This window comes from Spinacia oleracea, chromosome 2 (genome assembly GCF_020520425.1).
Source record: "Spinacia oleracea cultivar Varoflay chromosome 2, BTI_SOV_V1, whole genome shotgun sequence".
Taxonomy (NCBI): domain Eukaryota; kingdom Viridiplantae; phylum Streptophyta; class Magnoliopsida; order Caryophyllales; family Amaranthaceae; genus Spinacia; species Spinacia oleracea.
Window position 1 is genome coordinate 106,429,531 of NC_079488.1, and position 71,304 is coordinate 106,500,834.

Consider the following 71,304-nt stretch of genomic DNA (forward strand, 5'->3'; position numbering starts at 1 on the left):
GTGCTCCTTGTAGTGTGTTTGTAGTTTCATGTTTATAATTGTAAGAATTATGGAGTAACATATTTGGGTGCATTTCCTACTCATTTAGACCACTACAAGAGATGATGTACTTATTGAAAACATGAGCATTGGGTTGGAAGAGTTTCAAAGCAAAGCAAATAGTGAAGGAAGTAGCAAAATAATTATTGTCCACTCTTTTGATCATCAATCAAGTTCCACAAATCCAAATGCAGCGGTTCTAATTGAATTTGATTATAGACTTCAAGAGCTTTCCAACGAGTGGTCACTTGTCGAATTTTGACAAGAAACGAAGAAGCTATGGTGTTTGAAGATGGGCAGTTTTGTAGTTTTACACTCGTGCCCGACTGGACGACGTTGCCCGATGGCATCGTACCTGACCGTAATCGGTGGTTCTTTAGCTGTTCAAGCCTTTTTATTTATTTATATTGAGTTGCCTATAAATACTGGAGGTGGTTTTAGGCTAAAGAATTTTTCCCCGACGTTTTTAATTGCTTAGTTTATTTTTCTAAGTACTTTATCTAAGTACTTTTGTTATTTATATTATTCAATTTCAAATCAAGTTTCAAGCTTTTGTTCATTGACTCGTCATTCCCTTTGGTATATTTCTTTTAATTAAATTTCCGTTATTTATTAATTATGTTTTTCATTAATTTAATTACTGGTTAAATTTCAATTATGTGTGAGTAGATTATTTATAGAGTTTAGGGAATCCATAAATGTTTGATTGGGATTTGATTGGTTTCGACATTGATTGTTAATTATAATTTCTATAGTCTGCTTTAATTGTTCGTCAATTCTGTTCGGCCAGACTAATTTGATTGAGTTTGTTAGCCTTAAATTATGTGGCGAGAGGTATAAATCTGATGCTTTTGACATAGTACTATTAGATAGGATTATTGCTAGTAAATTGCGAGAGCCTGGTAGTTCTATTTTCTAAGGGAATCATAATATTCGAGAGATGCATGTTTTCCCTAGTTATGGTTATTGATTAATTGTTGTTGTCCATTGTCCAATCCTAGTATGCGTTTGTGATGAAATGTTGCCCTAGACCTATTTATTACTTCATCCGTCCCGGAATAATCGAAACGCTTTCCTTATAAGGTCATCCCGGATTACTTGCAACAGTTCTAAAAATGGAAACTTTTATTAATATTATATCAATTTCTCACTTACCAAATGACCCACCTACTTCCCTATCCACTTACACATCCCACTATCTATATTAAAAAAACCCACTACCAACTACCATCTAATTAAATAATAAGTCAATTACAATGCATTAAACTCTGTGTCGGTCAAACAGTTTCGAGTATTTCGAGACGGAGGGAGTATTGATATTTTTTGATTTAATTATCGCCTTAATTTAATATTTCAAACACCCAATTTTACTGGTTACTTGTAGTCTAAATCTGTTGATTGGTAGTAGTAGTAAAGAACATTGTTTCCTTGTATATTCGATCCTGATTTCCCTTGCTATTTAGTTAGTGAACTTAGGTTTATTTTTGATAAGGTGATACGACTTTAGCCTGTCACAGGTTAAGTTCGGTTAAAAGTTATCGGATACATATCGGGTTGCAGATCTCCTCGGTTTGCTAGCAGTTCGGGTTCGGATCTTGAATTAACGGTTTAAATCAGATTTCGGTTCGATTATCAGATCCGTTTTGAGAACCCTATTTCTCGAATATATTCAATTTGGATGTCAGTTAATTTCGATCGATTTATCTGATCGGGTCACTTTTTGATAACTCTAGTCATGATTAAGCATTTATCAACCTGAAAGTGACCAACTCGATTGAACCCAAAAGTACTCCGTAATTTATTGTATCTGACGTGTCTAGTTGGTAATGGTAGATACATACACGTGGCCCAAACCCGCTTGAGAGTTGTCCTGGATAGGTAACTTGGGTCCTTGCAAGTCTGGGCTTTCAGACAATACTTTACAGTTTAAGGCCCAACCAAAAGGGTCTAATGAAGGCAAGTAGGCAAACAATCACCAGATCAACCATTTGCTTGGGGATATGTAATTAGTGTTTAGGTACATGGTCGTGCGTTTTATTATCCATTGATGTAGTATGTGCACGAGTGTGATACTCCTTCCGTCCCTAAGAGATTGTTCCATTGTAATTTTTTAAGTCAAATTTTGAAATTTTGACCATGAATTATCAATAGTCTATAAAAAATAATACAATCCTGTGGGCCTTGTTAGATTCGTTTCAATATAGAAATATCAACTTTTTATAATTTCTACGAGTGTAGAATTAGTGCTATTTACGTTTTAAGTCGTGTTTTGAAGACTGTCAATAATTAAAGGGGGCAGTCTTTTAGGGACAGTCCGGACAGAGGGGGTAGTATTGTAAGAACATATGCATTCTTGACGATTGGTCAAGTGTAAAGTAATTTACCTCTCATCTTTTCCCCTTTTCCCACCCCATTCCCCATTAACTTGACATCTTTTTTACTCTAAGCCTTTTTTTTTCCTTCTGCAATCTTGACTCAAGATCATCATTCTCTTTCCTACGTCCTTTAATACTCGCTCCACTTTCCTTTTAAAGTCGTCCCTTAATACTCTTTCCGTTTCTATAAATGACACATTTTATTAATATTATATAATTTCTCTCACTTAATTAAGGAACCACGTATATTCCTACTTTCTTAAAAAACATTAAAAAAATTCAACAACACACTACCCCCTCAAAAAAGTTTGACACATTTTCCACTAACTATATTAAAATAAATATCCCACTATCAACTATCACCTAATAAATTAATAAGTCAATTAAATTGTCTAAAAATTTGAACCGGTGAGTATTAAGGAACAGAAGGAGTAATTTTACTTCAAATTCTCAACGGTTAAATTGTAGTTGACAGTAGAGCTGGCAATGAATTGGGTTGGGTTGGGCCGTATTGGGTTGGGTTGGGCCGTAATCAGGTCGACCCATTTATAAACGGGTTGAAATTTTCCCAACCCAACTCGATATGTTTACTTAAAGGGGTTGAGATTCTCAACTCAACCTGACCTGATTATAAATGGGTAGACCTGAACTTGACCCGTTTAAGTTTTCTTTTTCTTTTAAGTAAAATGTGGCTTGAATTTATAACTAAAGGGATCATTTTTTTGAGGCAAATCTCATTGCAAAAAAACTAATACTCCAATATGTATAAAGAGAGGCAAATAAGTATTGATGTTGCTAAATGTTAGTGTAAGTTTTTCATATTATAATTTGTAAAAAGCTAAAAACACCCAAAAATATTTTTTTATGAGGGTTGACCTGACACAATTAGTTATATGAGTTAGGCGGGTTGCTTTCAGGTTGAAAATTTCAACCCAATCCAACCCATTTAATTAAAAGGGTTGGGTTGGGTTAACCCATTTAATTAAACATCTTGAAAATCTTGACTTAACCTTTATTATTGGGTTGGGTTTGGGTCGGGTCGGGTTGGTGGGCTGTGTCAAATTTTGCTAAAGCTGATCAACATGAGTCCGGCCCGACCTAAAAATTAGCGGGTTTTGGGCATAATATTTTGGCCGGGTTCTGGGGCCGACCCAAAATTTTAAAAAGTTTGACGGGTTTTGGGCAACGTAAAACTACACTTTTAGTTATAAATTTGGCCCGACCCGAAAATGGCCCAAATACCACTTTTTTTGGCCCGAAATAGGGGGTTTTGGGCACACAAAATCGCCCCGAAGCTTGGGCCGGTCCGACATATTGGCCAGATTTTCAAGGCCGCGGCCCGCCTTTTGATTAGGTCTATCTTTTGCCAGCTCTAGTTGACAATACCTAGCTTCAAGGCAACGTTGTTGGTGATCTAAGGGTACATCCGTACAACATGAATGTTTTTTTTTTATTTAAACAAATTTAACACGTTGTAAGGATATAATATGAATTTCATAAGGGCGACATTGATTTTTCAAGTGTTCTCTTATTGAATATGGATCAATATATAAGCTTTCGGTTATTAATATAAGGTCAAATGACTCAATTATGATTTTTAGGATCGTATCTTGAATTATTTTTCTCGCCCACAAGTTTCCAGCAACCGATTTATATTTTCGAAGTCTTATCTAAGAGTGGTATCTCGCTTGTTCTTGTACATACGTGATTCAGATGTACGAATTTGAATGTAACAAGTCCAATACCAAACCAAACTCAAAGTATTAAGGAAAAATATACTCCGTATTTGAAGAAGGATAATGACATGTGCAGACGCAAAAGTTGTCAATACAAATTCAATATATCATATCCTATCCTATATATAAATAAAAATGTCAATTTCTCAACTTTTAACCACAACCTCCAAAACTCCATCATGGCCATTACATACAATTCCTTGTAAATAGTTTTTTTTTCTTCAAAAAAACAAAGAAATTTCCTAAGAATAACTACCTATCCCAATGGCGGTGCCAACCAATTGAACCCGTACTGGCAAAAACAGAGAAGAAGTTCGCAAGTTTTGAAACTACTAAACTTCAAAGTTATATACAATTTAGCGCTCAAAATATACAAAAAGTAAAGGCTGGAACACTGGTTGGAGCGGGACCAGTCTTCCCCATTCATTAGGCGTGTAATATGGTCGCAGGTTCGACGTTAACAAGTATTCTGAGACTTTTAATTTTTTTTGTCTTTTCTTTCTTAGTAGCTATTGTAACACCCCAACAATTCCCATTTTCTAAAATAACCTCTTTTTAAATATAACTGTAGGGAATTATCAAAGTATTATCGCCCGTGTGAAAACGTTACGGCTTATTCAGAATTTTGCAGCGGAAAACATAAAACTAACTTTTAGGTTCATAAATAATCTATTACATATTAGGTCCAAACCAATTAACTGAATTAAGGAAACACGAATAGTACGACAAATTTCAAATCCAAGTTAACAAATTAAATCACTTAATTAAACGAATAGAACTACAAGCTCTCTAATCCCGATCCCAATGATGCATCATCTTCAAACCTGTAGATGGGCAACGCTTATTGATCCTTAGAGACTGCTCACCAAAGATGGGTCATCACAGGATCAATAAGGCATAGCCATGATCAACACACACAAACAAAGCACGTAATCAGCAAAGCTGAGTACTACATACTAAAACAACAACAATCCTAGCATGATACTATCAAACCAACAACCCTAACATGATACTAATAAATATAAGTAAGGACAGACAAAACATAATAATTTGACGATTATACTTGACTAGACTAAGCTAGGCTTAATAACCATAGTATTATTTTAGTTGAAATAGACAATGGACCGAGTTGACCATCCAGAAGTCTTCACTAAGGAAGACGAGGTACGGGCGCGACTCCGTAACCTCAGTGACCTGCGATATCGAGGAACGTTTAAATAAAAATAGGACACGGTGATCAATCCGGTCCCAGAAAAGGCCATGGGCTACCACCATGAACCCCAACTCCTGTTTGTCCGTCACTTTAGACGTGCACAGTCTAAAGCTATTGCTACTCAGTTTCACTTTACATGATTTACAAATTGAGACTCTGTTATGACTCAACAATCACATAAGGCATACAATCCACATTCGTTCACAACTGTTTTTATCTTGGAATTAAGTAAGTGATCATAAAGGCATCAATCAAGACTCATTCCAATTTACCCAACCTTTCCTTTAACCATGATTAACCCTGTATATGGGTATAAAGTTTCAATTTACTAAACAAGGTCCACCGCCCTCATAAAGTAGTGAAAAGCTAAAAAGGGAACAATAATCAATCGATCCAAACCAACATATAGAATAATCTAGTGTTCCCAACCAACATGTTTGTATCAATCATCTATACTAACATGTTACAATTCTCATAATGCAATATAAGTTCAATATGTCCGTCCAACAGTATTAAACATGCAATTTCAACATAACCAAGTTCGTCAATAATAGCAACATCACCAAGTTCAACAATAATATCAACATAACCAAGTTTATCAACAATTTCAACATGGTTTCAACAAATAGCACGCATTCCAAGCACACAGGTATGTACGTACCTTGTGTAAACAAACTGCAAGACCACTTTAATAATTCAAAAGTCGCCTACGGAGAATTCTCCACCTAATAACAACCAATATAGACTCATATCAATTCATATTGAATTTTCAGCAACATTAGGGAGCTTCAAACCCTTCCTAAACATAATTAGAACATTTTCCAATATCGAAACTTGCATATTTGATTTCCTAGCATCATAATTATTATATTAATTATTGAAATTCGTTGAAAACTCTTCAAAGCATCATACTTTAAATTTCCAGCAATATAACTACTTTCAAACTACTCCAAAACATAATTAACATGTTTGAAATCATAAAAACAATAAATTTAATAATTCCTAAACATCCTACCATGATTTAAATCATTAAAAACCTTAAAATTCATTCTTTAAATAATTAAAAATTAATAGTTCAATGCATTTATATAATCTGAAATTAATAATCTAATTATGCAAACATATAATTCTTGAAATTCATAATCAAATCATAAAACTTATAATTTAAATTCAAGAAACATAATTAAATCATTAAAACGTAATTAAAACATTAATTAATTTAAGGGTTAAGAATTAACCAAAAGAAAGAATGAAGAGTGGTTGGACGGCGGTCGGAGATGGCGCGGCAGCGGCGGTGGCGGCTGTCGATGGTGGCAGCGAGGGTTGCTCGGGTCGTTGGTGGTGGTGCCGTGAGCAAGGAGCAAGCCAAAGGGAGGACTGTTTGCGTGTGGAAGGATTGCGAAGTTGGTGCTGGTTGGTCGGCGACGACACAGGACGGTGGCCGTCGCGGTCATTTTCGCAGGTGGGTGGTGGTTGCTGCACAAAACCACGAGCATTAAGGAGGAGAGGAACGAAAGGAAAACCAATCACGAAAAGGAAAACGTGAGAAGAGAAGGAGAACGGAGGAGAACGAAAGAGATAAGAGAGGAGGGAGGTTTACCGGACGAAGGAGGAGACGCCGACGGCGAGGGTGGTGCAGGCGGTGTGCGGTGGCTGGTGGCTGGCGGCTGCAAGGTTTGAGGGTTTGAGGGTTCACGTGAAGGGTGAAGGATGAAGGAGAGAGATTTTTCTTTTGTTGTTTCTTTGGTTTCACGTGAGATGAGATTATGGGGGTTTAGGTTTATCATAATGGGCTTTACCAAAGTGGGCTAGAATTAGGAACTTAGTTTTAGGATTTCATTCCAAAATCGATTAGGAACGTTCTCTAAATTCAATCGGTTTCGTAATTCGATTTATTTTCAACATGAAATTCTAAAATTATTTTAATTTCATAAATCGTTGAAATATTTAAAACGTATAAAAATAAATATTCGTTAATTACATTTTTATTTCTAAAATTCGTAAATTCTATTTAAATATAATTAACTATACGTTAAAATGTATTAATAAGATTTATAAAATTACGGGGGATTACAGCTATAGTTTTGAACTTTTAATAAATAACTTTTTAGTACTAAACGTCTTTCAAATTCTGAAACTTATCTAATGCCCTGCAAATAATTGGATTTTGTTTTTATTCATTTTCTTAAAAAAAAAAACTTCTTTAATTATTTATCTTATGTACTACAGTACGTATAAAACCTGTTATTTGCACCCAAAAAATCTACTAATGTACACTATACACAAAAAATACGACTTATGTTTTAATTTCGAACCCTCAACACAAATTTTCTGGTACTGCCGCTGACCTATCCTACTACGGAGTAACTTCTCAAAATAACAAAAAATATTATCTAACCTACTAACTTCTCAAAATAACAAAAAAATTTATCTAACCTACGAACTTTTCACGTAACAATTCAGTCGTGCACACCAATATCCATCATAACCAATGATGTCTTAGCCTAGTGGTTAAGACTGAGGGCCTGTGTACGATAGGTCTCAGGTTCGAATCCCCTCCCCCATTTGTAATTTATTATTGCCCTTGTGGCTCATTTGCAACAAAAAAAATAAAAAAAAATAAAAAAATAAAAAAATAACCATCATACATTATAGTTTCTTGAGTATACAATTAGTTTAGAGATTCATACCGAAATAATGCGTGGATTAATGTTTAGTGGATCAGGCCCATTAGCGAGATCAAATAGAAAAGTTCCAAATAAAGGTCTGCAAATGGCCAAATAAATGAAACAGTTAAATGGGCATTAAAATGACAATGACAAGGTCAGTGGTTCGGTGACTCAGTCTGTTCACATTCCCCAAGGCGTTCAAACTTCAAAATTGTTTGTTGCTCAATTTCCAATTATCAGATATTTAAAATTTAACCCCAAAAACAAAATCCAGGGTTTTCTCTCTCCCCTCCTTCTTTCGACATTTCACCGTCAACCTTCAATTTCTATAAATTAAAAAAATTCATCCGCAATTTCATTTCATAAAATATCCCCAGATTTTTCGGGAATTCGTCTCTCTTCCCTGTAAGTTTTCTCCTTGCTTAATTCGTTTGCTCATTCAGTTTTTATTATTATTAATCGTTGAATATAATTATAAAATCGCTGTAATTGGAATCATTCCAGTACTTAGTGTTTGGCATGTTTTATTATTTGTTTATCGAGTCCTTATCCTGTCATTCCTGCCTTTATTATGTTCTCAGATTTTGTCATTAGCTCATTTTATTCGTCTGCTGATTCTTTCAGATTCGTTTTTCTGGGTGTTTGCTGTTTTTAATTTTAGGTTTGTGGGTAAACTTCGCCATTGTTTACATATTTGTATAATTTTCTATTTATTATTTGTTTGCTCTGTTTTGATTGCGTTTTTAGGGTTTGTGCTAAAGAATTTGTGTGATTTTCTCTAATGCATATTGTATATGGTTGTGTTTTGGGGTTGCTATGAATGTGAAATTGGGGAGGATTATTGTTGAGGAATAAATTATTTTGATCTTTAGTTGGAATATGGGATTCTAATGGCTACTTGCTTTAAGTGGAATATGGGAATCTTCAAATTGCCTAAAATTATCAATTGGGAACCCCTTTTCTGTTTTAAGATAAGGGTATCTAATCTATGCCATTAAAGTTGCTTTACATATCCCTCATAGCGAGAACATCTATCTTTCCCGCCTCCTTGGTCTCTTATAACCGTTCACCGGCCAGTGTTGAGCATAAGCCACAATTCGTATCAATATACTATATCGTCTAATTTCTTCCTCATTTGTAATAAGTCTATTTGGTTTTTAACATTGAATTGTCTTCACGTCTTCCTTTTCTTTCTCACTGTATGACCATTATCCTTTTTCTTTTCCTATTTATTCTATGATTTTCATTCTGATATTTTTTGGGTGTGGCTTGTTCTTTTCAGCATTCATCCTCGTGGATTCTTTGGTCATTGCTTGGTTACTTAGTGGACTCTTGAAGACAACTAAGTAACAACTAGCAAGCCACCCGATTCAGATACCAAGGTATTGCTGACATCTACTATGCCCACTAGTTCAACCTTTGATCATTTAGTTTTGTGAATTGATTGAAGTTGTATACCTGTATAATTTTGTCTAGCTTTAAGAATGTGTTTTTTTGAGGGACTTTAAGATTGTATATATTGATAGATATATCTTGATCTTGTTGTAATCCGTACTTTAACAAAGCAACTAAATAATTTTATTTTATTTATTGTATGGAAACAAATTGACATAACTATTAGATTATTATCATTGATAGTTTGTTGGTAGTACTTGTATAATTTGTGGTAGAAATATATCAACCTGTATTAATTTGAATGTAATTTTGAAGAACAATATATCATTATGTTGTGGATTTACTTTGGCCCTATTGCAGCGGTCCAAAATTTTGTGTATTGACCCCTTTGTCAGAATTTTATGGATTGACTATTGCAATTTTACATTAAGCCTTGGCTACAGGAATGTGTTAAAATTGGGAATGTGATTTTTTTTACAATAGGGTTATTGTCAGTGGAAGTAGTACATGTTTTTTTTTGGCCATTGGATTAAAGAATTTGCATGCTATATGTGTAGATTCTTAGGGCAGTTTGTGGAGCTCTCGGCCTCTCGCTGTTTTGTATGTTAGTTCGTCTTGGAGAGCAAAATTTCAAAACAGCATTGTTGATATTCAATTTCCCCCCGTCTCTGTACCATGAGCGTCCTCCTTTCATTGATACTTTCAATTTTAACGAGAAAGAACATGACACTATTCAATGATGCCCATTGTAATTCTTAACCATGTTTCATGCTCTTTTGAAACTGGCTTGGATGCAGTTCTGTTTCTCTACTCTCTGGGAGTATTGTTTCTTCTTTGGTTTTTGTCTAAAATGTGGCTTCAATCATCGGATTTATGTTTGTTCAACATTGTAGAAAAATGTTTTCTGAACCCTCACGTGAGAATGTGATAGCTTCTCTGTTTGATAAATGTCTAATAACAAAATCTTCAAGGAAAAAAGCAAAAAGGGCGAAAGTAAACACATGTCAAGCATTCTAGTTTTGCATGAAAAATGCACTCTTAGGTTAGAAGACTTGGAGCATCTTTAATGGTTAGCTAAATACCATTGTAGCTTGGTATGCCACATCATTTTGTCAAGCAATAACATTTTCTAGCTACAATATGCTCCAATGGTTAGCAAGTAGCTTGATTTTTTTCAACTCCTTTCTTTAATTTTTTTATTATATTCTTATGTTTACATAATTACATTCCAAATAATTAGGAAGACAAATTGTTGTTTTTTTCCAAGCTAATTAGCTTGGCAGAGCTAATTTGCTTTGTCTAGCTAATTTAACAAATTGCTCCAATGATTAAGCCACTTGCTTGAAAGTTTTTGAAACTGCAAGCAAGTCCCTAAATGCAACCATTGGAGTTGCTCTTAGAAGTTAGAACACACATGACATAGCTACGATTATTTTTGCAAAACCGACAAGACTGTGTCGTACTGCATGGTATTTTCTTGCTTGGTATGACTGATCACATCTCAGTTTTCATGGTCAGTGTAAATTTATGCTAGCTCAATCAATTGTGTTATGTCTTGTGTGAATTGTGGTGATAAACAGGTCTGGATTGTTCCGTTTACCCGGGATACTCGCGAGTAAAGGTTCAGAATGCATATGTAGATTATTTGACCACTTTGTCATTTCAAGATGATATATATAATAATCTTAAAAGAATACCAGAGCTTTAGATTAAAACTTGAGCTGATAATACTGAATCATGGTATTGGAAATAGCATTCCGCATGTCAGCACATTAAACAGTTCTACCAGAATCTTGTAGGAGGATTTGATATTGATCATTGTAGATATGAATTGCGTGTTGGATTTTTGACTGTGTGAAGTACTTCCATTCTATTTTCTCGATTGCTTTTTGGTTATTAATTATTGTGTAACTTAGGATATTGATTGAAAGAATTACGCCAATGTAAATTTATGTGGCTTAAAATTTATGTAAACTTGTGAACTTTGATTGATGTTTCAAGGGAAAACATCTCACATAACCTTGAAACAGGTCTAATCTCATTTCATTTGGAGAAAATTTCCACTTCTTTGTCCAACCAAGAGCTGATAAAACAGTTTCAGGACAGCTTTGAGGAAAAGAGTTCAGTTCTTGTTTGATGAGTTTCTTTCACGGTGTATATTTCTATGTAGTTCCTGTCACTATTGTTGATTTGAAATTGAATCCCTGTTCTTTTTAATAGTGACTTTATCTGGGTTTTAGACATCTGGAAATTTCTTTCAATGACATTTTTGCGAGCAGCTGACAACAATTAGTCTGTTCTTCTCAAAAGTTGCGTAAGGTTCTAGATTGAATTAAAGCAGCATGTTTTCTGACGTATCATTGCCCTAGCTAGAGATTGAGGAATTTCTTTTCCAGTATTACTTTCCTGCTACTGTAATGTTAGCATTCTCTCTTTCACCGGTTTCTTGCGGCACATAGCGTACCCCTGAAAAATTAATCTGCACCACCTTCATTAGAATGCCAATTCTTCATGTTCACCATCCACTGACCGTTATTGGATTCATTTAATAATTCCTATAGGCACATGGTATATTAATGTATGTGATTTGCTTTTTTTTGATTTTAAATGCTTGAATACTTCTATCTTTTTTTGGATGGTCTGAGACAACAGGGTTGAAATTTCTGGCTCTGTTCATGTTCTTCATGAAATGCTACTTGGATTACTCATGACTGTTATCCATGGTTATTTAATACAGTATCAATTTTTGATTCAGATAATACATTTATAGGATATTGCTGTGTACTTAGATAATGTTTACTACAGTAGACTGTGTAACTACTAAATTGCTGTTGGTTTTTCTTATATGTCACTGCAGCTGTCTTTGGTTCTCACTGATCTCTGATATTTCATTTTGTCTAGAATGGAAGCAAATAATCATAGTGATGGCCACATTGTTGAAATCCAAAGAGAATCTAGTCCTGAGAAGGGACGTTTTGGAGGAGGGAATAAGTTTTGCGGGGAAGTACATTGTGAGTTTGAAAATGCTGGAACAAGCTCCGCAGATGCTGCAGAGAGATCATCTTCCATGCGAAAGCTTCTTATTGCTGTTGTCCTCTGTGTTATATTTATGACTGTAGAAGTTATTGGTGGGATCAAAGCCAACAGTCTTTCCATTCTAACTGACGCTGCTCATTTGCTCTCCGATGTTGCAGCTTTTGCTATTTCTTTGTTTTCTTTGTGGGCTGCAGGCTGGGAAGCTACTCCCCGCCAATCTTATGGGTTTCTGAGAGTAGAAATATTGGGTGCCCTGGTCTCCATTCAGCTTATATGGCTTCTTGCTGGTATTTTGGTTTATGAAGCTGTTGTCAGGATCATACATGAGACAGGTGAGGTTAACGGCTTCCTGATGTTTGTGGTTTCTGCCTTTGGTCTGGTGGTGAACATTATAATGGCTCTTGTATTGGGTCATGATCATGGACACGGCCATGGACATGGGCATGGACATGGACATGATCACGGGCACGGGCATGGGAACGAGCATCTGGAGCGTGGTCATAGTCACACCCATAGCCACGGAGTGATAGTGACTGCAAGTCCTCGTCATCAACATAAAGAAGAGGAGCATCAACATTCTCATGAAGACAATCATGCGGAGCCACTTCTGGAGAATTCAAATGGCCATAAAGAACACAATCACAAGGGAGAGAATGAGAAGAAGAAAAAGAAGAAGAGGAACATAAATGTTCAAGGTGCTTATCTGCATGTTCTTGGGGACTCTATCCAGAGTGTTGGTGTTATGATTGGAGGAGGAATCATTTGGTACAAACCCGAATGGAAGATAGTTGATCTGATATGCACTCTTGTGTTTTCGGTGGTTGTTTTATGGACGACTATCAAGATGTTGAGAGATATACTAGAAGTATTGATGGAAAGTACTCCTAGAGAGATCGATGCAACAAAGCTGCAAACGGGACTTTTGAAGATGGAAGAAGTAGTGGCTGTTCACGAGCTTCACATATGGGCTATTACTGTGGGAAAGATTTTGCTGGCTTGTCATGTGAAAGTAACGCCAGAAGCAGATGCAGATTTGGTACTCGACAAGGTGGTAGAATACATAAGGAAGGAGTACAACATCAGCCACGTTACTATACAAATAGAACGTTAAACTGATCGTTGATGATTGCTAAATTTTTCTTAACTACCCCGTCGATTGATTAGTTTTGATTTTGTTTCTTAATTAGTTGTTTAGCAACATGTAGCCTTTTTCTAGTTAGCAGAAAAATCTGCCAAGTCTTTTGGCTATTGTACATGCTATTGCTAGACATATATTTCCTCCCCTTTTCCTGGGAGGACACCTCGTTATGGAAGTTTAACAAATGAATGAGAAACTTCTTTCTTTGCTGATGTCTCCTGTATCGTCTTCAATCTACTTTGGCCATATTGCCCCCACAATCTTTCCATTCAGTCTGGAATTCTCTCCATAATGAATTGAAGATGCAGGCAGCTGGTATACGAAGAGTCAACCGAGTATGCTCATTTCACTTGCATCATACCTGTTGATCTTTGGGACCTACAGCAGCGAATCTGACGTTCATAGAGGATTTAAATCTGCTCTTCATCAGGTACCTCTTATTCAGTTACCAGTCACAGTTAAAAATGATGTCTTTTTTTTTTTGAGTTTTTGGATGGTAGTTTAATGGTGGCAAATCTGCTGGCGTTGCTCCATGTGATAAAATAAAATGCAGGATACCATCAATCTGCTTGAGCTTCCTCATTAAAAATGATCCTTGACAATTTCCCACGGAAAACATTTTATTCTGTGAAGGTTAATCAGTTTTAGGAATTGGATTACCTCAATTTGAGTTATGCTCTAAATTGAGTAACTTTTTATTGAAAATCTTACTTGTTCTGGTGGAAAAAAAGACTTTCTATGTCACTAATATGTTAGCATTGTAGCTGTATTAGCCTATTACCTTTGATAACATGAGCTATTCCTGTCCTTATTTTAGTAAATTGTGATGTAAATTCTCCATATTTCGATAAGCCTGTGGACTGTGGTTATTGAAGGGCTATTTCTATTTGTTCGTACATTTGCTCATCCTTATCGTTGCTCATTGTACAGAGAATGCGTTAGGCCATGCCGAATCACAACCAGAAGAAAGAGGATAAGAACGTAACGGAGACACCAGAAATCACACCTTCTCGGATAGAGGATAAGATATGTTACCCTCCCTCTCTTGAAGATATATTTGACTTGCTTCAAATGATTTTGCTTTAGGTGTGTTGTTGTTAGTTATCTTTGTGGTAGATGGACATTTTAGTGTCATTGTCAATGGAACAAATGAATTGGGGAAGGGGAAAAAAGCATCTCGTACATAACAATGTGTTTCCCATCTCAATGTGGGTCCAAAGTTCAAACTCTCACAGATTAACTCTAAAAGAAATACTTGCCTGCTTTAGTAGGGCAGCTAATAGTAGTGTAGTCCTTCTAATCAGCCCTTGGCCCCCTTATCTGACTTGACAAAGATTAGGTTAGGACATGCTCCTTGACCTTTGATCAACATCCCAGTTCCCTTCCCACCTACCTAGTCTGTAAATTTAAGAGTAACCCCTTTTGGGCTGACCTAAATTATGGAACTACTGAAGGAATTATAACTTCTTTATGCATTTTTAGAAAATTTATGCCACTATTTTGATTATATTTCAAATTTATTTACGCCCAAGTCTTTCTGGTAACACCAAATAACCGTTTCTTTAGGTTCATCATATTTGTTTTTTGTTAAAAATATACAAAGTACTTGGTTTGACAAATTAGACTGTCTTTTACCGGAATTTGCCTTTATTTACTGTATGTCATACGAACTGAATATCGTCAGGCTCAAACACTCGCACCATTTTGTACATTATCGTAGTTTTGCTTAGCTGATTTCCCAGAGGAGGGAACAAATGAGATTTTTATGTAGTTTCCAAGATATTTTTTTTAAACTTTGTTCAGTGCCTAGGTTGTGCATCTGTTTTTTCCTTTAACCTTTGTTTTCGAAGTCATTTTCTTAGTAATGCTACCAAAAAATTACCCCTCTGCCATCTGCCGGAAAACACACACAGACAATAACTCGCCGCCTTGGACTACCAATGTGAAAGAGACGAGTTGTGGGGTGTGGGATGATAGGATTGTTTAACTGGTTGTGAGAAGTAAGAGGTGTTTAGGATAGTAGTTATCAAGAAGAAAGGGATGAGTGGAAGAAATTTAAGACCTGCCTTATAAGGACATTACTACTGCCTAAGTATGTGCATTCCTGCAACATGCAGCAGCATATGCTGGTGGGGGCTGATAGTAACCGTTGTTTTTTTTGGAGCAATTCTAATAAACAACATATTATTAATGAAATTATGTCCTTTAAAGAGAAGGGTTGTCTTTACTAGGTTTACTTATTATACTGATAATTAATCATTTTTGAATTAGATACATCAACCGATCCGATTAGCGTCATTACTCATGTTGTCTTTGGTTTAATTATTTTTTCTGTAATTGATTGTGTCCACGCGTTTAGGTTTTAATCGTTTCGAGTAATTTTTTTAGTAAGCTCATATTTGGACATGTTGTCAATCAGTTTATTATTGATAAATCAATGAATATTATGTCATACGAGTATACGTCTTTTGAGGTCAATATCGATCCGTGTCAAGATCAACCAGATAACGTTTTTGCTCGTATGGTTTTGGACTCGAGTTGGGTAATTCGGATTGAGTAAATGGATACGAGTGAAGTTTTGCAATTCCAAACGGGTGCATGACTGCATGAGGTTGCGTTTGTCAATATTTAAAGTCTAAAGACATAACGTATGGGATTTTTTCGATATCATGAACAATAGTTTTCATATAGTATATGGACTTGTCAAGATACTTTGGTTATAAAATAGTTCAGCTTTGAAAGTGTTGGGTTTGTCATTGCAATAGTGCCAAACACTATTTGATTTTAATTCCAGAAATCAAATCTTGAGTTTTGCAAATTGTTCGAAAAATACGAAGTACTATGAAGTAAATGCTATGATGAAAAGTCAAAGTGTTTTAGTTGACATTTAAAAAAGGTCAATATGTGTTATCATTTTACCATCATTAAGACATGACTTGTTTGTTTCATATTTCTATTTCTATACAATTAAAAGGTCAAAATTTGACAAATTTCAATTATTACTTTACGGAAAAAGAGTTTTTTAGAAGATGTACTCGTATTTTCTAAATGTTTGATGCCTTAATAATAATTTTATGGAGTACCTTTTGTACATTAAGATTTGTTTGTTTGATGGGAAAATATGTTCTAATAAAAGGATTTCCTCGCTTTTCTTTGTTTGATGAAAAACATTTCCGTTTTCTAAAGAAGTCATAAGTAGGATGACAATGATTCGGATTCGGATCTGGTGGAGCTTCCCCTGAATCCATCTGTCACCTCATCCATCTATCACCTGCTTAATCCATTACCCGCATCCATCGGTCACCCTCATCCACCCATCCGTTATCCACATATGCTCCAATATAATAAACATTTTTTTATTTAATTACATCAACTCCAATATAATAATCATTTGTATTAAAAAAATAACAACAAATGCTTTAAAAAAATAATTTACAACAAGAATTAAAAATATTTTCTTGAGTATATAATATTTTTATTAAAATTTGGGTAAAAAATATATTACACAGATTGATGGATGATAAACGGATGGAGCGAGGGTTATTCGTATCCGATCCGTCACCCGCTGCATCCATCACCCGCATCTCATCCGTTTAGTTCGGGTGTCCATCTATTTAATTGCGGGTGGATAGGGTTAATGTATATCCATTTAATATTGTCATCTCTGTACATAAGTATCTTTTTTCGGCCATCTTTCCTCCCATTTCACTTCCAATATAAAGAAATTTGATTTCTTTATATACACGATATTTAATCAAATACCGAGTACAAAGTATAGCAAAAGTATTGGGTGGAAATGTCGTTCCTTCGGTTTCTTTTTGTTCTTCATGTGTCTGACAGTGCACATTTATCAATGCACATATTTGACCATTTGTATTTTTAACTTCGTATTTAAAGATATAAAATTTTGCTAACGAATTCAAGAACTCATTTGACTATATTTTTTTCTTATATATCTGGGAATAAATTACTCCGTATTCAGTTAGTGGGTCCTCTCACATTTTAAATACTCCGTAGTTGTAAGATTCTAAACAGGAAGAACATTATAAAACAGAGGGGGTAATGATTAAGAGAAAAAGTACACGTGATTTGATAGTACCTAGTACCGGGATCTACACGAAAGTGTACAGTAAGATGCCAATTCAGTTTTTTAGATTGGTAGTGGGTTTCTTCTTCATCTTCATATCCTGAATCCTGAATCCTGAATCCTGAATCAGGATAGATTGAGTTTTTATTCATAATCGTGGCAGCCATTAATCCAAGTTTTGAAGGTCCCATCAGCTTGTTTTTTTCCTCCTTCCGACATCATTATTTGAATTTTATATCTAAACCCAGTTCTTACCTTTATTTTCCCCCCACTACCAAGAACAAGAATACCAACAAAACCAAGATTAATTATTAGTGTACCCATTCCAAATTTCTATGAAAAAGGGTTCAGAACTTCAGATTGATTGTATCACTGTAAATTTTTTAGGAAAATATTTTTTGTTGTTATTGAAAAAATATACTTGTACCAAGTACTCCGTACCAAGTGGTTTGCAATTTTGTGTTATGTTTATAGATTAGTAGGAATTACTACTCTTTGTATCCGTATTTTGGTTGTTTATATTGAAAATCACATTTCACTTGCAAAAGCAAAATCTAGGAAGTGTTTATTTCTAATTTCTCTACAATGTTACTTTCTTGATTTGAAGTGTTCCCTCGTGTGTTGTTTTTGGTTTATGTTATGCTTTAATCATAAAGGTTACAAAGTCAATTTTGTTGTTTGGTGTGGGTTAATTTTGATTGCATCTAGGAGTAGTCTGTTTGATTGCTCCCCTTTTAACTGCCTCAGGTCTCAGTATTATACTATTATTGATTGGTAACTCCGTATTATTTGGACTACATTGTAGCCAACGTCCTTTATTTTGGCATTCAAATATGTATGAAGTTATCAACTCATATTTATTTTAAATAATGACTCGTACATGTACTATGATCTCGTACGGAGTATTGTGGATGCCAACTAGATTTGTTGGTTAAGTCTTGAAGGGTTGGTATCCAATACCTTAGATGTTATATGTAGATGAGATGAATGATGGTAATTTTAACAATTAAAATGTTCATACATAGGGGTGTTTGGTTAGGAGAGTTTTAAGGGAAAAATAAGCTTTTTGAGGTGAATTGAAGGTTTGATTTTCTAAAAAGCTAATTAGGAGTGTTTGGTTAGGAGAGGTTTGAAAGAAAGTTTTGGGATGAAAAAAAGCTAATTCTCAAAAAGCTCAACGTATGAGCTTTTTGCAATTAGAGGTTTGTGAAAGTGAATGTAAATTGCTATTTTGTTCTAATATTGCCCAAATTTGCAACACTTACTAATCTTAACATCCTACATTATTTCTTTTAACCTATTTACTACTCGTTACTTGTAGTACTAAAATTTATGTTAGTACTTTGAAGCACTAAAATTTATGCTTGTAATATCATTACCGACATTTCTCTAGTCGCAAATCAATCATTTATATATTTAATATTTAATATTAAAAAATTAAAAATTATTACTTTATTTTTTAAAAGGGAAAAATAAATTTGTTTTATTTATTTTATGCTTATTAAAAAACAAAGAGAAGATAATTAACTATTTGTCTAGTACTACTAAGAAATAAAGTATCGTTAATGATCATTTCACATATTAAACAACTAACAGCTAATTGTTGTAGGCATTTTGTATAGATGGATATATGATTTTGTATCCGTATATGATACAATCATCCTCGAATACAAACATGGGCGAAACAAAATCTACAATAAAATGGATTTGATCCGTCTAAATAGAGAAAATGATGTGTAGGGAGTACGCATCAATTGGTAGCTAAAATGGAATGTAGCAAGAAAATAGCAAAAATAAAAGTTCCTGGGCGAGGGAGGATACCCTTAACAAATTCGTTAAGCATCAAAACTGAAAGCAAAACCAACAGAAAATAACATCACCATATTATGTCCATATATAGGACGAATGATACACTATTAATCCACAGAAAATAAGTAAAGATGCCCGTTTCCTTACAGCTCGATCAGATCCAAGCTAGAGCACGAATGCACGATTGCCAATACATAGTGTGATTATCGTGTTCTTTATTTGTAGTTTACGAGCTACTTCCTCCGTATTTTAATATGAGTTGAATGAAACACAAGTAATGTCTCTCGATTATGGGCATATTGAGGGAGGGTTCCCCTTATAATTTCTCCCATTTGTAAAGTATCTAGCCTGCTAATATGTGGGAGTATTCTCCCACATGGAAGAAAATATACTCATGTGCTTCATACATTGAATATGTGGTGACTTGAGTTATTGGGTCAATAGGGGCTTTGGGTTTGGTGTGATAGTATTGAGATGGTAATATGACTATATATTATTAATCAAGACTTAGCACGTGGCACGTGCACGGCTCATTTAAGGATGTAATTAACGTTAATCTTTAATTAAAATATTAATTATTTATTTGTTTTAATAGGATAATATCATAGGTGGTTATTTTGGTAACTGCCTATTATTTTCCATATTTCTCACGATGTCAGTTTTCTTCCAAAAGACATGTTCATGGGAATTGTAGAGTTTGTTGTATTTCATTCGTGATTATTGAATCCTATGGTAGATTAGCTTTGAATCCCATCAGCAATATAGTGAGGGCTAATATTATCCTAAGGACATAGATTATTTCGTCCTAATCTAGTTTTTGTATTTACGTTTTTCATAATTCAAAGTATAGGTTATAATAGGTTGACTCGTACGAAGTTCCGACCCATTAGGACACTTCATCTTACCTTCAACAAAAAAAAAAAGAGTTGAAATACGGAGGGACTGAGGGAGTAGTTTAATAAACCATTAAACCCTCGTTCTTTCCTTGACAAACAAGATTAATGGACATGAACTGTATTAGAATTGAGTTATTGACCGTTTAACAAACTGGTTATGAAAGAAGCCCTAGAGACTAGAGGCCTAGAGTTCGTCCCCACAACTCAAGAGGCTAGTGTCTGTCCCCACTTCCATGGTGATGGACTGATGGTGGTGGACAAATCTGCCACGCCAATAATGCTTAAGACCAAAAGGTGGGACCCACTTTTGCAGATCAGACAACTCTACCTTTCTCTCTCTATCCCCTTCTCTCAGTCCTCAGACTCCTCACCAACTGTTCAGACTCCCTAAATATATCTTCACCACTTCCTCCTCCCCTTCTTCTTCTTCTTCATCTTCCTCATCTTTTTCTTGTGTGTTTTATTTTCTTACACAGTTACACTGTTTTTGTGTGTTTTCCTATGCAAATTTTATAAATTAAAATACTCATTTTACTTCTATATTGGGAAGGTACCATTTATAACAATTGCATTATTTTAGTAAGAATGTTGGTTTTCTAGATAAAAGCATCCCTCCCGAATCCTTTTTTTTGGTTTTCAAGGCAATTTTCTAGAGAGAGAAACAAGTGTAGAGAGAGAACAGGAGGAGGAGAAGTAATAATCATCAAAAGATTGGTTATTTATTGCAAAATTGTACTTTATAGTTTCACCAACCTCACAACTTTGGTTATAATGGAGAAGCTCCAAGGTCCCATTAATCCCTGTGTATGTTCTTTTTTCTCATAAATTTTTTTTTTTTTTTGCTATTTTTAATCTCAAAGATGTAGACTTGTTGCATTTACTCCTCTTAATTCCTTTGCATTTATTGCTTCATAGTTATTACAAGGAATTGTTCTTATATCTTCCTTGATAAAATGGAAATTCTCTGCCTTTAATGAATTTATTCCCTCTTAATTCTATGACACCCTTATTTATTTCTCTCTTTTTTCTTTCTGGGGTTTGTTTAAATAATAGCAGCAGTTGATTACAGAAGATTTTGAAGTTGGTAATTGGTTAGAAGAGTTTATAAGCAGCACAACAACAGGAAGCTTGAAATTTGAAGATCCATATAATTATTATTCTGAAGAAACATCAACTTATAATGGTGGTGAATGTAATCTTCCAAGTTTAGAGGATAAAATGCCCTTTTTACAAATGCTTCAAACAGTCGAACAACATCATCAACATCAACAACAACAACAACAACAGCAACATCAACACTCAGTAATAATGCAGCAATTCGAACCTGCAAACTTTCAGTTTCTCCTTCGACTTCAACATCAACTAGTAGTCGAGAGTTGTGTAACGACTAATCAAGATATTAATGTTGGTAACAATAATCATAATGATGGGGTTATTACAGACTTATTGCACTCCCCAGGTGTGAAATCTGAGACTACTGAAGTTCATCCAAATGAACGAGTTAAAGAAGAAGACGAGAAATGTGACATTGGTAGATCTAATAAGAGAACACATGTGTTAAAAACAACGGGTGTTACGAAAGAGAAAAGGAAGCGGAAAAGATCAACGAGACCGGCTAAGAACAAAGAAGAAGTTGAGACTCAAAGAATGACACACATTGCTGTTGAGCGCAACCGCCGTCGACAGATGAATCAACATCTTAATGCCCTTCGTTCTCTCATGCCTCCTTCCTATGTTCAAAGGGTTTGTTCCATTTTACCCCCCTTTTTTTTTTTTTCTTTTTTGCTGTTTTCCTTTCTTTTTGGGGTTTTATTGCTAGTAATGAAATTGCATTATACTTCTAGGCCCTGTTCTGCTCACTTATTTTAGGAAAAATAAGGTCAGATAAGTTCAGTTAAGTTCAGATAAGATAAGTTCAGGAAAAATAACTGTTGGCCACGTACAATTCATAACTAAAATAAGTTTTGATAAGTTTTAATAAGTTCAGTTAAGTTAAGTTAAGTTCAGATAAATTCAGATAAGATAAATTCAGATAAGATAAATTCAGAAAAAATAAGTGAAAATCGGATGAATAGAAGGCATGCTAATTTTAGCAAAAATAAGTTTTTTTCCAGATATTTTTACACACAAATAAGTTTATTTTGGACAAAATAAGTTCAGATAATATAAGTCCAGTCAAAATAAGTCCAATAAAATAGAGCCTAAGATATCTGAAATATAATTACCAAGAATATTTCGTAATTTGAGCATGGACTACCCATTTGAATTTTGTTTCCTTTATTGGGGGTTCCGGCCTAGTAAGACGCTTCACCTTACTGATCAAGACAAGTAGTTGCACACTAGTAGTGCCATATATGAATTTGTTTTCTTTTTTTGAGGTGAAGTGTGTAAATTGGTAATGTTGTAAATATGGTAATTTTATTAGAAATGATTATGACTTTTGTTTTTATGCAAAAAAAATAATAACAATGCAGGGTGACCAGGCATCAATTATAGGAGGAGCCATAGATTTTGTTAAGGAATTGGAGCAGATGCTTCAATCTCTCCAAGCACAAAAAAGAATGAAGCAAATTGAAGAAAACGGTGACGTTTCAATCAGCTCTACTACCTCCACATCCTCCTCTTCTAATGTGAATCTAAGCAATATATTCATGGCATCATCTTCATCATCCTCATTCCATCAGTTAAGGAGTCCTCTTCATTCCCAGGAAGAAGGGAAAGGGAATGGGAAAGGGAATGAAGAATACAGTGCAGAAAAGAAGTCAGCTTTAGCTGATATTGAAGTTGTTGTAATTCAAAATCATGTCAACTTGAAAATACAATGTCAAAGAAAACCTGGTCAACTCATTCAAGCCATTGTTGCCTTTGAAGAATTGAGGCTCACTGTTCTTCATCTCAACATCACTTCCTTGCATAGCCTTGTTCACTACTCTTTTAATCTTAAGGTACTTTTTTTTTTTTTTATTACTAGCACTACTCTTTTTCTGATTTACCATTTTCTTTTTCACGTCTTCCAATGCATAAATCTAAGAATTACTGAGTATACTGTAATTAAAAGACGGATGAAGTGTTTTTGTGAACAGTGTGGCTAGTGTTAAACCTGAAAGTAAGTATGATGCCTCTATTAAAAAACGGATGAAATATTTATTTGCCGTTATCATATTTTAGATATGTTGAGATATATTTAAATTTGTATGGTTAGTCTTTGTTTGAGCATTTTATCTGCATGTCGGGTCGAATGGCTTAGAATTCTAGTTTAGATTTTCTGTCCTATTTTGTGTCTTATTCTATGTATTGGTGAAATTTCGACATGTTATATTCAGACCTGGAGATTCAAATGAATGGTGTACTTGATCTACGGAGTTATTAGTTTAGCTTGGTTTTATGTGAAAAGGAAAAACAAAACTATGATTTGGTTTGGGGTACAATGCATAGTGGAATACAAGATAGGATATATACTAGGAATACCCACTAGGGGATTCTTCAGAGGCAAGAACTTCCCTTATAATCCTCCATCATCTCCATGAATCTGACTTGTAAAGCTGACTGAAATTATCTGTGCGAGATACCAGTTCAGTAAAGTCTTTCATCTTACCTTCTAAAAAAATATACTAGGAATGTAATACCTACATTGTACTCCGTATGCAATAGGTTGAACAACACTCAACACGGAGTATGTTACTCCGTGTAAAAGTAAATTTGAGCACGTATGTACGTATTATATGAGTGTAACAGTAATTTCTTGACATTTAAATAAGCTTCCAACACTTGACAATTAATGTAGTATGGATATATACAATTATATTTAAAGGTATATACGGAGTACAATTATACTTAAAGTTCAACGGGGTTGGAACAAAAATTACACTACAATATTTTCCGCATTGAGCCAGAGCGGAGAGCCATAATGAAGGTCCGCCGGTGCGTTCTTTTCACTTATTTTGTCTGAACTTAACTGAACTTATTATAACTTATCAAAACTTATTTTAGTTATAAATTATTTTTTGTCAACCCTTATTTTTCCTGAACTTATTTTATCTGAATTTATTTTTCCTGAAATACGTGGAAATAAGGTGAACAGAATATAGCCTTAGCTAGTCTTGTGAACAAACGAATTGTTATACTCCGTATACTGTGTACACAAAGTAAGTTCATTGAGCTTGAATGAATTGTATGCGAAGTGTTGTAGTTATCAATTATCATGTAACATATCGTGTGAGCTAGAATTGTTACGCTACTATTGTGTTAGGTTGTGACAATTTCTTTGTTTTCCCCTTGAAAATGCAGATAGAAGAAGATTGTAAACTAGGATCAGCAGATGAGGTAGCCAGGGCAGTGCATCAAATATTCAGCTTGATCAACCTCACCTAAAATTAAGTCAACATAAGAATGTGATTAATTTGGAATAGTTAGTTTAGAAGCAAAATAATGATTAATATGGGAGTTCCTTTTTTTTTTTCCTGTAACTTTCTTTTTGGGATTTAATTAGAATAATAATATCTTCACTAATTGTATATAGAAGGTTGATTAGGAGGGACCCATCTAAGATTTGCAAAAAGGTTTGATTTTTTTTTTTCTTTTTAAATTCTAATCTCATGATTACAAAGGGAATGATGTATCTCTTTTTATATACTCCATATTGACTTTTGAGAGTTTTCCTTTTCTTGTTTTATCATTCTTGAATGGTCCTTATGTTTGTCCCCCTTAAAAGGCATTGAGTTTTTTTTGAAATTATTACATTTTTTTTTAAATGACAATAATGGATCGAAGTTTTTGGCCTTTTGCCTTGGATGTATTTTCTCAAAAAATTTGGTGCTTTTTGGGGAGGGTTGACCCTACGTCACTGTAAAGTCTCTTTCGTGTGTAGGGAGGGGAGAGAGTGGTACTATTTTCCAACGAAGTTGTGTAATTCTTTTGGCCCAACTTGTAATTCACTTGGCCCAATCTATATGGTCCATCATCTTGTGGACCATTTGCTCAGTATGTATGTGCATTTGCCATTTGGCACATTGGCAGTACTTTTTCTCGAAAGGTCATTTAAAAATATTGTAACGTACGTGGGTAACTTTTTATTTTTATTTTTATTTTTTATGGGTTATACCATCCGGTTAATTCGTAGATAGGTTTCTGTCCCTCCCAAACGTTATTGCGGGGGATGGAATACGCTGTCTTTCCTACATGTTTAACTTCAATCACCACTGAACCAACATGCAATTAGTACGGACGTGGGTAACTTTGAACTATTCTTTAACCAGGTTATAACATTTGAACTATTCTTTAACCATCTCATAACATGAATTAGTAATGTATACTACGTAATAACTAAATTTGAGAAAATAATCGTGCAAAAGTACACAAACTTTTCAAAAAGACCGATCTACGATAATATATCGTGTGGCGGTCAAAAAGAGGAAGGTTATCCGCGCTTGTTCTGTTCTTTTAGTCACCCTTATTGATGTTATAAGTTTTCTTTATTGTAGTTATAAGTTACCTTATTTTTAAGGTTATTAGCTTAAATGGTAGAGCAATGTACAATATTGTACATGGTGTGGGGTCAAGCTCCGACTACCTATATTACACTTGTGTATATTTTCATAGTTGGTGTTGTATTGGCATAGTTATAACTTGTAACAAGCATATCACTTTTGATGAGGGTCACTTCATTGTTTATTGTTAGGGTCGCATTTTTCAATGGTTAGGGTCACATTTATCCTTGAGTAGGGTAACTTTAGTCCTCGAATAAGGTCACTTATATCTTTGGTGTGGTCCACTTTTATATTTGGATGTACAATAAAATACCGTAGATCGGGGGCACACAAAAGTTTTTGGCAAAAGTATGTTACATTAGTATCTTTGCAAGATATCTATCATTTCCCCTAAATGGCAAAGTTGAAGCAAAAGCATAAATTTTCATTGATGTTATAAATGGAAAAGTTGTAAGAAAGTTCATATGATTCTTTTATTTTTGTTGTCATGGTCCATACGGAGAGAGATAAAAATGACAAATAATATGGACGAGAATTCATCATAAATCATAGATTAACCAAACATATCACAAATTCGTTAATTTGACAAGGTCGAAGCATTTTCCAAGCCGAAATGTTGTAAGGTTGAAGGTGGGTTGTATGTGTTCCGGGTGTGAAATGAGAAGAGCTGACTGTGGGATACTGGATTCCTGTTGAGAGTGCCGGTTGGTAACTGCACAACAGAATGGATTAACTAGCCTCGGGGGTGGTTCGAGGATCCCCCTCCGATGCTTAAGTAAGATTACTGAGAGATTAAGAGATGATTAAGAAAGTAAGAAAGAAGTGTGTTTAAGTGTTTGTGTACCTCATAGCAATAAATGAGGTGCTCCTTATATAGATCAATCCAAAGGTACGATCAGGTAGGTCCCTTGTGGTTAGATAGCGACCTGTTGATAGTGACCCTTGGTTGGTTGTCTTCATGATAATGCCGGTAGGGGGTCTTGCAAATAATGCCGGTAGAGGATATTTACCTAAGATGACCAGATTACCTGCAAGTTAAGTTTACCTACGGGGAGTTCTGTCGGTACCAGGTGGTGCCGGTAGGACACCCCGTACAGTATGGTTGGAGGTAAGATGGTGAGTGAAAGTAAGGTAAAAGGTAAAATAGTGAAGGGGATAAATATAAAGAGGGGTATTTATGACATTTAATAGGGCGGGTGAGTATTTATGGGGCGGGGTTTAGTAAGGCCCCGTTGGGATTTGATGGGTAACATACAACAATGACCAATCAAAGGTAGACGCGTACAGTTTATTCCATGCATGGCTACTCTAAAAGGTTCTAGATACCTGAGTTTTTACCATTCAAGGATTTCACGCTTAATTATTTGCATGGAATATTGCTATTCTCGTGCTAACAAATACCTCCTGTGCCCTAAACTCTGATTTTTGGCTATTTTTGTGTTTATTAAACCATTATAATTACATTAATAATGTCATCCTTTTTTATTCAGTTACCAAGGCTATATAAAACATGACAATTCAATACTACTTCCTACTTCGTACGACATATTCCAAAATAATCATAGGGGGAATGAAAGGTATATATATATATATATATATATATATATATATATATATATATATATATATACATATATATATATATATATATATATATATATATATATATATATATATATATATATATAAAATATATTTGGGACGTGTTTCTTTTAACAGATAAAATCCGAACTTATAAAATCGGTTGACCTGACTCGAATTTATAGGACGTAAATGAATTTGACTGTAACTGAGTAAACTTAAAAGAGTAAAGCTATTGGATTTAATTGTAATTACTGGATATAATGGTAAATTATTGCTTGAACACATCACTATAAGATATTGTACTATACGACGGGAAATCCCGTCGCTAAAGGCCAATAATTGTTGATTAACGACGGAATTTTCCGTCGCGAACCCGTCATAAAAGGGGGCCGTCATTAATAAAAAATCCCGTCATTTATCCGTCGTAAAAGACATTTGCGACGGTTGTTCCCGTCTTTATTGGGTTGTTATCCCCGTCGCAAAACCCCTTTTACGACGGGATTTTTACCCGTCGTTATTAGATTGTCATAAAATATACAAATTTTTGTAGTCCATTGAGTCATTAACCTTGCTAATTGTTTAGAGAAAAAGGGGGGAAAAAGAAGGATATAATTATGATAATGATTAATGGTAATCCAGAAAAGAGGAGAGTGAAAAGGGTCAAGGGAGGCAAGTGATGGGATTGGAAGTCAAAGGAGTGTGAAGAGGAAGAGAGAGAGTATCTGGAGTGTCAGTATCAGTGTCAGAGAGAAGCAGCACTCATCCCCATGTGCATGTCTCAGTGATTCCACGTCTAGCTTGTCAGATTTTTTTACTCCGCCCTCTCATTATGTTTTAACAGCACAAATTAACTTTTACTGTAATACTGTAAATAAAATTAAACAAAGATTTTTATATTGGTGAAAGTTTGAAACATCACATTTTACGGAATACATGAACAAGTATACGGAGTATATATATATATATAATATATGGATATTTTACAATAGCTACACTAATTTGGTAGCCACTACAAGCTTTTAATCTCGACCTTATATTTTTGATACACGAAATCTACACCATTTATTTTTGTTGACTTGACTTTTGAAGAAAATTAAAAATTAAAAATTAATTAACCTCCATAAACGGTTTGTTTTCTTTTTAAGAAGATCTTAATAGTGCGTTGGTTCTCAAAGTAGGATGATTTGTATTAATACGGGGTGATTGTTGGGTGGATGAGAGAATATGATGAATAACGATGGTAGTATTTGATTGATAATGTGGTTTTGAATAACTGTGCCTTTTCTTTTCTTTTTCTTTTTTTTGAAACGCAGTTTTTTGTTTTTGTTTTTTATTTTTTATTTATTTTTATGATTAAATAAATAAGCGGATTAGATTTATTCTTAAAATTAAAGGGTTGAGATTTGCTAAAATTATGGTGGCTACCATTTTATTGTAGCTATTGAAAAACCTTCCATAATATATACAGTATATATCATGTGGAAAGGTTTGTATTAAACCTGATCAAAAAGGCGGGCCGGGCTGGTTTCGGGCCAGGCTGATGGCATGAAAATCTGCCCGTTATGTTGGACCGGGTCGGGCCAAACATCGGGCCAATTTTTGTGCCCAAAACCCGTTATTTCAAGACAAAAATAATGGTTTTTCTGGCCGTTTTCAGACCAGTCCAAATTTATAACTAAAATTGTTGTTTTATCGTTGTCCAAAGCACGTAATTTTTTAAAAAGTACGGGCTGAGTCAGGCCCGAAAACCGGGCCGAGATGTACTGCCGAAAACCCAGTACTTTTCGGCCTGGGTCAGGCCTGACTCATTTTGATCAGCTCTAGTTTGTATGAAGAAATATGAGCATGAGTGAATGACACTAGTTCTCCTAATTATTATTTTTTTGGCAATTCACACTACAAAAAAATCATTTTATAGAGACGAGGGGTTTCGTCTCTAAATAGTCCAAATCCGTCTCAAAATGATGATTGGAGACGGATTTGAGACCGAAATGGGGCGTCTCTATAGAGAGCGTCTCAAAAAAATTTGAGCCGGAATTTTGGCAAGTCCATTACAAATTTGAGACGAAATTTTTGAAACTCTATATACAATCCCATCTCAATTTTAATTTAGAGACGAAATTGTAGTAATCCGTCTCAAGTTTGAGATGCTTATAGTTTTCGTCTCAAATTCCGTCTCTAATAATCCATAATTTTGTAGCGTCAGTTCTCCTAATTTGAAATCTCCTAAACTTGTATGTAGTTAATCATCACCTGATTCTAAGAAAATAAATTAAGAGAACAAATTTATTGGACTTGATTGAACCTTGTTGAACATATCGAATATTTATAAGTGTTTCACCTTTAACTAAACTTTATATCGTAAATTTGATCCCTACCGTGTACAATTCTGGGTATGTTCATAAGTACTAGCTAGCTCCGTATATCGATCAATACTTCAGTAGGAATCGGTATAGAAAATAGTTCGTACTCTAAAAATAAGTTGGCACGAGAATATGATCTACGAAGTATAAGGAAATGAACACCCGACAAAAATGCAGTAATTAATATCAACAAAACAAGAAGCTTGAGAGCAGTTTAAAAAATGAGGGAATATATGTCCAAATTCTCATCTTCCGAGACTAAACACTAGTACACTACTACCAGTGCATTGTCTACTGAGCGTCTGAGCCCATGAATCCTTTTCATACTCACTCCGTCCCGAAATTATAGTTCTATTTGACTAAAAACACGGGATTAAGAAAAGTGAAATATAGTGCATGAAAAAGTGGGAAAGTGTATAAAAAAGGGAATATAGTGTATTAAAAAGTGTAAAAAAATGTAATATCCAAATAAATAAACATGAATATAAAATTGGGAGACCCGAAATAGAAAACATGTCCATATTTTTAGGACGGAGAGAGTAGTTATTTTAATATTTTACTTTTACAACCATTGCATTTAACAAATAACAAATTTGGGGTGTTTCTTTGTTTGTTTTGTGGGAGTTTGAAGGTGGAATGAGAGTTTTAATCCCATTTACTCAAAATCACATGTTTATTTGTGAGGATCGGAACAAGAGGTGGGAATGGGATTGAGAATATATCCCTTATATTCCCAAGGATTTAATACCAAGGAGGGCAAGTATATATAACTGGTTAGGAATGAACTCAAAACCAAAATTTCCCTCTACCCTTCTACCCTTAATGAAACTAAACAAAAAATATACGTAGTATTAATAAGGTTAACTTCGTATTTCATATTTATTCCTAATATAGTCGCAACACTTACCAAACAAGGCAATGGCCACATTTTTACAAATTCTCAACAATCAATTGTCAATGTTCATCCCATCTCTTAATCCTAAATTTAAACTCATTTTCACATACCAAATTTGCCATAAGAAAAACTAAGGAATAACAAGAAATCTTTTGATACTCCGTACTTTTCATAGTTGTTAATCCGAATTACAGAGTATTTTACGCATTTACTTGATTTCAAAAAGACATGTTACTTTATCATAAATGTTACGAAGTACGTAGTAATTAAATTAAAATATTTAGTACTCCGTAATTGATAGAGGTAAATTAACAAAAAATAAGGTACATATATAACTACATATAGCTCCTCCTGTCGATAATATTAAGTGAAGTTGCTTGTTAGTAGGATAGTCTTTTCTACTGTATATTTTTTATTTAAAATACACTGTAGAATATTTTGAAAAGATGGGAAATTTAACAACTCCAAATGACTCGCGTTACATTTTGGACCTCAATGTCATTCCTCGTGCTCCAAAGATGACAGACTTGAACAATTTCCAAAGAGAACTCTATCTGTCCAAATAAAATGATAAAATTCGTGTGTCTAGAAATGTCTTTTATAAAAATAGTATAGAAATCCCAAATAGCAAATTAAAATTATCTGTTGGAGCCCTGAAATTAGCATACCAACCAAGTCGGGTACCATATAATACGTAATTAACTAATTACGTATATATCATGATAGATGTGAAAAACTCCACTTTAATGTTTCGATCTTAAATCAACTACTCCGTCAAAAAAAACTACTCCGTATCCGTACTGGTAAAGATGGCTGTGGGCCGGGCCGTCCCGAAGCCCGATCCGGCCCGACACGAGAAAAGCTTGGACCGGCACTAGCACGGAAAAAGCACGGCCCGACACGGGCACGAAGTCGTGTGTTGTGAGCCTGGCGTGGGCCCGGTCCGGTTAGACCCACGACCCGTGGGCTCGACCCGAAGCACGACCCGACCCGGCCCACGGCCATCTTTACGTACTACTCCTTCCGTCCTTTAATGTTCAGACTGTTTTAACTGGACACGCTTGTCAATGCACAACTTTGACTACCAATATCTATAACTACATATTATAAAAACTTATAAAAATATTAATATTTTGAAAATATATATTAAGATGAAGCCAATAATATATTATATACTAACATTTATTTTCATATACTAGAAATAAAATAGGGTCAAAGTGAATTATGTGAATAATGCAAAAAGTCAAAACGGTGCGAATATTAAGGGACGAAGCGAGTATATATTAAGGTGTTTTATTTCACGTGTCGCAAGTAATTGACCCAAACCGTCCGAATGTACAATAACATTACATGGTAATTTTTTGAATTTCATTCAGTGTACGTACGAAATTAACAATACCCTAGCATAGATTTCAATTGAGGACATAAAGTCATAAATAGAAGTGGTAAAAATGCACGCTTGATGGAAGTGTACGTACCTGCATGCTACATACCCCCGTTGACTATTTTGATTTAATTATTAGAGGGAACGAAATCATATCCTTTGTCAATTGTCAAACCCGTTCACCAAATTGCATAATACATTTACCCACACTATGGACACTACAAGTCAAACGCCACCCTAACTGCAAGTCTGCAACTCACACTCTTTTTATGTCCATTTTTGTTTATTCAGTAGTACTCCCTCCGTTTCTTTTTGTTTGTTACGTATTCTTTTTAGGGTGTTTCATAATGTTTGTTACATGGGGGAATCTTTCCTTTTATAAACTTATTATACTATTATTTTTTGTGCCAACTTTTAATTTTAATTGGTCCAATTTTTTCAACTCATTAAATTTCTTTACAATTTCCCAAGTATGTTAAGTTAGCAATCTTTGTGCTTTTCCATTATTGGTTCATTTTGATAAATAAAACAATCTTATTGGTTGTTGTAATTATTAGTGGATTGGGGTTTTACTTGGTTTATTTTTTTAATAAAAAACCAAAAGAATCTTTATTATACGTTAATAAGCGTGCAAAAGTCCAAACGTAACAAACATTTTGGAACGGAGGGAGTAGTAGAATTCAATATCATATGTGTAATTCCTATGTACTCCTTCCGTTCATATCAAGGTATTATGAAATATAAAAAATGTGTAAGAAAAACAATAATTGTAAGTGTTTTTATGGGGAAGGTGATAAATAGATAATTATTTATTGATAATGTATAAATAAAAGTGGATGTAGGTGGAAAAAAACATATTTGTCGAAGAAAAAACAATCAAGATTTGTGGAAATGTATAGAATGTTTGATGTCCAAAAATAGAAACATGACAAGTATTTTGGAACGCCTAATTAGGAAAGCACGACATGTATTATGAAAAGAAGAGATCGAGGATCAAACAAAGTATTGGCCTAATGAAAAGGATACCACCTTCCTATTAAAAGGTTTGGGTTCAGTTCCCCATTATAACACTTTGAGGGAGGGATTCTCGTTACCATCCCCCAATTTTTTTTACAAGAATACTAAATTAATACTTCACTACATATACTCATAGAGATCTTTACCAATCATTGATGTAGTGGTTTAGTTTGAGGGCCTATGTACTTATTAAGTGTGTACAATAGGACATATTGTATGTTCTAACGGTCTAACCTCTCTTTCACTTTTGTAATTTATATGGGCTTTGTGGCTCAATCATACCAAAAAATAGATATATACTACTATCAATGATGACTTTGCCAAAGATTAAGGGTCCATAACTGTTTTGGATAGATCATAGGTTCGCAATTTCTCTCATTCTTTTGGATATCCCTATTGCATTATTAATAAAATAACAATTTGTTTATTGATTTCTCATGCACCGAAAAAGTATTTGTATAGTGTAAGTGTATAACTGTATAAGAATTAAGTACATATCAGGCCCATAAGACTAGAATCTTTCGGCCTTGTAGAGTTGAAGAGGCCCTTATATTTCATGGCACATCCAGTGCTTTAGAGTCTAGGTTCACTAGAACCCAAGTAAACTTAACACTTTTGGTATATGTTTGGAAGTGAAGCCCCTTAGAAGTGGAGCTAACAATGGATCGGGTTGGATCGGAATCAAGTCGGTCATTTATAACGGGTTGGGAAACCCGACATGTTTACTTAAACGGGTTGAGAATCTCAACCCAACCCTGACCCGAATGTAAACGGGTTAACTTGAAGTTGACTCGTTTAAGTTGTCTTGTCTGACATTTTTGAGGCAAATCTACTAGAAAAAACAAATACTCCAATATGCATTTGACATGAATCAAACCGTCAAATAATTATTCAGTTGATGGAAAAATGAAAAGTAAAATCTTTCAAATAACATTCTACAAATTTGTATTACATACTTGCTTGAACTTAAACGGGTTAGGCGGGTTGTTTTCGGATTAAAAATTTCAACCTAACCCAACCCATTTAATAAATGAATTGGGTTGACCCATTAAATTAAACGGGTTGAAAATCTTGATCACAACCATTTATTATTGGGTTGAATCAGTTTTTGTCAGATCTACTTAGAAGTTAGAAGTGGGCTTGTAACCTTTTTATTTTTTATTCCGGGTTTCAAATTCGCATTGTCTTACTGGTTTTCACTTTTTCCATTTCATAATGTTCTTAATATTTGCATTGTTCATAACTTAATATGATCAAAGCAAGAAAATTTCGACCGTATTAGTGATACTTGTTAGATAATTCTCAAAATATATTTTCGAAATAATTTTTTTTTGCTCTACATCATTTTTCAAAGTTCATTGTAGTGATCAAGTAAGAATGTGAATATAGGTTATTTTCACAGCAGATAACAAGGGAGTTGTTCTAGGTTAATCAAGATCGCGGACTAGATCTTTAAAAACGCAACAATACCTATTTGTTGGGAGAAACTTCTTTCACGTCCGACTCAAATCCAATTAATCAATTTTTAGTAGGCTCTGAACTACCAAATGCAATTTTCTACTCCCTCCATCCCAAAATTATATATTTGACTGAAATCACGGTTTAAGAAAAGTGAAATTTAGTTTATGAGAAAGTGTATGGGAAAAGTTGAATATAGTGTACAGAAAAGTGTAAAAAGTGGTATATAGTTTATGAGAAAGTGAAATACGGAGTATGGTGTATGGAAACGTGGGAAAAATAATGTCCAAATAAGGATACATGACTATAAATTTGGGACGTTCAAAATAGAAAATACTATAATTGTAGGACTGAGGGAGTTATAAAAATAATAGAGGAATATGAACATTAAACAGTATCTAATACGGAGTACTCCAACACTAAAATCCAGCATATAAAGGATGAATATTTCCTCAAGAACAAAGGACTAATTAGCCAATTCCAAGTGTCCATCTGTAAACTTCCCACCCAATTAAACACCATAAATCTCCTATCCTAATATCCATGTCAGCACTATCCAGATCACTAGTCGTTTGAGTGGTTCTCCATCTCCACCTTTCACTCCAAAAAAATCATCAAACACTTGTTTTTTTCACTAACACTTGAAATTTATAGAAGAAATTAAATCAAAATACTATTAATAATCTATTTTTGTGTGGCCTAACAACCTTTTTTTTTTTAATTCAATCAGCCACAAGGTGTCTGTACTCTGTACTGTGTAGGAGTGTAATTAGCTAATCATGGCCACCACCGCAACCAATGCACTCTCCCTCTCTTCTTCCTCCACCGTTATCGCCGCCAAGGACACTCATCGACAGCCGGCTTCCGCCTCTCCGCAGTGTGTCTCTCTTCCCACCCTCCCTCCGCCACCTGTCCAATCTCAAAGCCGTGTTTCCAGGACTACTGCTTATTGTATGTTGCTTAAACTTTATTTCTTGATGCATCTCATTATTCCTTACAAACCTTTTATTTATTTATTTTTAATGTGATTGGATTGTACATGTATTATCAATTTCTAGGACAATTAAGGAGTAACTTTATGATGTTATATTTATCAATTTCTATTCATAGAATCACTAATCGAACAAGTTGTATCAATGAGGTGTTGGACTGGTGGCTAAGACTGATAGCCTGTGTACAATAGTCAATAGGTGTAAGGTTCGAATTCCTCCGCCACTTTTTGTAATTTATTTGCCCAATCGCCTTGCCTACTTATTTGGGTGTGATTGTGATCATGAATTCTATTCAGTTATTAGGATTTGGCCTGACTTTACATAAACAAAGCTAAATGCCTTATGTCTGCCAAATTAGATTTTAAGACACTTTTTTTTGTCCTGGCTAGAAAGTTTATACATTAGCTGTTTGGCAGTGGTAGATTAACCAAAGATGGAAACAATAGAAGTTAATTTCTGGTGGCAATGTAGGTAGAAAGATCGCTAGGAACGTTGTTGCCATGGCCACAACCGGGGAAGCCCCGGCAGCAGCAGCAGCAGCACCAGCAGTAACCCCAACATCTGCTGATGAAGCTCCATCAGAAGTTGACACAACAGAGCTTCTGAAAACCATCCAAGATGCTGTAAGAAATAAAGAATTAGACTCTTCTTTCTTTTGACATATTTGTAGCATATATAGTTTTGATTTCGATATAGTACAAGTAGTGGATTAACATGTTTGATGGATGCATGAATGTATATAGTGGGACAAAGTAGATGACAAGTATGCAGTGAGTTCACTTGCTGTTGCTGGGGTTGTTGCTCTCTGGGGCTCTGCTGGCATGATCTCTGTGAGTCATTTCTGCTCTTTTATGCTACTACTCTCTTACACAAGGTTATCAAAACCGTGATTCTACTTTGAATCCGAAAGGACCCTTAGAATCGAATCGTAGAATCGCAAGATTCTACAAACAAGTAAATCAAGATTTTATTCTCAAAATTCATTTTAAGTGCTTATATTATAGGTGAAATACTTAATAATTAAAATAATATAGTTTTTTAATAGCTAAATAAGTAATAATTAACAATATTTATCTATTAATAACTTCTCAGCATGATTTAAATTTACGAGGTTTTCGCTAGTCAAGAAAAAAGTGTAGACTCGTGTAAATCGTATATCGAATCGTTGATCATATTTGAATAGTAGAATCGTAAGATACTACGATTTGAATCACGATTTTAATAACCATGCTCCTATGTAGGAAGTATGATATAACTTATTACTGTATACTTGGTATTTACCAGTTTTTTAAAAGTAAAAATGATATCTATTGTGAAACGGAGGAAGAAGTATTGAGAGATTGGTAAATGATTTGCTATTTTGCAGGCAATTGACAGGCTTCCATTGATACCTGGTGTTTTCGAGCTTGTAGGCATTGGTTACACCGGGGTACTGTAAACATCATCCATCAACTAATTTCATTCATTTGATCACACTGTTTAGTGTTTAACCCTAACTGAGAGTTTTATTTCTGGGTTTTTAATGCAGTGGTTCGCGTACAAGAATTTACTCTACACGCCTGACCGGTAAATTTCTGATTACATCAAAGTGCTAAATTTGACATTATATTGATCAATCAATTACAATGTGTTACAGGGAAGCTTTACTACAGAAAATCAAGGACACATACAAGGATATAATTGGAAGCAGCTAAAACAAAATCAACAAGAAAAGAAAAGTTAGCAGGAAATTTGGGGATTGGATGTCCAAAGAGTTGAACAGAGATTCTGCAAAAAAAAAATTGCATCTGAAATGGAAAATCCTACAACTCTTTTGTGCTCAAAGTCCTCTTTAACATTTGAGTAAATTCTTGTAATTCTCTCTCTCTCTTTCTTTCTTTCTTTCTTTCTCTCCTATTAAAAGACACACTCTTGTACCTATATTCTTCTAAAATTCTTCTGCTTTGTAGCATCACATAATACCAATAATGTTCCCTGCTTTTTTCTTGCCCTCGTCTTTTTTTTACTTGTATTGTAAAACCACGAAATAGGTCACATATGAAGCAGTGACGAAATTAGAAATAAATGTATGTACCCCTAAGAAAAAATGAATATAAGTAAATTACTTTTTATGATATTAGTAATAAAATAATCCATATTACATTTACGAAGAAGTACCACCACAAGTTGGTGGGTTTGTGAGGGAGCTCATGCATTAGGTCAGCAGAATGGTTGAGAGATTCAAATGTAGTCATGTATAGTTTGACTGGATAATTTGAGACAAGTGCTGGTCATGATGGTTCAGTATATAAGGTCTTTCTTGCTTTAAAAAAAAATACATGGTTTTGTTTATTCGTTAAACCAATAATAAAAAATGCTAACACATACATTCCCTCAATTTAAGTAGGTCCTTCAAATAATTATTTGTAAAATTCCATAACCCAAAAGTTGGAGACATAACAATCAAACTTAACACCAGAAAATCCAGTTGCCTTAGCCAGGGCTTCAAACTCTTTGCTAGTCCTTTCTTTTCCACCTGGGTTCTGTGTCATCATGCTTACATCCAACTGGCTGATGGCTTTTGCAAGGGCCGTAGTCTCTGGCTCGTCCGTGATGTTTGTCTCCACAACGATCACCTTACCGTTGTCTGGCAAGGCCTTGTAGCAGTTCTTCAACAACATTAGGCAACGGTCATCACTCCAATCATGGAGAATCCACTGTAATCAAGGTTATCAAAACCGTGATTCTATTTTAAATTAGAAGGGTCACGTAAAATCACTAAAATCGTAAGATTATACGAATTTGAGGAAGTGAGATTCAATGATAATTTTGTAAATTGTTTACCCAATTTTTCATAGACACCACTTCAAATTAAGTTGTTTAAATTAAAACATTACATACTCAGGTATACTAACCTTTTATTACTCTCTCAGTACTTTAATGATGTTGGTGTACTTTAAGATAATGGAGGTGGGGTAAGTGAGGTAAGTGTAAATTAAATGATTAAATACTAATTGTGATGTATTGAAAAAGATTAATAAAATAAGGGGAGAAATTTACAAAAATAGTAAGTACATCAATCATTTAAATATGGCCGATTAAGGAAAATGCACCAATAATTAAAGTACGCATGGAGTATGTTTTAGAAGAAAAGAGCATTTATGGCGTATCAGGTTACCATTGTTGTATAGATCGTTGTATTGTAAGATTGTAAAATTGTATATTGGATATTTAGATCAGTTGCGTATTTCAGAATCGTAGAATCATAAGATTTTAAGATTCAAATCGCGATTTTAACAACTAACAAGACTGCGTTTTCATTTTTCAACCATTGGAAATTAAAACCTCAATGTAACGAATGAATGCGATCATTAACTGACCTTCATGAAGATGGCATCTCCCTCAGGAACACTTTCAAACATATCTCCACCAACATGCTCCACACCTAAAAATATTCAAAATTCATGTGGATGAGATTTGTGGTTCTTGGAGACCGTTCTTTTTTAGTTGCACTAGTTTGATTTTTGCATCATTCACCCGTTACACTCTTTTAAGTGTTATGACCAAGTACATAGAGAAAAATACGAAAACCATATCCATACCAGGAATCGGAGGGGCGTGTTGAATAACATGAGGCAAATCAAAGTTGATTCCCTTAATGGAAGGATATTGAGATGTAATGGCATTAATAGTATGGCCAAGACCTCCACCAACATCAACAAGTTGTTGGATCTTCTCAAAACCCTTGTACTTTTGAAGTATCTTCTTGATTGTATATGTTGATTGATCATACATTGCTTTGTTGAAAATCTCGTTGAACCTTGGATCCACACTTGGATACTCGAATGCATGCATTTCATGTACCTTGTTGAACGGGATCCCTCCTTCTAGCACCGCCTCCTTCAACTTACTCCTTCGAATAATAAAAGGAAATGATAAACGTAACTCTAAAGGCTATGTATATAAACAAAACTAAATTTAGAGATCGAAACAACACATAAGTCTGTAATGGGTTGTGTTAGGCTGACCTGTCCCAACTCCGCTTTTATCCTTCATATCTTTACCTCTTAATAACTTATCTTCCACATTTTGTAACATTGCAACTAGTAATTAGAGATTGCAATGGATCATTCACCTGATCCAGATCGATGTGGTGAACCTAGTTCCATTTTACATGATTTGAATCTTCAAGTATTGAATTCGATGAATCTGGACAGGATCCGGATCCATTTATGATGGATCTGGATCAAATTCTTGTTTTCGAGATATGGATCCGGTCCATATCCATCTCGTGGATCCCTTTTAAATAACTTTTAATAAAACATATAAAATATACTACTCCGTATAAATTTTTTATGTTTATTTTCTTGACTCCGTATAAGTAATTTTAGCGTAAGTTGAATAATAATTTTTTTTAGAAAGTAGTATAAACATTAAAAAAAAAAAAAAAGGCATTTTTTTTTGCATTTGGATCCATATCTGATGGATCTGGGTGTGAAAATTTTGAACCCATGGATCTGAATCTGGATATGTAGAATTCGATCCAGATCCTAGCCTTTGCCTTCTCTACTATAAAGTTTTTATGTTTGTTTTCTTAATTCCGTTATAATTTTAATTTTAGTGTAAGTAGCATATAATTAATTTTAAGCCTTTTTTTTTTACATTTAAATCCATATGTGAAAATTTTGAACTCGCGAATCTGAATTAAGATATGTATGATGCGGTCCACATCCTACCCTTTGCCTTCTCTACCAATAACATCCCCCAAGGCCCCAAATCAACCCAAAAAAGAAAAGAGAAAAGAAAGAAAACTGACCAGCTGAGAAGGAAGACTTTATCAACAACCAAGTTCAACATAGGGGCCAAAGACACCCCATCCTGATCAGGAACAAAACACTTAGTAACGGGCGCTGGGCCATACCGCCTCTGGACTCCACCATCGGAAGTGGGCTTAGTAATACAGCTAACTACAGAATAAGTGGCTAGGACCCGTAACATCCGGTCTAACATGATTGGAGCTTCCGGGTTCCTAGCTTGGATACGGGCTGCCAACTCGGTGGGCAATAGCCCGTTAGAGTTCGGGTCATTATGGATGATTTGAAGCACCCCTAACTCAATGGTGGCGTTCAAGACCATGGGAAGGACACAAGAATTAAGAATTTGACCTGCATAAGCATAGGTCTCCTCTTCTTCTACGTGTCGGTGTTGGAAATCCAGGGCCATTCCTTAATTAAAAAAATTTAAAAAATTTAAAAATTTAAAACTTGATTAATAATATTATTAGGAGGAAATTCGAGCTAGTGTTTTTATAGCACTTATTGACACTACGTACCTGTTATGGATACTCTTACCAGATCAGTTACGATGGTGTCTGTCTAACTACTTGAAAGGAAACTTAAAATTTACTACAATACTGTAAGTGTTTGTTGATACCTTCGAATTTACGCCAACTGAAATGATTTAGACCCGTGTAAAATGTAATTTTATGGCCAAAATAAATTTGAAAGTCAAAGCTGCTTTTATTATGACAGAGTATCTTAGAGCATATTACATGCACTCAGATGTACCGTGCATCATCTCACATTTTCTCCTTACATATGAGGAGAAAACATGATATGGACCATCAACAGGCTACAAATACTCTTGGATGCATGGTGCACCTAATAATTTTCATTTTTTAGGGACTTTTCTCTCTTATGCTTCTGTTTGGTTTGTTAAGGGTAAAATTAAAACAATATTCCCAAAAATTGAAAATTACTTCTTTAAGAGAGTGGGAAACAATTATTTTTTTTATCCATAAAATTTCTTATATCCGGTTCATGAAACAATAAATCAACACAATTTCTAAAAAAAACCAAGAGACTAAGAGAGCACATATAAATGATTTATTAATTTAGAAAGTTAACACAAATGCATTTTATTATTTTAATTTCAACTTGTTGATGAGAAATATGAGAACAATATCATAAAAAATGATACATCCTACAAAAAAAATCACTTGTAGAATTCCATAACCCAAAAGCCGTGTACACAACAATGGAAGTTAATGCCCGCAAATCCAGCTCCTTTGGCAAGGGCCTCAAATTCCCTCTTGCTCCTCTCTTTCCCTCCTGGATTTTGTGTCATCATCAATAAATCCACTTGGCTAATAGCTCTTGCAAACGTCGTCGTTTCTGGCTCATCTGGGATGATTGCCTCCACCACGATCACCTTCCCACCTTCCGGCATGGCCTTGTAGCAGTTCTTCAACAATGTCAAGCAATGTTCATCACTCCAATCGTGGAGGATCCACTACACATGTACACACAAAAAAATCACATTAAAATATGGTCAATAAACGCAAATTTGTCAAAAACTACCTAGGAAATCAGGTTTTTGCGAAAAACTACCTTATACTTCCTCCATTTCTATATAGTTGCAACACTTCACTAAAATAGAAATGTCACAATAGTTGCAACACACCTAAAATGGAAACATTTTTAACCCAAATTTATAATTTTACACCTAAGATGAAGCAAATAATGTGACTAAAGTGGCTGTGGCCTCACTCAAGTATCACTTTCTTAAATACCGTGTAAAGGAGATGTTGTAACAATAAAGAATCGGAGGAAGTACAATTTTTATGTTATATACTAGTTTTTCCGAATTACGAACGTCGACTCAAATTTTTGGGGTTGACTTTACGATATGTATTGCATGGTCCATTTATTTACCCCTTTACTGTGAGATATACATAGTATAGTTAACCCCATAATTTTTATTTTACATTCATAATCTAGCTAAAGGCAGTATCTTACAGCATAAAAAATTTTACAAGGCAATTAGATACAACATTTTTTATAAGGCAATTTCTTGCAAAAACCTAATTATATAAGGCAATTAGTTTTTAATAAATTTGCCTTCAATAAATACTATGATTTTACTAATCGAAAACAAAGAAAGCTGGTTTGGACTTGTGTTTTCCTTGAAAAATTGTTTTCCATTAAATAAATGTTTTATGTCAAACCAAACAGAAGCCGGTCGTTTAATTTGTAAACTTACCTTAAGAAAGATTGCATCACCATTAGGAACACTTTCAAACATATCACCACCAATATGCTCCACACCTACAAAAATGTACAAATATTTACCATAACTAAGCTTGAAATTAATTAAGTTGAGATGAGTATAATTAAGCAAATTAAGAACATAAATACTAGCTTAGAGAGATCATTCTCGGTCGTACCGGGGCACGGAGGAGCATCTCCGATGACATGAGGCAGATCGAAGTTGATCCCTTTAATGGAAGGATACTTAGAAGTAATGAAACCAATAGAGTGCCCTAGACCTCCACCTACGTCAACAAGTTGTTTGACATTGGAGTCCTCCAAACCCTTATACTTGTTGAAAATCTTCTTGACAAAAATAATGGATTGAGCCATTGCCTTGTTGAAGACTTCATTGAACCTTGAATCCACACTTGGGTACTCAAATGCGTGCATCCCATGTACCATGTTGAATGGTATCCCTCCTTCTAACACTGCATCTTTAAGCTTGCTCCTAATAATACACAATTCATCTTTTCTAGTTATTTAATGAAATTTTACATTCTATTTAGTAACAAAAAAAAACTTTTAAATTTTATGAGCTAATTAACCATCAGAGTTTTGTCCTAAAATCTAATCCTGTTCGGTATCACGACTAGTTTTTTATTTTTGGTTTTGAACCTCAGCCCTGTTTTGTTCACCTTATTTCCACTTATTTCAGGAAAAATAAGTTCAGATAAGTGCAGTTAAGTTCAGATAAGATAAGTTCAGGAAAAATAAGGGTTGACCAAGTACAATTTATAACTAAAATAAGTTTTGATAAGTTCTAATAAGTTTTGATAAGTTCTAATAAGTTCAGATAAGTTCAGATAAGATAAATTCAGGAAAAATAAGTGAAAATCAGGTGAATAAAACGCAACCTCATATGATTTATATTGAATCATGAACTAAAAACTAGTCATACCTATTGTAATTATGTTGATTTTGAAAACTGACAACAAAAAACTGAAAACTACGAAAGTATTTTTTTTTTTGGTTTTCACATTTTGATTTTTAATTCTATAAAAACATTAAACAAATGATACAAATAGGTTGAATAAGCTTACTAGTCTTATAATTTGGTCCGTCAATCTGTCATGTCTCTATTTACTCAACGTGATACAACTTGTTTCAACTCGATATGGATTATATACCACGGTCCACGGGGACCTTTCGCTTTTTAGACTTTTTAAGTTTAAATAGTTAAGGTTAATAAGTTAATTAATTATGAACTAGCAATGATGAACTATAAAAAACAGTACCGATTTGGTTGGTTAACAACCTTGCTACCTAATGTGGAGTAGTACATTCAGTGCACCTTCTAAAAAAGTTTAAACATGCAATATATCTAATTTTAGATGCTTAGTCCAAACATAAAAGGCATATGCCAAAGTAACATTAATCATTATGTTGTGTGGTTGATCATGAATCACGGATTCATGATCGTCGTTCACATTGCGTAAATGATTTCCCTTTTGACTTGTTTTTGAAAAAGCATAACAAATTAGAGTGGACTAGTCATCAACGTTATTCAAATGGTGCAATTATTATAGAACTTGTCATGTTGCTTTTAAGGCTATTCTGTGCTATATACGGAGTACTCTGTGTAACTTGCATTGAAACTAGTTACGGTTCTTATGGAGTACTCCGTATATAGCAATTTCAAAGCAATTTACGTGAAGTACTCCGTAAGGACAGTAACTAGTTTCAATGTAAGTAACGTGTACATGACATTTTAAGTTAGACAATTTTACTCTTTGTTTAACCCTTTTTTCTGGAAATTTAAATATTAAGTAAAAATTTACTACAAAATACTACAAGTATATGCTGAGACTTGAAAGGCTAAGGTAGGCCATGATCCCATCAAACTTTGATTTATAAACAACTAGTGATATGAATTTGATAGAGATCGGTTAGGGGCCACTACAAAATTATTTATCTACTTAAACATGTCCACATCAGCCCATTTTTTTGAATCTATGTCCACAACTCCACATTAGATAATAATACAATGTGGACAATTGAAAATTGGTTATATTTGAATAGTATTGGCTCACAAGTGCTATAATTAAATATCTACTCGATGGTGTATACATTAGATTTCGTGTAAAGATAACATCTGGAGTAACTTGGTGTCAAAAAATAAAAGTTAGGAAGATATACATGTACTTTAAATTATACAAGTACCCTATTATAATCACATTTTATTTTAATCATACTCCATAATTTCGATTATATTTCCAAAAAATCTTCGATCTAAGCACCAATTGATAGAGTATGTGACTATTTGTGTGTTTACTTGACTTGTAACCCTAGCTTTGTATGTACACTATACGCCACATTGCATAATTCTAATTTCTAAACTTCACTCATTAGTTGTAGAGTAAAGGGAAAGCAAAAATGACTAGGAAACAACTTTGTAACTAGAAATTGATTGATCATTTCTGTCATATTTGTTTTGTTTTATTGCACCATATGAACTTTTCAATATTCAATGTTCACACATTGTTCTTTGATCTACTTTTTGTTTCTCATGTGAAATTTTATTGCAGTCGTCTCAATCCCTCGTTTCAAAATATCAAACTTTTCGTAATTTTTACCAAAAGATAATCAGAGATATCAAGAGACAAAATTTTGCATTGACTAACGTAAAACTTCAAATAATGTGATTAAAAAACGGAGGAAATATAGAAAAATGAAGAAAGAAAGGGAATAAAAAACTAACCAACTTTGAAGAAAGACAGTATCAGTAAACAATTTCAAGTTAGGAGCCAATGACACCCCATCTTGATCAGGAACATAAACCTTAGTCATAGACGTGGGCTTGTACCGCCTTTCAACACCGCCGTCAGCGGTGGAGACGGTGGTACAACCGACGATAGTGTAGGTGGCTAAAAGCCGTAGCATCCTATCAATCATGGCGGGGGCTTCCGGGTTAGTGGCATGAACCTGGGTGGCTATCTCGGCGGGCTTGAGCCCGTCGAGCCCGCCTTGATCATAAATGATCTGAAGAGCCCCCATCTCAATGGCAGCATTAAGGACCATAGGAAGGGCACAAGAGTTAGCTATTTGAGCTCCATATGCATAATTAGCTTCTTCTTGTTCATCATAACTTAATTGTTGTTCATCTTTTGTATTGGTTTGGGCCATTGTTTTACAATTGACTTGTGTTTAGTACTAGTATTGTAGTAAGAATGCTTTTTTGTGTGTGAGTAGTTTGATCTAGTAAAGGAAGAAGGAAGGGTTACTTATATAAGAAAGAGAGAGAGAGAATGTCACAAATAATTGTTATGGGTAATGGGTTAGTTCGTTGTCTAATTAAAGTTGTTTAAATTAAAATCTTATTAGCCGTCGTAGTCCACTAGCTACAATGGAGTGAAAAATTAGAAAAGTGGTATTCACTCCGTATTTATTTAAAAATACACTTTGATTGTTCCCATAGAAGAGTGAGTTGAATTTATTAAAATAAAATGAAAGAGGGATATTGAGTTATTATTATTTATTGTAAGAAATTAATAGATGGATAGATAGATAGTTGGTAAGTGTGGGAACCACAAGAGGGAGAGAAAGCTAATATAATTGGAAGTGGAGACCATGTCACAATGACATGCCAAAAATAGAAGTGTATCTTTTAATAAAATACGGCAGAATAAAGAAAGTGTGTCTTTTAAATTAATTTGGAGGGAGTACAACATTCAATTTACACACGGATAGTCACGTACACGCTACACCTAAAATTGGTGTACCTACGAATATTTGTACTATCCAAGGACCTTTTTGATCAAATTAGAAAAAAGTAAACGGAGAGAACGTATTGATTACACCTTGCTCTAGATATTCTCGGGTGTAAAATAGAATTTGCATATGTTCTACGTTATTTTCAATATACGGATTACTACGTTTTTACTCCATATTAATCTACACACGTTACACAAGTCACTGTTACAAGTTAAGTTCTGTTTGTTTCAACTTAGATTTATTTCATCACAATAAGTTCATGAAAACATAACATTTTTTCAAACAATTTAACGCATAAATTCAGCAAAATCAAAGTCAATAAAATAAATTTCAGTCAATTCAGTTGAACACTGGAACCAAACAGAGTCCTAAAAATTTACCGGACTATCAGTCCACTAGGTAGCAGCCTAGCAGGCGCACGTTGTGTATGGATAAACTGAGAAAAGGTATGGTTTACCTAATTTGATAAGAGTATTGCGTTGTTTGCGTTGTCAAAACTCAAAAGGTCAAAGAATGATGACTAAAATCATGTACCAATATCATGACTTGTTCGTCTACTTGTAAATTGTAATACTAGCACTTCTGCTTTTCCACCAACCCACTTCCGCCAACCCAACAATTATTGTGTTTGTGGCCACACAAGGCAACATCCTTTTTCTTTATTTTCTTTTTCTTTTTCTTTTTCTTTTTATCCTTATGCAATTCGTTTAATTGCTTTAATGGTGTTTACAAATTATCCCAATATTCTGTTTTCTAGGAAGTTTCTTGGGATGACTTGATTATTACGAAAAATACTCCACTTGTAGCAAGCCAATTTGTACCAACTATTAACAGTAGGAGGGAGGCTACATCGCTGGTAACCAGCGACACAATTACTCTATACTCGAGGTAAAATTGTAATTTCCGCTTAAGAGTTGAAAAGTCAAACAAAGTACTACATATAGGCAATAATGACAGTAATTAGTACAACAATGACAGTATTTTAATACAACAATGACAGTATTTATGCAAACGATGACAATACTTATATAACACTTGTATACATACTTTTGCTCATTCATTTAATATGCAACACTTTTATCCATTCATTTAAGGCCCTGTTCTGTTCACCTTATTTTCACTTATTTCAGGAAAAATAAGTTCAGACAAGTTCAGATAAGATAAGTTCAGGAAAAATAAGGGTTGGCCAAATACAATTTTTAACTAAAATAAGTTTTGATAAGTTTTAATAAGTTCAGATAAGTTCAGTTAAGTTCAGATAAGTTCAGATAAGATAAGTTCAGGAAAAATAAGTGGAAATCAGGTGAATAGAACGCATCCTAAGTGGTCTCTTTACTTTTTATATTTAATTACAGTTGTATACATAATTTCCTTTTTTTGGGTGATTGTGACAGTATTTTAATACAACAATGACAGTATATATACAACAATTACAATACTTATATTACAAATGACAATATATGCCAAGTTAGCAACACTTGTACACATTTATTTAAAGGTGGGCCATGTTTCTAATTTTTTTTTTTTTTTAAGGTGGGTATGGGGCAATATGTCGCTGTTACCAGCGATGTAGCCTCCCTCTTAACAGTATTCCGATCCGTATTTCCTACCTCCAAATCTCCAATATGTGTGTGATTGGAAATGTGTATAGTCACATCACTAACGCATTGTTTATAAATTAGGAATATGTGTGAAGAATAACTACTCCGTACTATATTGGTTTAAGTTGGGACATATGCCAAAAATAATTACTTCGCTTAAATTTTCATTGAGTTATGTTAATAAGTGATAAAGTTGTGGATGACAACTAACTTAGTTGGTAAAGTTTTAATGAGGTGGTACTCAAGATCTGAAAACGAATCTCGTCGACATCATTTGTTGCATTGTCCTTTGTGGCTCTCTCTATACCCAAAAAAAAACCTAAGAGATAAAGTTCACTAGCTAATTAATCTCCAACGCGTCTCAAGTGTGACCAACCACACCATCAACTTGATGGTGTGACGCACGAGCGCAACTCTCTAGCGCGCAGCTATTGTGGAGAAGGTTATTGACTGGTGTTACTTGACTTTCTATGTTGGTGTTACTTACTTACTTATACATGTATTCGATGTTACTTTTCTTGTTTTACTACAGTTTCTTCAATTTCATGTTAGAGGTTCCTTGTATGGACTGGTGTTACTGACATTCTATGTTGGTGTACGTTATCTATACATTGTATTTGCTGATACTTTTTTTGTTTTATTGCAAGTTCTTCAATTCATGTTAGATGTTCTTGGTATAAACTTGTGTTACTTGATTTTCTATGCCGATGTTACTTTTAGTTATTGCAGTTTCTTCAATTTCATGTTAGAAGTTCCTTGTATAGATTGGTATTACTTGACTTTCTATGTTGGTGTTACTTATACATTGTATTCTTTGTTACTTTTCTTGCTTTATTACAGTTTCATGTTAGAGGTTCCTTGTATAAATTGGTGTTACTTTTAGATTTCGTTAACTAACGCGTTGAACTTTAAACGCGTTTGACACATTTAGTCGCCTCACCATCAAATTGATGGTGTGATTGGTCACAGATAAGATTTGAGGATTAATCTCTCTTTCCCCACCCTAGCTATATGACATGACCTCAAGAATAGAATGAATTCATGATCTACTCTGTTTGAGTTTAGATCGGCGTATTAAACTTGAATTCTCCTGTAAAAATAATTTTTAAAAAAAGTTTAACTTGAATAAACCCTAAAGTCCCTAATATAGGCTTATCCTAATAATGATAACTCGCATCAAGTTTGTTCCAAAAATAATAAATTAAAAAAACACATATACATGAAAAAATAAGTCTAGTGGCAATAGTACGGAGTATTATTTGTATTTGGACGGGGTTGGTGAACTACCAAACTTTGATTAGGGAAGGTCCAAACGTAATGCACACTTAATCGGTACTAATTAGGGGTGTAAATTCTGGCAAACGGATTGGATTTTGGTCTGGTTCATCAATTTGGGTTTAAGCAAATTCATTTGCCTAACGGGTTGGATTGGGTTGGGTTTAAAAATTACGAGTCGGGTCGAGTTGATTAAGCATGGGTTCATATTGGATTAGATTATAATCGGGTTGGGTTATAATCAACTAGGGTCATGATGGGTCGGGTTGGAACATGTCGGGTTACAAACGAGTTTAGCTATAATGACGAATGTATCAGGCTCATATCATATCAAGCCGGATTTATAGCGGGTTCAGTTCATCAGATTCGGTCTGAAACGGGTCGGGTTGAACAGTTTTAGCCGGGTTACATCAGATTCAGGTTCATGTCGGCTCGAGTTCTTATCGGTTTGGGTTCATACATTGTGGATAAATCAGTAGAGGGACAAAATGGTTAGCGGGTTGTACTTCGGGTCAGGTCATCAATTCGGTTCCAAATTATAAAATCACAATATCTGGTTATTACTAAAATCACAATTTTCAATACATTTATAAATTATAATGTCGAGGCCTTAATTAGGGGACAAGGGCGTGAAAAACTTTTAAAAGTGTTAAGAATTTAAGATCAGTAGTGGGATTAAACGGGCTACGGGTAGTAATTTGAAAACAGTTTAGATTAAACGACTTGTAAACGGTTCAGTTAAACGGTTATGGGTTGACACTAATTGGATTGCAAACGTTTGAATTAAACGAGTTTTACTTGGTTTGAAATGGTTTGGATTGAAACAAATCGGGTCATTGACGAGTTTCAGATCCATTCGATTCGGGTTGAAATGGATCAGGTTGTTGCGAAACGGTTTGTTATCGGGTTTCAAATCTTAATTGGTTTAATGTTTTGGGTTGGTTCGAGTTCGGTTTGAATATAATTGGATTAGGGTTCGGGTTCCAGCTAACGTGTTATTAACGGTTCGGGTTTTAATCATTCGGACTAACCCAACGGATACAACAGTTTGGGGTGAAAATTGATAGTCGCCCTAACTCACATGTCATCCTCCCTTTGTATTTCTGCTTTATTTTTTAATTATTAAAATCACCGCACTTTTTCCTCTCCCATTATGTTTCATTTTAATTAATCAAACCACCATTTCTTTTCATTAAATATTATTAAGGGGATGTTAGGTTGTATGTAAATAGAAGGGAAAGTTTGAGTTTCTAGGAAGTGTATACATAACTACTTGTTTGGTTGGCATGAACTAAGAGTAATGGGGGAATTAGAACTTTCTTGGGAAGTTGAAATTCCTATGAACATGGAAAGTGGCTTACCTACCCTCTCCTAGGTAAGTCATACTTCTCATGTCAATTTTCATCAATTATAAATTCTCAAGTTCAACCAAAGATAATCAACCTATTTCCTAGGAAAGTAACAAGAGAGTTAACTTCCTATAAAATGGAACTTCCCATGGGAAGTTACTAACCAGATGAACCAACAAGCACTTAATTTCGTATTCCGGTCAACTTCAATTTCTAATTTGTATGTTGCGTTAATCTCCATATTCACCATCCACCGTTGTTTAACATTTTGCGTTTTTATTCTGCCTTTCTTTTATTACATGAAAATATGACTACTCCCTCTTTTTTCGAATATTAGTCCATTTTGAAATCTTGCCACTATTCACAATTGAAGAGAATCTTCTAATTTATTTCCAATATGCATTTCAAAATATGTTCATGTGAGATCTTCTTTTTTTCGTCTCAGTGTGTAGTTTAACAATAATAAATTTTATATTTTTTTTAACTTACGTATTTGGAGATATTTACGTTTAAATATTGAGTTGAAACGGGTGAAAAAGACAAAATTGGACTAATATTTAAGAACGGAGGGAGTAATTATTTTAATTAATAAAAATTTGTGCATTGCACAGGCTAAGAAACTACTCCCTCCGCCCCTTTTTATTCTTTACATTTGTTATCATGCACTCGATTTAAACGAATAATTAATGAAGATAAAGTTTCTTTTTATTTTACTTAAACAATGCAAATTATATATACAAATATCCAAAAACTGACATTGGAAAAGTGAGAGAAATTTAAATTCTTAATGGAAAAGTGTGAGAGGTTAAATGCTCCAATGAATTTGATTGATTAAAATAATCAGTTGGCACAAATTTTGACCGACTATCAGAGATATTTATGTTACAATATAAAAAGAAATATTCCAAACGTAAAGATTAAAATGGGACAAAAAAAACGAAATACTTAAGAATAAAAAGGGACTGGTTAAAGATCCCACAAATTAACTTTCAAAATTAATTCCCACTTATCTTTTTATGTTTAATTTTAGTTTTTAATTTGGCGTTTTAGGTATGTTCGGTAAAACTAGTATGTGACTTTTAGCGGTTGATTAGCGGGTAGCGGTGAACTACTATTTGATAGTATAGTGTTTTGAAAAAGTTGTGGTTCAGATAGTAAAATATAATGAAAGGGTAACCGTTACTAGCTACATTTAATCGCTAATATATAATGAAAGTATGTAGTATATCACTATATCTAATGTTGTAGACCAAGTGTGTCTTGGCCTAATGGAAATGATTCCGCCTTCCAACCAAAAAGTTGGGGGGTTCAATCCCCACTAGGGGCACTTTAAGGGATGGTTCCCCTTATCATTTCCCCCACTCTCAAAGTGTCTAGTCTGCTAACTCGGGCGGATTGACCCGTGCGGGGTTCCGACCCGGTAGGGCTCTTCATCTTACCTTGCAAAAAAAAGAAAAAAATCTAACATTGTAGAAAAGTTAACCTAGACCTCTAACGCTAACCGTTACCTAAACCACGATCTAGCATGCTCTAATAAATTTTACAAGTAGTGTTTTGACTAGGTCAAAACTCGAAGTTGAACAATGGTTTTGGAACAGAAAAAGGAGTAACATTTAGGAAAATTTGTAAAAAATAATCCAACATTTTGTCAGATTTTCTAAAAATAATATCATATTTGATTAATTTATAAATAATCCAAGCTTTGAAAGGTATATTCTGATCAAAGACTAAATTTGTGTATTAACAAACATAAAATCAAAGTGGGACAATAATTATGGGCAGAACAAGTATAATGAGTATAGAGCACATACGAAATAAGCATTTTTTTTAATACGAATTAATGCTTATGCAAGCAACTCATTCCTAAGGCTCAATTATAAGCTTGATCTATTTGATTTAATTTAATTTATCTAAACTTATCTACTGCGTGTAATGTACTATGAACTTTGGTTAAATGTACCACTAGTCGAGTAAACACAAGATATATATAGGAATCTTGTCACATGCATCGCTATCCATGTCACATTCATAGAAGAGAAATTTGACCAATTTTCTTATAAGGAATACTTCTTTTACCGTTACCAACCAACAAGATTAATTAATTAAAGTAACACATTGCCTAATAATTTTCAGCCTAATCTAGATGCACTACTATATTAGGAGACTCCGACTCTCCGAGTATGACATTTTTGTTAGCTGCCTCAGTCAACATTCCTCTTAGGTGACACTTTATAAACCGAGTATGGTTATTTTAAAACTCATTTTTTATTCTGCTTCGTACTTTGTAATTTTTTATTACCAAATTATTGCAATTTAGAAGGTAGATCATGGTGCACATAGAGCATGGTGCACATAGAGCATGGTGCACCTTAAGAACACTAGTATATAATTGAAAGAACATCTGGTTACGAGAAAAGAACATGAGTATTATTTTTAAATTTAGGTTTTTAATAAATAGTAAAATAATATATTATTTTTATAACAAAAAAGTGAAATATTATATCCCATGTTCTTTTGCCGTAGTGTCATGTTCTTTTGCTTATGCACATATGTTCTTTTGGTGCACCATGTTCTATGTGCACCACGGTCCATAGTCCATGGATTGCCAAATTATCGTTTATATAGGATCGATTTATTCGGATTATTTTTCGGACAGAAAAATGATTCAAATCTTACCGTCTAAAGTTTCATAACCCAAAATGTCAAAAGTCAAGCCATTCGCCCAACACTTTAAGAGAAATTGGTCCCATTTTGTAAGTCTGTAACTCCGTATTAATTCCGATTGTTAGGAGTTTTAATCAACTTGTTATGGCCCAAAAGGGTAGTTGGAGGTTTGCAGCAACGTGAATCATGTTCCTTGTGTTATGGCCTCGTGGAATACAAAGTAGGTGGACATTAGACCTCTCATGAGTTATCTTGTATATTCTTTTTTATCTTTTTAGGAAATAAAAATTAATTCATTGATAAAAAGCCAAATGTATTAGCTTAAATAAGACAGTGGAGTTTTGCACATTTAAAGCGCAATTTGGATTATACACTCGGGTGCACAGTGCTCATTGTGCACCCTGTTAAACATTTATTGAAAATATAATGAACATTGAGAATGATTTCAATGTACATGTACTAGTGAAATATTTAAACGATACGTTCTATTGAATTAAAAAGTTAATATTATATTATATGCATTCAATTAAAATTCATACTAATATGAACACAATATTTTGATTTTCGGTTATAAACGAATTTTAAAAGTTTGAACAATGATATATGCAGCTTTTAGGGTTGCAAATAAACAACTAATGTATTGCATGTATTTTTTATACGAGGTATAAGGATTAATATAAATTTGCATGTAATAATTACACGTCGAACGATACAATTAAATTTAGTTTAAGTTGATGTTTCATTTTAAAGTTTGTTATACACAACATTTAGAATTGCATATATCATTTTTCTTCCATTCGAGTGAGGACCTGACCTCGATTGAAGATAGACCACTCATTAAAAAAAAAAGTGAAAAAACAAAAACATGATGACAATTTATTGTAAAGTGGAAAAAGAACTCACCAGCAATCAACAAAAACCTTATCCTGACTCAAGCTCATGAGAGGAGCCAACGAAACACCATCATGATCAGGAACAAAGAACTTAGCCACTGGTGCTAACCCATATTTCCTCACAACACCACCATCTTTAGCCACAAATATTTCGCAAGTAACAACATTGTATGTGGCTAGTAGCCACAACATCCTATCCAACATGGATGCAGCCATCGGATTCTTAACTTCCGGTAAGCTCGCCGCGATTTCCGATGCCAACAGCTTGTTACCGGGACCTGCCCTTGCAATTATTCCTAGAATATCTAGCTCAATCACTGCATTCATTACCTGCTCATCAAAATAAAGAGCTAGCGTTATGTAAGTGTATATCGATCCCCCTAATTATACATAGGAGTCGACCCTGTGACCTCAAAGCTAGCCCCCTCAGTCGTATTTTAGTCAAATTCCGACCAGGATGAAACCGACTATCCTTTACCGATTACTTTTTCCATTTTACGGACTACCATTGGCGGTCGGAAAATCCCTCTTTTCTTGTAGTGCTAGACCCTCTGCCCTCTAAGATTGCGCGTCTAATTTTTAGACGTGCAATCTTAGAGAGGCCAGGACAGAGGAAATACTGCGTATGTGACAGTAATATATAGTGATAATACAATAAAGAAGAATATTAATTAGTTACCATAGGAAAAGCCATTGAATCAACAATTTGCAATGCATATCCAAAGTTGTTTTCTTCTTCTTCTTCTTCTTTTTCTTCTAGATCTTGGCGGTGGTGTTGTTGTTCCTCAACCAAGGGAGTAGAGCATTCAGTATCAGTCATTTCTGTCACGTTGCAGGGATAATTAGCTTAGGGTGGCCTGGGTCTGTTATTGGTTAACGCATAGCACTACTGAAGTACTGAGGCTAGAAAATGACATATAACAATAATCATGTGCATATTTTGGTTGAAAAACGTACATTATTTACTCACTTTCTATCAAGTCTAGGAGACATAATTATTGTACGCGATCTGATCCAATAATAATTGTATCAACCTATTATACTTCCTCCGTAACCGAGTGTGTCTAGGGCTAGTGAAAATGATTCCACCTTCCAACCAAAAAGGTTGGGGGTTCAATCCCCATTAGGGGCACTTTGAGTGAGGGTTCTCCTTATCATTCTCCCCACTCTCAAAGTGTCTAGCATGCTAACGAGCGGGTTGACCCGTGTGGAGTTCCGACCCGGTAGGACTTTTCATCAATCCTCGCAAAAAAAAAAGGTTGCATTATTTTTTTTTAAAATCTGGCCAAACCTGACCTGCCACGGGGGCACGTCCACTCATGGACATGGAGTTGGCCTGTTCAAACCCTCAATCCGTATGCTCAGCTCGAAACACACGGCCCATATCCATCTTTACTTAAGGCTTATACCATTACTGGCTTTGGAAATTCTGTGGCTGAGCCCAGCCAACGAAAGCCTAGCCCATGTTTCTAGAAACAATATTGTTTTATTGGGCCTGGATAGTGGATATATTTCTTAGTATTGCTTTGGACAATAAGGTGAATAGGTGATCATCAGTTGTCCGGTAGAAGTGTAAAAGGCTTTAAGCTCCTTACGTTTAGGTTTCAACTTTCAACCTTTGTACACCCTTTTGAAGTAGGCAACAAATTCTGGCTAAAAGTCTAAAACTAGGAGAGTGTTGCCTTGTCCTAACTCCTAATTGTAAACACTTTACGAGTTACCAAGTACTTCCTCCATTCTTTTTTCAGCGCGTTTTTTGTCAGGCGGCCTGACGGCTACGCGCCTGTCAGTCTGCTGACTCCCCCACGCGCGTGTGGGCTTCACGCGCCACATAAATACGAAACAACGCGTTTTCTTTCTCTCTCTTCCTCCTTCCTCCTTCTTCCTTCCTTCTTCACAACAACGACATCCTTTCTCAAACCCTAATCTAATTTCGCGAAATTATTCAGCTTGCTCCGCCGCAATCGCCGCCAACAACTTTCAGATCCGACATGGGCGACGGCGGCTATGATCAATTTCAACCACCAATACCGATATTTCCGCCACAATCACCGCCGACAAATTTCAGATCAGACATGGCCGACGGCTTTCAACCACCACCACCATTATTTTCGCCATTATTTCAACAACCAACACAGATGTTTCCGCCACAATTTCAACCACCGAGTTTTCAACCTCGCCACCTTCAACATTCTCCTTGATTTTTAACACCACCGAATTTTCAACCTCGCCACCTTCAACATCCTCGATTTCTACCACCACCGATTTTTCAACCTCGCGACCGTCATCCTCCTCCTCGTTTTCAACCTCCTGCGCGATTTGATAACCCTAACCAAAGCAACCTTCATCCTCCTCCTCGATTTCAACCTCCTGCCCGTTTTGATAACCATTATCACATGAATTTCACAAGTAGATTGAAAATGAAAAGACTAGAAGGAAAAGATACACAAGCAGTTGTGAACATGTTAATTAAGAGAGGAGAAGAAGATCCAAACTTTTATTTTCGAGTAAAGGTGAACGAGGCAAACCAAGTAATAAGCATGTTTTGGAGGGATGGAATGATGCAAGAAGATTATGACATATATGGTGATGTCTGTGTCTTTGACACAACTTTCAGAACAAACAAATACAATTTAGTTTGTGCGCCATTTGTAGTTGTCAACAACCATTGGAGTAATGTGATGTTTGGTTGTGCTTTTATTGCTGATGAGAAGACACACACTTTTGTGTGGCTATTGGAAACATTTCTGGACTCTATGGGAGGCAAAGCACCTATAACTATCTTTACAGATCAAGATCAAGCAATGGCAAATGCTATTGAACAAGTAAGAGTGTATTAACTATTTGGGTTTTATAGTTAACTAATTGCTAAAAATTGTTAACTATTTGCTACTGGTCTTTAACTAATGAGTTGAAAAGTTTAACTAAATTGATATCCATTCATCAGTTACTTTTTCCATCAATTAGTTATCCTATTACATACATTAGTTAACTTTTTGAATCAATTAGTTAACTTTTGCAATGAATTAGATAAGTTTCTGCATGAACTAGTTAACTTTTGTTTTAATAATATATTAGTTACCTTTTTGCATGAATTAGTTAACTTTTTGCATGAATTAGTTAACTTTTTGCATCATTTTCAGATTCCCAACTAATACAGAATTCTGTTCTGACTTAACTATATAGTTTAAATTCTTAACTAATACATCATTCATCAAAAAAATTGCAGGTATTTCCTAATACAAGACATAGATTATGCTTATGGCACTTACAAAAGAATGCTGTGTCAAGATTTGGAGACTTAAAAGCTGACAATACATTCAAAGACACATTCAAGAAGTGCTTATATCGTTGTTACAATGAAGAAGAATTTGAAACCACTTGGTTTGACATGATTACTAAGTATAACCTTCAAGATCATGATTGGTTTACAAATCTCTATACAATAAAAGAAAAATGGTGTACAGCTTTGAACAAAGATTTTTTCTCAGCTGGAATATTGTCTTCACAAAGGTAAATGCTTAAATAAAAGAAGTCCACTAATTTTTTTAATGCTATTCTAATTGCTCAGAATAATTCACTAATTGCTATAAATACTTCACTAATTACTATGAATACTTCACTAATTGCTTTGAATACTTCACAAAGTTTAACTAATTGTTTCATCTACTTAACTAATTCCTTTGCCTGCTTAACTAATTAATCAGAAAGATTAACTAATTAAACAAAATGTTTAACTAAATGTTTCACCTTCTTAACTAGTTCCTTTGTTTGCTTAACTAATTCATGTACCTGCTTAACTAATTAAATAAAATGTTTAACTAATTCAATCTTGTTACACAGGAGTGAGAGCACTAACAATGCTATTGGATTTAAAGGGAACAAATCAACTTCACTAACAGAATTCTTTCACATTTTTGGAGCAACAGTGGATCGTTGGAGATATCAAGAAGAACAAAATGAATATGATTGTGGAAATGCTTTGCCTAAATCTGATTTTCCAATGGTCGGAATGATAAAACATGCGGCAAATGTTTACACACTTACATTGTTTAGAGATTTTGAAAAAGAATTCAAATATGCAATGGGTTGCATCTCAAATGTCAACTACATCAATGGAAATTTCTTTGGTTACAAAGTGCAACATGAATCTTGGCCTGAACATACTGCCCATTATGTAGCATTTGATCCAACAACAAATTCCATTAAATGCACTTGTAGGAACTTCGAAGAATCAGGTTAGTTAATGCTCTTAACTAATTGCATTTTTACATACACTATCAATTAGTGAACTTTTTCTATCAATTAGTGAACTTTTTCTATCAATTAGTTAGCTTTTTCCATGAATTAGTTATACTATTAAGTTACCTAGTTTTGTATTCACTTCAGTTAGTTTGTTGTACAATTAGTTAACTTTATTCATCAATTAGTTTACTTGTACCATCTATTAATTAATTTTTTCATCAATTAGTTAACTTTTTCTAACAATTAGTGAACTTTTACTATCAATTAGTTAGTCTTTTCCATGAATTAGTTATACTATTAACGTACCTAGTTTTGTATTCACTTCAGTTAGTTTGTTGTACAATTAGTTAACTTTATTCATCAATTAGTTTACTTGTACCATCTACTAATTAATTTTTTCATCACTTAGTTAACTTTTTCTATCAATTAGTGAACTTTTTCTATCTATTAGTTAGCCTTTTTCATGAATTAGTTATACTATTAAGGTACCTAGTTTTGTATTCACTTCAGTTAGTTTGTTGTACAATTAGTTAACTTTATTCATCAATTAGTTAACTTTTTCTAACAATTAATGAACTTTTACTATCAATTAGTTAACTTTTTTCATCAATTAGTTAATATTTGGATGTCACAATATGCAGGATGGCTATGTTTCCATGCAATACGAGTTCTACATATACATTCTATTGTCAACATTCCAGAGCAATATATTTCAAAAAGGTGGACAAAGTTTGCAAAAAGTGAAGTATGGAAGAGAATGGAACATAAAGAAGATAATGGAACAGAAAAGAGAAAAATTACTCCATGGCGTTATGAGATGGCAAAAAATTTGTACAACTTGGTTATTAAATGTCAAGGGAGTGATGCAGCTAAAAAGGTTTTTAATAACTATTATTTAATTAATACATAACAATAAATACTAAATACTTCAAGAGTCTAACTAGTTTGCTTTAAATCTTAACTAATAGGTGCTTAAAGAGGCTTATGCTCATGCTAACGAAAGCATAAATAAGGTTCTAGAAAAAGAAAAGGCAGCAGAAAAGGAGGCAGCACAAAAGGCACAAGACGATGTTGAAGCACAACAAACCACAATCAACATAGCACCGTATACATCATCATCATCATCAAATGCACCACAAATAATAGTTGAAAATCCACCACTAGTGAAGACAAAAGGAAGAAGTAAAAGAAAAAAAGGATTCTTTGAGATAAGGACATCGTCAACAGCACCTACAAAATTTGGAACTTTTACACCAAAAGAACAACTTTTTTAGTGACATTGGATTGAATTTAGTGTTTATCAAATTAGTTAACTTGTACCAGCAATTAGTTAACTTGTTCCCTCAATTAGTTAACTTCTTCCCTCAATTATTTAATATTGTTAACCTTACAATACATTAGTTAACGTTTTCCATCAATTAGTTAATTTTTTTCAGCAATTAATTAGTTTACCTTTTGCATCCATTAAGCTTTTAACAATAATTAGTTAACTTTTTCCATCTATTAGTTAACTTGTCCCATCAATTAGTTATCTTTTTCATCAATTAGTTATTGTTTTAACTTTTTAACAACTTTTTCTATCAAGTAGTTAATCAATTTAGGTAACTTTTTACTGCAATTAGTTAACTTTTTACTACAATTAGTTAACTTTTTACAGCAATTAGTTAACTTTTTATAGCAATTAGTTAACTTCTTCCCTCAATTATTTAATATTGTTAACCTTACAATGCATTAGTTAACCTTTTCCATCAATTAGTTAACTTTTTTCAGCAATTAGTTAACTTTTTCTATCAATTAGTTAACTTTTTCCATCAATTAGTTACCTTTCTATAAAAATTATTTAACTTGTTCCCTCAATTAGTTAACTTTTTTCATCAATTAGTTAACTTGTTCCCTCAATTAGTTAACTAATTGATTTCATTTTCAAAAGTCAAGTTACTGTAATTATTGTTGACGTCACAATATGCAGGATGACTATGTTTAACTAATATTGTTAACCTAAAATTAGTTAACTTTTTGCATCAATTAGTTGAACTTACCACTCTTTAGTTAACCTTTACCATCAATTAGTTAACCTTTTCCACCAAATAGTTAACTTTTTGCAGCAATTAGTTAACTATTTTCATTAATAAGTTTTAACTAATTGAATTTGATATTTCACTAATTGAATTTAATGCTTAATAATATATTGAATTTGATATTTCACTAATTGAATTTAATGCTTAATAATATATTGAATTAGATTGACTGACTTATGAAATATACCAAGTAAATAATTCAAAATAAGCTCCCTCAATTAGTTAACGTTTTCCCTCAAATAGTTACCTTTTTGTAAAAATTAGTTAACTTTTATCATCAATTAGTTTCCTTTTTCTAAAAATTAGTTAACTTTTATCATCAATAAGTTAACTTGTACCATCTATTAATTAACTTGTTCCCTCAATTAGTTAACTTTTTCATCAATTAGTTAAATTTTTCCATCAATTAGTTAACTTGTTCCCTCAATTAGTTTATAGTATTATTAGTTAACTTTTGCTACCAATTAGTTAACTTTTTCTATCAATTAGTGAACTTTTTCTATCAATTAGTTAGCCTTTTCCATGAATTAATTATTCTATTAAGGTACCTAGTTTTGTATTCACTTCAGTTAGTTTGTTGTACGATTAGTTAACTTTTTCTATCAATTAGTGAACTTTTTCTATGAATTAGTTAGCCTTTTCCATGAATTAGTTATTCTATTAAGGTACCTAGTTTTGTATTCACTTCAGTTAGTTTGTTGTACAATTAGTTAACTTTTTTCATCAATTAGTGAACTTGTACCATCAATTAGTTAACTTGTTCCCTTAATAAGTTAACAAATTGATTTTATTTTCAAAAGTTTAACTAATATTGTTAACCTAAAAGTAGTCAACTTTTTGCATCAATTAGTTAACCTTTACAATCTATAAGTTAACCTTTTCCATCAATTAGTTAACTTTTTGCATCAATTAGTTAACCAATTGAATTTGATATTTAATTAATTGAATTTAATACTTATGAAATATATCAAGTAAATAATTCAAAATAAGCTCCTACTAAATATATATATACCAAAAGAGCTACTTGCCCAAAATATTCAAAGATTAAATTTCTGTTTTAAAGCACCTATTCTCAAAATATATCAACCAAACAAAGCAGTTAATAAAAATATTCACATATAAATTGTTTACTAAATAACAACTAAAAACAACCTGATAGATAAGTTTACTGATTAACTGGAAGGTGGCTTATGATGAACAACTTTTGCTCTCTTTTGTTTCGGTGCAACAGTAGCTTTGTTTTGATCCATATCAGAGAATGGCACTGCTTCTACTGTTGGCACTGCTTCAGCTGCTACCACTGGTTCGTTGTTCTTGGCAATTCGCCTTGATGACTTGTATGTTCTCAAAGGAGCATTGTCATTTCCTTCTGGCTTCTCTTGGGCTGCTGCTTTTCTTTTTGCAATTGTTTCTAACCTTTTCCTTGTAGTTTCAGCCTTTTTTAAATCAGCCTGCTGTTTCAACTTTGCAGCCTCTTCTTCTTCTAGCTTCTTCTTTGCTTCTACTTCTTTTTTCTGTCTTTCTTCTTCTTCTTTCTTTTTCTTTCGGCGATCACGAACAACATGGAAAATACCAACTTTAATCATGTTGAATGATTCCATTTCCTCCAGCACATCAGCCCGAATTTCATTCATATCAGAAAGGACTAAGGTTGAACAAATCTTAGCCCATAACATTGTCCTTGTACCGCGCTGAAATAAAAACATAATATATAAGATAATGTATGTGTACTAAATACTGATTGTATGAAACAAAAAATAGGTTTATTAATAGATTAAAAAAGTTAACTAGTTGCTGTAAAAAGTTCACTAATAAATTTAAAAGTTAACTAATTGCTGTTAAAAGTTAACTAATTGCTATTAAAAGTTAACTAATTGCAGTAAAAAGTTAACTAATTGTTGTAAAAAGTTAACTAATTGCTGTAAAAAATTTACTAATTGCTGTAAAAAGTTAACTAATTGTTACAAAAAGTTAATTAATGGCTGTAAAAAGTTAACTAATTGCTGTTAAAAGTTAACTAATTGCTATAAAAAGTTAACTAATTGCAGTAAAAAGTTAACTAATTGTTGTAAAAAGTTAACTAATTGCTGTAAAAAGTTAACTAATTGCTGTAAAAAGTTAACTAATTGTAGTAAAAAGTTAACTAATTGCAGTAAAAAGTTACCTAAATTGATTAACTACTTGATAGAAAAAGTTGTTAAAAAGTTAAAACAATAACTAATTGATGAAAAAGATAACTAATTGATGGGACAAGTTAACTAATAGATGGAAAAAGTTAACTAATTATTGTTAAAAGCTTAATGGATGCAAAAGGTAAACTAATTAATGTAAAAAGTAAACTAACTGAAAAGAGGTTAACTATTTGAAGTAATAAGTTAACTAATTGAAGAAAAAGGTTACCTAATTCATGAAATACTTAATTTGAAACTATTGAAACTAGAAAAGATAAACTAATTGCTTGAAAATATTAACTAAAGTAGACTTACATAGGAAAGGTCCATGGGAATATTTTTGCCATTAAAGTACTGCATTGCTGTCATCAAAAAAATTCCGCAATCTACATGATCAGGGTTATCTGATCTCCCAGCAAAGTCCAGAATTGACATTTCAAAATTTAAGCAATCAGCAGCAGCCGCATGGCCAATCTCTAGCAGAAACTGTGCAAATGCTTCAATAAGCAATGACACCATTGCCATATAATCCTCATGAATCTTCTTATTCCAAATTATGTTGTCAACATAGACAAGACTTCTCTGATTTATGTTGACAATCAACAGAGAGAGGTGTTCTTGGTAAATAATGGGAAAGAAAAACTGCAAATGAATCAAGGGAAAAAAGTAAGAAAAATCAAACTAAAATATATAAAAACTTAACTATTTAATATCACAAATTAACTATTACATATAAAGGCATAACTACCAAAATACCAACTTACCATTCCCACATTTTTCAGATTGAATCTGTGGTCATTGATTTGCACCCAATATTTCCAACTATTGATAAGTTCATCAATAATTTGATTTAGAGATTCAGCTGACTTCGTCTTAAGAGCAAACCTTCAAGCTTCCTCTGGCATAAGCAAAAAACCAAATTTAATTACAAAACAGTATAAACAAATTAACTGAACTGAATACAAAACTAGGTACTTTCATGTGTAACTAATTGATGGAAAAGGATAACTAATTCATGGAAAAAGTTAACTAGTTGATAGAAATAGTTAACTATTTGATTGCAAAAGTTAACTAATTGATAGCAAAAGTTAACTAATTGATAGAAAAAGTTAACTAATTGTACAACAAACTAACTGAAGTAAATACGAAACTAGGTACCTTAATAGTATAACTAATTCATGGAAAAGGCTAACTAATTGATTGAAAAAGTTCACTAATTGATTAAAATTGTTCACTAATTGATAGAAAAGGTTAACTAATTGATAGAAAAAGTTTACTAAATGTACAACAAACTACCTGAAATGAATACAAACCTAGGTACCTTAATAGAATAACTAATTCATGGGAAACTAATTGATAGAAAAAGTTCACTAATTGATAGAAAAAGTTCACTAATTGATAGAAAAATTTAACTAATTGATAGCAAAAATTAACTAATAATACCACAAACTAATTGAAATGAATACAAAACTAGTTACTTTACAGTGTAGGTAATTGATGGAAAAACTTAACTAATTGTTTGAAAAGGTTAACTAATTGTCAGAACAAGTTAACTAAATGATTTAAAAAGTTAAAAAGTTAACTAATTAATGGAAAATGTTAACTAATTGATGTAAAAAATAAGTAACTCATTATTTAAACGATACAACATAAAAAAGTAAAGGACATTAATAAAAAAAAATTACGTAAAATAGAAACTAACCGTGTACTCAACACCAAAATAGAAATTGTTTTGTTCTTTATTCAACATGAACTGATTTTTGTTCAAGAGAATAGACCAAATCTCAACAATGTTGGATAAGATATATTCCTCAGGAATCAAACATTGCATTTCCTCCCTATTTATTTTGTGGAGCATCCCAAAAATAAAACATCAGCCCTGTTACACAAAAATTAAAACAAATAAATAAGGAAAATATTAAATTATGTAAAAATCTCAACTAAATGACATATATAGTTAACTAATTCATCTCACAAGATAACTAATTGTTAACTTACCGTTGATCAAGTGCCTCATCATCTAAGAAACAGAAGTCAATTACTTCTTTTTCCAGTCTCCTCAGACGACCGAGGGTCTTCGGAAATCTCTCCATTAACTCAGATAAGAAGAAAACTTCTTCTGTAGCAGAACCAATGGGAAGACTGCTATAGAAACTCCTAGCTTCTCGTTCAGGTTCAGCATCTTGGGGAGCAACATTTCCAGAACCTTCAACATTTTTCTCAATTGGCCCTTTATCACCAGGTCCATTATCACCAGAACCCTTGTCAGCAGCACCAACATTCTCCTGAATTGGCCCCTTGTCAGCAGCACCATCAACAGCTTGAGAAGGAGCATTATCATCAACAGCATTATTTTCATTTCTCAAGTGTTCAGCATAGGCAACAATTGAGTCAATTATCTCCAAAAACACAGGATCACTATATCCTGGACTGTCTGATAATTCTTGTCGCCGACTCTTTAACAAATTTATACGGTGCTTATGGAAACTGGACACAACATATAAATCGCGACAATATATTCTCATTGCCAATTGCACCTCCTTCACACACAAAAAAAAGAAAAATATTAAGAAAAGAAAACAACAGCAAAATAATTAACTAATTGAATTATCTAAACAATTATATAATTCATGGTAAAGGATAACTATTTGATGGAATACATTAACTAATTGCTGTATAAAGTTAACTAATTAAAGGAAAAGGTTAACTATTCGATGAAATAACTTAACTAATTGATGGAATGATGAAACCATTGGAAAAATTGGAAAAAAATAAGTTCACTTATAGAGAAAAATAGTTAACTAATTGATGAAATAAGATAACTAATTGCTGAAATAGGTTAACTAATTCATAAAACAAGTAACACTTGGTTAACTACTTAATGGAAAAAGTTGAATAATTGCTGTAAAAACTTAACTAATTTAAGCAAAAGGTTAACTATTGTGAGATAGGTTAACTAATTGAATAAAAAGGTTTACTAATTCATAAAAAATGTTAACTAATGGATGGTACAAGTTAACTAATTGAATAAAAAGGTTTACTAATTCATAAAAAGGTTAACTAATTGATGGTACAGGTTAATTAATTGAATAAAAAGGTTTACTAATTCATAAAAAAGTTAACTAAATGCAAAATAGGAACTCCTTCACACAAAAAAAAGATAACTAATTGATGAAATACATTAACTAATTGCTGTATAACGTTAACTAATTAAAGGAAAGGGTTAACTATTTGATGAAATAACTTAACTAATTGATGGAATGATGAAAGATTGGAAAAATTCATTAAAAAATAAGTTAACTAATTGATGAAATAAGATAACTAATTGCTGAAATAGGTTAACTAATTCATAAAACAAGTAACACTTGGTTAACTAATTAATGGAAAAAGTTGACTAATTGCTGTAAAAGGTTAACTAATTTAAGCAAAAGGTTAACTATTGTAATAGGTTAACTAATTGAATAAAAAGGTTTACTAATTCATAAAAAAGGTTAACTAATTGATGGTACAAGTTAACTAATTGAATAAAAAGGTTTACTAATTCATAAAAAGGTTAACTAATTGATGGTACAGGTTAACTAATTGAATAAAAAGGTTTACTAATTCATAACAAAAGTTAACTAATTGACAAAATAGGTTAACTATTAAAAAGATTCATTAAATATGAACAAAAATAAATATGAACATTATCATGACTTACATCATCGCAGGTAGCTTGAATTTCAGCATCTGTTTGAGCACTTTCCGGAATTTGAAACTCAATAATCCTGCTTCGATCAGCTTGGGAATTACCCGGTGCACCTTCCGAAGCTTTAGCAGAAGCAGCAGGAGCACCAGAAGCAGCACGAGCAGCAGAAGCAGAAGGAGCAGGAGAAGCAGAAGGAGCAGCAGAAGCTTCAGGAACCTCGAGTTTGATAGGGTTAAGACCCCCTAACAAATCAGCAAAAGTCTTAGACACGGGATAGCTGGTTATATCAACCAAAGCTACCCCAAAACCCATCTTCTCTTCGGAAACCAGACGTTCAGTCACTTGTTCATCATTCCAATGTTGAACAAGTGGGATTTCCTTAGGGGAGACTACACCCCGAAATAACGATCTTTGGAGATAAATTATCTCCAAAAATAGAACACAGCCACCAACCTTGTCATTTTTGACACTCGCTCTCCACCTCTCAACAGCAAACCCAAGCTGGTTTAACACGTATTTACACCAATTTTGTTTCACAATCTGTGAAACATCCTCAACAGCCTTCAAAACCTTGATGTCTAACAACCAGTTAGACGTAGGAGCAAAAAATACACCTATAAAAACAATAAGATAATTACAGAAATCAATAAGATAATATGTTAACTAATTCATAAAAATAGTTCACTAATTAATGTAAAAAGTTAACTAAATGATGAAGAAAGTTAACTAAATGTAAAATAGGTTAAATGATTGATGAAAACAGTAACTAATGGATAAAAAAGGTAAACTAATTATTAAAATGAACTAATTAATGAAAAAAGAAGAATAATTAATAAAAAAAGGTAAACTAATTAATGTAAATAGTGAACTATATACTTGCTGTTAAAGGTAAATAACTTGAGCATGATTAATTTAGAAATTTTTACCTAAAACATATACCACAAAGGCACGTTTAAAATCATCTCCACATTCATCTGTTTTCAAAAAAGATTCCAACTCCGTCAAGGTGGGTGCCTGAACAGTTGGTTTCTTGTGGAACTTCTCATTCCATCTTTGAATCATTTCATGGTTGGCATCTCCTTCAACCCGCTTTCTTGGCGTCTCTTGAACATCAAAATCCTTGTTCCATGGCAAGCCAAAGACGTCATAGACATCATAATCATATAACTGAACATTTTGTGTTTCTCCAAACTGGAGCATATGACCAACACAATTAAAATGTTGAAGCAGCCATGGAACAAGGCGTGTGTTGACTTCATGAAGTCGAACACTCAACAAACCACCAAAACCTATCTCTTTAATGGCTTTCACTTTGTTTTCATTCTTCTTTATAGAATTAAGAAGATTAATCAACGCCTCTGGTCTACAATTTAGTTTGTAACCCCTACACAAAACAAAAGAATTTAATTAATGAAAATATTTAACTAATTGCTTAAGAAGTTAACTAATTGAAGAAAAAGGTTAACTATTTAATGAAATAGGTTAACTAACTGCAAAAAACTTCACTATTCATGCAATAGGTTAACTAATTGATAAAATAGGTTAACTAATTAATGGAAAAAGTTAACTAATTGCAGTCAAAAGTTAACCAATTATTGACTTAACTAATTGCAGTCAAAGGTTAACTAATTAATGTAAAAGGTTAACTAATTAGTGAAAAAGTTAACTAATTAGTGGAAAGATTCTTTTTAAAAAAAGGTTAACTAATTACTGAAAAATATTTAACTAATTGTGTTTAAAGGTTAACTAATTATTTTAATTACATAACTACTTCATATAGGTAAAATAATTTATTTCAAAGCAAAAGTAATTAATTTAAAAATAAATAACAAATAGTCATACCTATCCAACTAATTAAACAGTGATAAATAACAGTTACAAAGATAGGTTAACTAATTGAAGAAAAAGGTTAACTAACTGAAAAAAACTTCACTAATCATGCAATAGGTTAACTAATTGATGAAATAGGTTAACTAATTAATGGAAAAAGTTAACTATTTGCAGTCAAAAGTAAACTAATTATTGAGTTAACTAATTGCAGTCAAAAGTTAACTAATTAATGGAAAAGTTAACTAATTAGTGGAAAAAGTTAACTAATTAGTGGAAAGATTCTTTTTAAAAAAGGTTAACTAATTACCGAAAAATATTTAACTAATTGCAGTCAAAAGTTAACTAAATTATGCAAAAAGTTCACTAAATGTAAAATAAGTTATGATAATTGCAAAATCAATTTTTAAATAGTCATACATATCCAACTAATTAAACAGTGATAAATAACAGTTACAAAGATAGGAGTTATACCTATCCAACTCTACAACTTCCCCACCATCTTCCGTATATTCTACTTTAACTTTCGACTTCTTTGGCCCCCTTCCAATTTTCCTCTCATCTGCACTCAGCTTTGGACTAGCTGGAATATCTTCAGTCGGCCTTGAACTGCCTTCAACATCTTGACTCGACTTCCCAGCATCGTGATAATCAGATGCTTTGTTTGCATTTTTTGACCTCATTATGTGAACTGAAACTATAAATGAATGTAGTTCAATATATTGCAATGCGCAAATAAAAAGAATGTGTAATGAACATAAGCAGTATAAATAGCAATAAAAACAAAACAATTTCATTGTGTAACTAATTGATTTGAATGTTTCGCTAACAGGTTAAAATAGTTAACTAATTGGATTATGCAATTAACTAATTGGTCAAAAAAGTAAACTAATTGCTCAAGAAAGTTTGAAATTAAATAAATTAACTAATTCGTTTAATACTTGATTTATGAATGTCAGAATATGACTAATTGCTTTGAAAGAATAACTAATTGGTAAAAATAATTAACTAATTGATTAAAAAACTAATTATTTATCAGCGAACTTTTAATTGAACAAATTGAACAAAAACACCAAAACAAACTTCAAATTATGAACAAATTGAACAAAAAGAAGGAAAAAGGACAAGAAGCTTCAAAAATATTGTCGAAAATGAAGAACAACCAAAAGTATCACAAATCACAATTACAAAACCCTAAATCACAACCAAAACAGTAAAAAACAAAAACGAACTTCAAATGATAACAAAATTGAACAAAAAGAAGAAAAAATGACAACAAAACTTCAAAAATATTGTCGAAAATGAAGAACAACCGAAATTATCACAAATCACAATTACAAAACCCTAAATCAATACCAAAAACAGTAAGAAACAAAACGAACATCAAATGATGACAAAATTGAACAAAAAGTAGATGAAAATAGAAAGAACTTATCGAAACTTGAAGTAAATCGGAAAATATCACAATCACACCTTCAAAACCCTAAATCGAACGAAAAAAGAGAGGATAAATCAGTAAGAACTACACACGAACAAAGAAAAACAAGTGAAAATGCAAAAAACTTACAGAAATTGAAGAAATCAAAGAGAATATCAAAGAGTAGAAGCTTTCTCTCTCCTGAAATGGAAGAACTCGGCGGTTTCTCTCTCTAAAAGTGAACAGTGATTTGAAAATGGGCAAAAACGTGGGAAAGAAAACCTTTTATACTAAACCCGAAAAAATAACCGTTTTCGACCCAATTCGGATTTGACCCGCGTCCTGACCCGCGTCACGACCCGCGCTGCCACGTCACCCGTCTGACGCTGTCAGTCCGCCTTATTCAATAATTTGTGTTCTTTTTTAAATGACACAATTGTATTTTTGGCACTATTCATATAATATACTTTGATCATCAATTGTGATTTATACTTAACAAAAAATATAGTCATGTGGGGTCTTGTTATAATTGTCTCATCCTATAGATTTATAATATCAAACTTTTATAATTTTTAACCATCGATAATAAAAGGTATTAATGGTTGAAATATTGCATTGACAAACGTGACAAAAAAATTGTGTCATTTAATAAAGAATGGAGGAAGTACGTAGTTATGATCCCTCAAAAAAAAAAAAAAAAAGAGTACGTAGTTATGTCCTAGTTGACACTGGCAGATATTGAACAATTTTACGAGAGGGGCTGGTAGAAAAAAATCAAACAACATACTATGTGATTATGCTATGCTATTCTACACAAATTTTAAGGGGAATCGTAACTAAAAATACACTACAAAATTTTTCGGCTGGGGCCGGGTCCACCCCAAACCAAACTAAGATCCGCCCCTGCTAGTTGAGCCCATGTGTTAACTACCCAATTTAGCTAAACAATTATCTTTATCCTAATTGTACGTCATATTTACTAATTAGTTGGATAGAGTATTTTTCTTTAATTTATATTTATATGAACTTGTTGTTTTTCCAAAATGACATAAATAGAGTATGGCCTAAAAGAACTTCTCAATATTTAAAAGACGGTTATTGTAAATAGCAATTATCGTCTTAATTTTTTCACCCACTAAAATCTATTACTACGGATTTTTTTATACCGCTTATATTACAAGCTTAAGACTATTAATTGCAGTATCAAACTCACACACGTGAAATAAAATTTGTGGATGAATACTAGCAGGGGCGGATCCAGAAATTTATAAATTGGGGTCCAAAAAAAAAATTTAATTTTATTTCTATTTTCTCATATTTGCTCCTTTCAGGGGGTTAAAGCTAAGAGGTAAGTAGTCGAAATATTAAAAACGCCATAATAAAATATATGTAGGATTTAGGAACACTTGAGAGGTAAGTAGTCGGAATATTAAAAATACCATAATAAAGTATATGTAGGATTTAGGAACATTTTTTTGGGGTTTTCATAACAATAAACTCAACACCTAGTTCAAATTTCAACATTAACTTGGGGCGATATCAATTTAAAATGGAAAAAACGAGTTTTTCATCTTTGAAGGAGATTTACTTTATTACAATAATTGCCACTGAACAAATAGGACACAAAGACACTAATAAATAAATAAAAAGGAATATCATTCTTAACGGTTATCCGACACTATGCTATTGTATACGTATGAGGGAATTAATTAATCCTCTAAGTCTAAGAAACATGCAAATACG

At 33.4% G+C, this 71,304-nt stretch overlaps 6 protein-coding genes and 1 long non-coding RNA gene across 12 annotated transcripts; 4 read left to right on the forward strand and 3 right to left on the reverse strand.

The window, feature by feature from the left end:
* Positions 1-4,829: 4,829 nt before the first annotated feature.
* Positions 4,830-7,123, reverse strand: LOC110788574 (uncharacterized). Its single transcript, XR_008927320.1, has 4 exons — positions 6,964-7,123; positions 6,602-6,839; positions 6,025-6,088; positions 4,830-5,008 (listed from the first exon to the last, which is right to left on the reverse strand). It is a non-coding gene; the product is annotated as an uncharacterized lncRNA (long non-coding RNA).
* Positions 7,124-8,179: 1,056 nt separating this feature from the next.
* On the forward strand, positions 8,180-13,813 carry LOC110785695 (metal tolerance protein 1). 3 transcript variants are annotated; one of them, XM_021990182.2, is made up of 3 exons: positions 8,180-8,437; positions 9,315-9,414; positions 12,329-13,813. In XM_021990182.2, the coding sequence occupies exon 3, from the start codon at positions 12,330-12,332 to the stop codon at positions 13,572-13,574; it is 1,245 nt and encodes a 414-aa protein (XP_021845874.1). In that variant the 5' UTR covers positions 8,180-8,437; positions 9,315-9,414; position 12,329; the 3' UTR covers positions 13,575-13,813. The 3 variants fall into 3 exon arrangements, with proteins under 3 accessions (XP_021845874.1, XP_021845881.1, XP_021845886.1); XM_021990189.2 differs by lacking the exon at positions 8,180-8,437 and adding an exon at positions 8,636-8,693; XM_021990194.2 differs by lacking the exon at positions 8,180-8,437 and adding an exon at positions 9,074-9,231.
* A 5,459-nt stretch (positions 13,814-19,272) lies between these two features.
* Positions 19,273-25,051, forward strand: LOC110785715 (transcription factor bHLH57). 2 transcript variants are annotated; one of them, XM_021990216.2, is made up of 4 exons: positions 19,273-21,197; positions 21,447-22,136; positions 22,868-23,338; positions 24,681-25,051. In XM_021990216.2, exons 1-4 carry the CDS (start codon positions 21,165-21,167, stop codon positions 24,762-24,764), a joined length of 1,278 nt encoding a protein of 425 aa, XP_021845908.2. In that variant the 5' UTR covers positions 19,273-21,164; the 3' UTR covers positions 24,765-25,051. The 2 variants fall into 2 exon arrangements, with proteins under 2 accessions (XP_021845908.2, XP_021845917.2); XM_021990225.2 differs by having other exon boundaries at positions 21,450-22,136.
* A 10,085-nt stretch (positions 25,052-35,136) lies between these two features.
* On the forward strand, positions 35,137-37,562 carry LOC110785740 (protein CURVATURE THYLAKOID 1B, chloroplastic). The gene is made up of 6 exons (XM_021990247.2): positions 35,137-35,531; positions 36,044-36,195; positions 36,316-36,402; positions 36,939-37,001; positions 37,101-37,138; positions 37,209-37,562. Exons 1-6 carry the CDS (start codon positions 35,360-35,362, stop codon positions 37,264-37,266), a joined length of 570 nt encoding a protein of 189 aa, XP_021845939.1. The 5' UTR covers positions 35,137-35,359; the 3' UTR covers positions 37,267-37,562.
* Positions 37,563-37,659: 97 nt separating this feature from the next.
* Positions 37,660-40,823, reverse strand: LOC110785731 (cathecol O-methyltransferase 1). Of its 2 annotated transcripts, none has more exons than XM_056837682.1 (4): positions 40,368-40,823; positions 39,154-39,464; positions 38,932-38,996; positions 37,660-38,220 (listed from the first exon to the last, which is right to left on the reverse strand). In XM_056837682.1, exons 1-4 carry the CDS (start codon positions 40,772-40,774, stop codon positions 37,972-37,974), a joined length of 1,032 nt encoding a protein of 343 aa, XP_056693660.1. In that variant the 5' UTR covers positions 40,775-40,823; the 3' UTR covers positions 37,660-37,971. The 2 variants fall into 2 exon arrangements, with proteins under 2 accessions (XP_056693660.1, XP_021845927.2); XM_021990235.2 differs by having other exon boundaries at positions 37,660-38,268; positions 40,368-40,822.
* Positions 40,824-41,414: 591 nt separating this feature from the next.
* On the reverse strand, positions 41,415-55,058 carry LOC110785749 (cathecol O-methyltransferase 1). 2 transcript variants are annotated; one of them, XM_021990259.2, is made up of 5 exons: positions 54,815-55,058; positions 54,146-54,465; positions 42,777-43,090; positions 42,593-42,657; positions 41,415-41,842 (listed from the first exon to the last, which is right to left on the reverse strand). In XM_021990259.2, exons 1-5 carry the CDS (start codon positions 54,953-54,955, stop codon positions 41,546-41,548), a joined length of 1,137 nt encoding a protein of 378 aa, XP_021845951.1. In that variant the 5' UTR covers positions 54,956-55,058; the 3' UTR covers positions 41,415-41,545. The 2 variants fall into 2 exon arrangements, with proteins under 2 accessions (XP_021845951.1, XP_021845959.1); XM_021990267.2 differs by lacking the exons at positions 54,146-54,465; positions 54,815-55,058 and adding an exon at positions 45,341-45,906.
* A 1,307-nt stretch (positions 55,059-56,365) lies between these two features.
* On the forward strand, positions 56,366-59,654 carry LOC110784702 (protein FAR1-RELATED SEQUENCE 5-like). The gene is made up of 5 exons (XM_056836290.1): positions 56,366-56,960; positions 57,365-57,648; positions 57,979-58,373; positions 59,022-59,257; positions 59,349-59,654. Exons 1-5 carry the CDS (start codon positions 56,532-56,534, stop codon positions 59,652-59,654), a joined length of 1,650 nt encoding a protein of 549 aa, XP_056692268.1. The 5' UTR covers positions 56,366-56,531.
* Positions 59,655-71,304: the final 11,650 nt, after the last annotated feature.

What these genes read in the sequence shown, in the direction of transcription:
- LOC110784702 (XM_056836290.1), top strand. Translation starts at nt 56,532, where the DNA reads ATGAATTTCACAAGTAGATTGAAAATGAAAAGACTAGAAGGAAAAGAT. An exon ending in GGAATATTGTCTTCACAAAG is followed by an intron (nt 57,649 to 57,978) that starts GTAAATGCTTAA and finishes CTTGTTACACAG; the next exon opens with GAGTGAGAGCACTAACAATG. An exon ending in GGAGTGATGCAGCTAAAAAG is followed by an intron (nt 59,258 to 59,348) that starts GTTTTTAATAAC and finishes CTTAACTAATAG; the next exon opens with GTGCTTAAAGAGGCTTATGC.
- LOC110785715 (XM_021990216.2), top strand. Translation starts at nt 21,165, where the DNA reads ATGGAGAAGCTCCAAGGTCCCATTAATCCCTGT. An exon ending in AAGGTCCCATTAATCCCTGT is followed by an intron (nt 21,198 to 21,446) that starts GTATGTTCTTTT and finishes TTTAAATAATAG; the next exon opens with CAGCAGTTGATTACAGAAGA. An exon ending in CTCCTTCCTATGTTCAAAGG is followed by an intron (nt 22,137 to 22,867) that starts GTTTGTTCCATT and finishes ATAACAATGCAG; the next exon opens with GGTGACCAGGCATCAATTAT.
- LOC110785740 (XM_021990247.2), top strand. Translation starts at nt 35,360, where the DNA reads ATGGCCACCACCGCAACCAATGCACTCTCCCTCTCTTCTTCCTCCACC. An exon ending in TTCCAGGACTACTGCTTATT is followed by an intron (nt 35,532 to 36,043) that starts GTATGTTGCTTA and finishes GTGGCAATGTAG; the next exon opens with GTAGAAAGATCGCTAGGAAC. An exon ending in TGAAAACCATCCAAGATGCT is followed by an intron (nt 36,196 to 36,315) that starts GTAAGAAATAAA and finishes GAATGTATATAG; the next exon opens with TGGGACAAAGTAGATGACAA.
- LOC110785695 (XM_021990182.2), top strand. Translation starts at nt 12,330, where the DNA reads ATGGAAGCAAATAATCATAGTGATGGCCACATTGTTGAAATCCAAAGA.
- LOC110785731 (XM_021990235.2), bottom strand. Translation starts at nt 40,774, where the DNA reads ATGGCCCTGGATTTCCAACACCGACACGTAGAAGAAGAGGAGACCTAT. An exon ending in ACACGCCCCTCCGATTCCTG is followed by an intron (nt 38,997 to 39,153) that starts GTATGGATATGG and finishes GAATATTTTTAG; the next exon opens with GTGTGGAGCATGTTGGTGGA. An exon ending in GAGATGCCATCTTCATGAAG is followed by an intron (nt 38,269 to 38,931) that starts GTCAGTTAATGA and finishes CCTTGATTACAG; the next exon opens with TGGATTCTCCATGATTGGAG.
- LOC110785749 (XM_021990259.2), bottom strand. Translation starts at nt 54,955, where the DNA reads ATGACTGATACTGAATGCTCTACTCCCTTGGTTGAGGAACAACAACAC. An exon ending in AGATGCTCCTCCGTGCCCCG is followed by an intron (nt 42,658 to 42,776) that starts GTACGACCGAGA and finishes ACATTTTTGTAG; the next exon opens with GTGTGGAGCATATTGGTGGT. An exon ending in GTGATGCAATCTTTCTTAAG is followed by an intron (nt 41,843 to 42,592) that starts GTAAGTTTACAA and finishes GTACATGTGTAG; the next exon opens with TGGATCCTCCACGATTGGAG.